Below are 69,858 nucleotides of genomic sequence, written 5' to 3'. Positions count from 1 at the left end.
ATTGTACATTTTAAGTCGCTTCCTAATTATTCCGACGAAAATTTAAGTTATATTCTGAATTGCACCATGTCAATAAAAAAGCAGAGAAAGAGCAAGGCTAGTTGAATGGATAGTCAATGACTCTATTCCATCAGTTTGAATGCTTGCGGATATTTTATATTTATTCTATTACAATGATAGTGAACAAGAATAATAAACGTTTACATACATACATACATAAAATCACGCCTCTTTCCCGGAGGGGTAGGCAGAGACTACCTCTTTCCACTTGCCACGATCTCTGCATACTTCCTTCGCTTCATCCACATTCATAACTCTCTTCATACAAGCTCGGCGGTTTCGGGTACTTTTGACCTGACCCTTTACCTGGACGTCCTTAATTTGATCGAGATACGTTCGTCTAGGTCTTCCCACTCCGACTTTTTCCTCCACACTCTCCTTGTATATCTGCTTAGTCAACCTGCTCTCATTCATCCTCTCCACATGACCGAACCATCATAAACGTTTCATTATTATTATTAAAATATCGGTCTCATATACCTACCTTTTACTATTCCAGTCTTTTGGAGACCGCTATCTCTTAACCCTATGTTTTTCTTTTCTTGAAATAATAGCGCTCCAGGTTATGGTATCAAACTAGTAAACCATTATGCCAAAAAATAATAGTGTGCATCACTTGGTATACCTATAATGGCGGTGTATTTAATTTCAGGAAGAACAAAACAATTTTTTCATTCTCGTTGTGAAAAGTTTAAACGCAATCCAACAGAAGAAATTCTTGTCATAATTATTTTCATTTCCATCATCCGTTCCATCGAAATGAGAAAATGTTTTTGGCATACTATTAGTAATTCTTTATTTTATTATTTTTCACAAAGCTCATATATACTTATAGTCACGTTTATATCCCTAGCGGGGTAGACAGAGCCATTAGTCTTAAAAAGACTTATATGCCACGTTCAGCAGTGTGGCTTAACAATAGAATTGAAATTCAAATAGTAACTAACCCATCGCCTAAAAAGTCATCTCCGGTGTTTTTGTTTAATTTGTTGTTGACTATTGATAGTCATTTAGATCAATACTGTCGATACCATTGATAATTCCAGCCTTTTGATAGTGAGCTTGACCTAGATAGTAATGCTGAAAGTATTATATCTATAAGTTATTGCAATAGTCAGAAGTATCGATGGTATTGCTTTATTCAAATATCGATAACCAATCGATGGTGGACTTTTGATCGGCGACAGAAGTTTTCGCCAATAATAAAAATAATAGACAATAGTAAAATTTAAATATATTATTATTATGTTTCAAAAATTAAAATATCATTCGCACATGGGATCAGTTAAAATGATATATTAATTCATAGTCTTCGGTTTTCCAAACCGCGACAGATTAATTGCATGAATAAATATAAATTAATCACTAAATTGAAGTTCAGGTCTAAGTGTTAAGCTAAATAAATGAGTCGCCAACTAGATTTAATACAAGACCTCAAACAAAGATTAAATACGAGTATGTAAGGCATTAAACTAACTTTACATACGTTAAGTCATATTTACGTTCGTAAAAAAGTAGATATTCTTTTTTAAATCTTAAAAACATAAATCAGTTTGTTAGTGGAAATTGCACTACTACTTTTATATATATATTATAAATGTTAGTAGAATTATTGAGTTCGTGGTACAACAAAGTTATTTTAGTCGTATTTGAGAGATCAGTCACATAACTGTCATATCATGAATATTAAGCATTCTAAATCTCTTAATTCGCAGAAATCATGCGCGATTAGTTGGAACTATATATACCACAGCTGCCTATATACGATACGGGCGGGGAAACACGCTAACTAGCCTCTTAACGATTAAGGGTGCACCCGTATGGCGACTCCCTTGCTGATACGGCCAATTAACAGTGCATTCAGACCTTGGTACGATCTCAAACGCTCAAAGGCAGAATACGCTGATTTTTCATTTCCAGAACATGTTTTTGCTTGGTCATTAGTAGCTAGTATTAACTCATTGTGTACAGTGTAACAATTAAATAGAATTGCCAAATGACGCACTCTAGTCTTTCCTCCAAAGAGTTTAGGATGTATCTGGGATTAACGCCAGGAGGAAGAACTAACAGTATAATAGAAAGTCCACTGTTATAGGTATCTCAAGATGTACCTAATTAGAACTTGGAAAAGTTGACAATATTTAATACGAAAGTTATTATTTGAATATTGTCAACACATTATATCAGAAATTATCAGAACTGACAAGTACGCACATTGGTCTTTGAACTTGATTGATATGACTTACCTTAAATAATCATTAGGTAAAATCTATTTAGCAGCCAGCGTTCGAACAAATAACTTTAGTAACTTGCTTGGTAAACGTAGATACTGCCAAACTTACAAATCGTCATTGTACATAAAAATAAACTTTGGTGATTGTTTTGTATCTCAATCGGTTTCCTATTTTCAAAGGTTGGTAGAGAATGTTTCGACATAAAGTTTCTGTATCCTTTAAGGCTGAATCCTATATACTATTAAACAATAAATATTTGTTAACCATTTATTTGTACTTACTAGCTTTTAATCGCAGCTACTTTAGCTTATTTAGCGCTACCTACAAAAGAATAGAAGATTTTCGCTAATTCCACAGGAACTTTACTTGTTCTTACCGGGATGAATAGTACCCTATGTCCTTCTCCAAACTCTATATTGTACTCGTAGATACGCAAAATTTCTATGATTCCATAGATATCTCGTGAAGAGACAACAGACAAACAAATAAACGTACTAATTTATTATAAATTACCACTGATCTACACCATTGAAAAAATTTGTATTTTTTTAATGAAGTTGGCAAAATGTGATTAATATAATTTCTAAACTATACTAATAATTAATCTTATTTATTTATTATATAAAACATAGTTAATTTTTGTTTTTACTTTATACGGTCGCCCAGGTACCAAAAAAAATATTCTATATCCTTATTGTGTTCAATATAACACAGTGGAAATAAAAACCAACACAAACTCATGCCGATTCCAGCGTGGCGCGTCCGGTGTAGCGTGGAAACCATCGGAGTGTGAAACTATTGGTTGGCGAATAGTGGCTATATCGCTGACCGGCTTTTCAATCATGCCAATTTTAGCAAGTTGAGTATGTACATGTATGTATTATAATAATTAATATACCTATGTATAAACAACTGAACGTGGCCGTATACATCATATACAAGTAATAACATCCTTAACCAAATAGCCGAACGTGATCATCAGTTAGGCTTCACTTTATTTTACAATCTGCGTCAAACAGCTGGCATATACCATCTTTTAATACTGTAAAATATGTAAGTAAAAAACTTGTTTAATGTTATCGGTAAATAAAACTTGTTAAACTTGGACAGGGCCGACCTTGTCGAACTTTCAAGGACCAAATTTCGAATGTCTTAAAAAAGGGAGATGCTAGGAGTTTCCGTAATCGAATATGCATGAAAAGGCTAATGACCTTAAGGATCGTAGCAAGTGGAAATCCATAAACACAGCCTACCCCAATGGGAGACAGACGTGATGGTTTGTATGCATATATATAAAACTTGTTTATAGTTTTAGGAGTACAGAACAAACTTCGTAACTCATGCTTAAAAAAAATTATTATTCATTTTATGATACAAGCAAAAAGAGATACTTAGAGATATTTTCAAAAAAAACAATAAGTAAAAAAAACACTAACCAATAAGTAAATCTGTTCTGATCCAAAGACCCTTAATAGAATTAACACAAACACCATGATGAATTAATTTAAATACATTCAATAAATATTTTATACAAATTAGATTTAAAAAATATTCAAAAAACATTTAAGATGTCGGAATTATTTTCTATAAATGTATCCAAAAATCTGTTGTCTATTATTAAGAAGAAAATTCCGTTACGTATCTATAGCTAGCATATTAGCCGGCTCTTTGAAACTGCACAGCCCGTGTGCTTTATGAGGTGGAAATTATTTTAATTAATCCCTCTTGCAAAACACTCAAGTCTACGAAAACAATAGCCTATTGAAAACACGCCCAACCTATCGCTTAGTAAAACTGGATCTTTTTAATTTTCAATAAGCTTTCCAGATTAAAAACTATTTAACACTTGATGACGTGATTTAAGGCAATAAATATCTTCATCTTATTCTTGTAAATATTTAAAAGAGGACAATGACTGACCGATTGACTGAAATATCAACTTACAGCTGAAACCGGATAGGTCGAGAGATTTAAAAATTGGCATGTACTATGTTACGTTAGTTAGTTTAGGGGTGCACTATAAAAGGATCGCCCAAAACTCCCGCGGGAAAAGTAATTTAAGGGGTTTTTCATTTTACGCGGGCGAAGCTGCAGGCGAACTCTACTATTAAAGAAAAAGCTATCTTTATACAGAGGAAAAGTTACCACATTGTATATAATAAATACTATTTCATGGTGTGATTTAATTTGATTGCGCAAAAAGTAGCTTGGCTGTAATCTTCAATTAGGACAACGGCAGTGGCGGCGCTGAGCAAATCCAGCCGAATTAAAAATACATTGAGCTTCTTCGGGTCACTTCCCACCTTCGCTGTCGCGCTTATGCCGGATTAACTAGACGACTTTGTAATTTAGATTTGTTTTATTGCACAATTCAAATATGTATCGGATTTATTGTACATTATTCTAACAGATTAGTACAGGTTGCGTCCTCACCTCACTGAATAGGATACAAGCGTTTGCTTGTGAACATGACCACGACCCTGAAATGAGTAAATTTGTTGATTACACGATTCGACATTTTCTCGTCTCTAAAATATTAGATGCCATTAAAAATTCTAAAATAAATTGAAATATTGACTTGAATGTTATAGAACAACTTTCGATGACTGACTAAAATTGTTTTACTAATACCTACCTACAAGTCAAATTAAATTCTGACTGGTCCAATTTGTTAAGCAAATAAATCTTGTAAATTTAAAGATAATGATTTATTGTACAATCGCGTGGATTGAGACGAAATAAATGAGCAGATTACTACAACAGGAACGCTTGCTGCGAAGGAGCGCAAGACATAACGGTACAATTACTTTGCCTGTCAATGCGGGCTAGAGATACCGTTTCAATCAGAAACTGATATTTTACAAGACCTTAGTTATTTTCGTAACACTCTTATATCTCTCTCTCTTAATAAGCATTTATAGCACATCAATCAGGCTTTCCTGTTATAGTGGCCTACGAACTAAAGGCTTATTAGGCATAATTTTATGAGCATTCTGTGTATATTAAGATAACATTTTTTTTGTGTTAATAAGCTCCTTCACTTGACATTAAATAAAAAAGAGATTAAAATTTATCAGCATTTTTTTATTTTTGTGTGTGAATTTTTTTTGTACTTATATAAAATGTCGAGACTTATATGATACTTCCTTTTACCCGAAGGTTTAGAATTTAGAATCAAAAATCCCACGGCAACTGTAGATTTAACTAGACTCTAAATTTCAAAAGATAACGCTTAAAGAATTTATAATATTAGGACAGATAAAAATTAAAATTTAATTTAGATTTGTTATGGTTTTGATAACTTGAGTTACATACATTATTAAAAGAGTTAATTAATTTTTAAGTAACTATTAACTGTTTAGGTAGAAATTGTGTACACTTTTAACTAACATCGAAACTTTTGGCCGTAGATTCTAACTTGGGTTTAATTACTGAGTTCGTAGTTTCGTTAAGTAAGGGTTAATTGTCCACAAAGTTTTGTGTAAGTCATAGGTATAACTGCCAATTAGTTATATCACCACTAAGTTATATCACACAAATTTTCCTTTAATTGGTGTGAGTGCATGATGTTATTGTAACAGGAACATTGTTACTTTTAAATAGTTAATGTAGCTTTGTACACGTCGTCTGCTTTCTCATATTTTCAGAATCAATCTAATGTCTCGATCAATGTAAACTGTTATGGTTTAGAGAGGTTTTATAGGTACCTATAGAAACTTTGGAGCATATCACTACGTTATTACTATTTCTACCTATCTTCTGCAATAGACTGCGGGGTTTCTAAATTTTAAAGCATGAATATATAAAACAAGGATACTAGTAAATTTTCAAAATGTTGTCATGTTTACATATTTGTAGATATTTCCCTTCTCAAGTGAGATTTACCTTAATCTTTTTGAAAGTATTCGAAATGTATATTTAATTTTTGCTAAAATTTACTGAATATAAAGCTGAAGAGATTTTTTGTTATATTTTTATATTGCAACACAAAATTTTAACAATATATTTTTTATAAATTGAATAAACTGAAGAAAACAAAGATACCTCCTCGTTCGTTAATATCAGCGTCCGGGCAGGCAGACATTAACGAACAAGGAAGTAAATAAAAAAATAAAAATAGACGCCTTTAACCAATCTTGAGAATCTAAAAGGAAATAAAATTACAATATATTTTGCTATAAATACTGAAAATGCGGCACACCTCCGCAATGACGAAACGAGGTTGATTTACAATCAGATTACGGTCGTCGGGATTGTCCGACAAACTTTGCGGGGGCCGGATCAGGCCGGGGAAATTAGAGGCCGGACCCGTCCGGGAGGAAAATCAACGTCTTCGGAGTTGAGACTAAGGCCGCTATTCATCTTATAAGCTACTAGCTATTCCCTGGTAGTTCGGTTATGTGGGAATTTCTTAAAACCTTTCATAAGGTAGAGGACAGACTCGCCCGGGAATAACTAGAATTTGAATAGCAACTAGGGTAATAATCCTAATAAACTAGGGTAATAAATAATAGGCCTAATCAGGGTAGTCCCTGAATCTTCAATTTAACATTTTTTTTTAAATCCTCTTCCATAAAAAAGGACATAGTCGAACGCGCGAAAAAATATTATGGATCCATTTGTTAACTTCACTTATTTATTTATTTAAGATTTATGCTCGTATAATGTACATCAGGTGGACTTAACGCCGCAAGGCATTCTCTGCCAGTTGAACCTTCGGACCAAACTGAGATGGATGTACGGGTGGTGCGATAACTGTAAAAAAATAATAATATAAACATGAATTTAAATGGTTTTAAATTCACTTATTATGTGGAATGTGGAAAATTATTAAATACTCCTTACATTTGAACTTATTCTTAATTTTTTACATCCAATTTAGGTAGTAGAAATGTACAATAATATTATTTTAGATAGGTTATATATCTAATAATACCGACCGACGAGTTAAAGACTATTATCTCTCCAAATAGACTTATATATATTATACAATATATATATTGGTATGTTTATGTAGTTTATTACTGTCATTTATTTAATTATGTAAGTACTAGCATGTATGTTTAGTTAAATATGTTAAACAATATTTATGCACACGCCATACCGCTCTAAAATTCATCTTTCCTCTCATGGGTCTACTGGAAGAGATTTCTTTTGAAATAAGTAGCACCTTTGTACTAGAATTATTGTAATAAATGCTCCTGTATATAATTATGTGTACATAAATAAATAAAATAAATAAATACCTATTAGATAGGTTCGTTATTGCATTCACGTCTGCCCGCTACGTACAAAGCCGTAGCTTTTCTATACCTTACCTACGGTATACCGGCTCGTCGTCATTTAGTAATCACTACAGACAAGTAGTAAATTTAAGCAGTCTTACTTGGATCTGCGTTCTTTCTAGATTAGGTCACTGCCGTCTACGCAAGTATGTACATACATAAGTCAGGATTATAAATTGGATCTCTAGGTATTAATTTTTAAACTGAGGTATTTATATATATAAAGATTTCCATTTCAACGGACTTTAAAATAGGACTTTTTAATAAATGCAAGTATCTTGCGTTTTTTATAATAACAAAAAGTATGGTTATAATTAACAAGAAACAAATAGAAAAATATGAAATAATTTCGATAAAGTATTTTTTTTTTAAGATACGTGGAGGTTATTCCTAACGCCGTAGGACCCTCGATCTTATGGACAATTTGACTATGATTTAACCATGAGTTTTCATATCTCCCGATCAGTTTTATTTGATAATGCCGGCAGGTGACGAGCTCAGCCCATCAAAATATATTGCAAAAGTTTCCTCAGACATTTTGAAAATTAATGGAATTCTGTCTTCAGGAATGTACCATGAAATTTGTTGATAAATTTTATTTCCATTCGAACGATATGTCCCAATTCATAAATGAGGTCACGTGTCATAAGCTTCGGTTCTACTTTCTCATTACTTTATAAAACAATGTTGTAAAGAAAAGAATTAAGGTTGTTTATTTTCCTTTATTTTTCGGAAAAGTTTATAATACAAAGTTTAACGACTTGAGGATGAGTTGGCAAAACTTTTGATGAATGATGGATGAATTGACTATTTAGAAGGTAAAAATAAAAATTACTTTGTTTATAATTCGTCTATTTAAACATTAAAAAGGTAAACAATATAAATTAATGTAAACGACGTAAAATATATACGACAGTCTACGTTCTAACACTAATTTAAATCAATTTTTTAAAGCTAGGCTATTTGCCTATAACTACAATTAACTCTGTTAATAATTTACTCTGTTAACATTTCCCGACCCACGTACTACGATGCCAATGCGTTAGTAATAAAGATTTAATAAAATTGGTTACCATTTTAGACACATACCTACCTTTATTAACGATTCAAGTGCAAAAGCTTTGTGTCTATTAAATAATAAGTAAATATACCTTCTCCTCAGCTTACAGTAAACATGCCTCGGATAGAGGATAAATAAATTCCAAGAATTTCTATTGTCAGTCACCCGAACCTTTTATGTAACTAAGAAAACAAGGGACAAATTGTGTAGATTCCATTACGGGAGCCGAAAATTGTGCGTGACTGGACAGATGAGGTCCAGATAAAGCGCCTCTATAAAGAGATACATGAAGCCATGGTTACAATCTTGAAATCAATCAGATTGAATGCTTAGAAAGAAACTATTGAAAGCATGTGATAGTAGATAAAACTTTTGTTTGTTGCTAGAAAATACGGATACAAATAAAGTACACTTCCATCAAAATATTATACATATTACAGATATTACAAAAAGAATGACTAAAGTCGAAGTTCTGTTTTTATATAAAAAAAAAGTCCTTAATTAATTAAACATTTCAGTCTTTTGAACACTGTTTGTTCTGTCTACCCCGCAGGGGATATAGACTTGACTCAGCTATTTGGCTTAATGATATAATTGAGATTCAAATAGTGACAGGTTGCTAGCCCATCGCCTAAAAAAGAATCCCAAGTTTGTAAGCCTATCCCTTAGTCACCTTTTACGACATCCATGGGAAAGAGATAGAGTTGTTAAAACAAGTAGATACTAAAGTATCGTTATGCTGTTTAAAATCCTCGAGCCAGTTGTAGTAGATCGCACTGCTTAATTTTTCTTAATCTTTGATCTTTATTTCAATCGAGACATGTTAGAATATTTAGAATTTTTTATTTATAACTTTGTAAAAAAGGAATTTTCCCATTGTGAAACTTACCTAAGTAAGAAATTTGTCTTACCGTTTTCACATGGATTTCAACTGTTTGTTTTATTTGTGTATAATTAGTCTATTTTCATATTCCAATTACAACAGCATGAAATTTAAGTTCTTTTTCTTACTTACTTTGCGTGTTATACCATTTTTAATGCTGAAGTATTGGCAACAAAAACTTACTTCCCTTCAAAACTGTAGTTATAAAACTGAATCACAGGCTGAAACACAGAGTTCTTTTAGAAGGCACTTCAGCAAGGCTAGCTGCGGTCGTTACGTTACTAGCTGTATTTTATTTAAAGCTGCTTTTAACCCCATAATACGCGTTTTAAAATCTAAAGCACTTGTTAGGTTCCGCTTGGTTGGATTCCTAACCGCTCATTTTACAGAACGTCGTGGAACGAAATCCAACGTTTTCGGTAAAAATGAATTTCAGGATTAAAGAGATTTTGTATACTTATAAATATAGTGAATTTATGTATAAATTTTTCATTCGGGTTGTATTTCTTGATATCCGTATTAAGCATACCTACGTTAATTACGTAACTATACCTATAAGTTCTCATGTAATAATACTATCATTTACCAGCCCTCGGTCAGCTAGGTGAATAAACAGAACAGAAAATAGGATAAAAATTAATAAAATAAAAACACATTAAAATTTTATTCAGTTTTCAGTTAGGTACCGTATCACGGCCAGACGCATACTAAAGTCATTTAGAAGGTAACGATATTTTAAATTAATGATACTGGTACCTTTTGGAATTTTAAAACAAAATATTTTAATAATGAAACTCTTGTGAAGATTTTTACAATGTTTTTTCCATAAATCCTGGTAGTTGTCTGATATAAAAAATAAACAAACGATCAATTCGCCTGTCACATTCAACCAAAAATAACAGATCGATTTAAATAGTCAAGAATGTAGTCATTTACAAATTAAATCATTTAAGTACAATCAACATTGCAATTTTATCGTAACAGGCATTATACCTATTAAAATCAACAGTATGGATGACTTTTCAAGTTTGGAGAAAAACATAGTGCGTGAATTGTCTTGTCGGTTGTGTCTGTGTACGGACGTTATAAAACTGAAGCCTATGAGTGGAGAAGTGAAGAGGAAAATCAAGAAGCTCTTTGACATTGTTGTAAGATACCTATATGTCGTAAGATATCTTTTGACAAAAACAAACATTAATCCCTGAAGACCTATCCTAGGAATAAATGAAAAGAGTTTCCCGGACCCGAAAAAGTTATCTGATAGTTATGGACATACGCCTAGGTGGGATGTAGGGCATCTATCAGTTTCGGCTGCCATTGGTTCTACAAAACTGCAAAAGGAGGGCAATGTTTAAGAAATAAAAATTTACTTTGACATACACTCACATCATACTTATGATGATTATAAGTATAAATTTCTTTATAAGTATAAAGAAATATCCGTAAAACTGTTTACCAAATTTACTTATATCATAATATAAAACTATTCAAAAATTTAAAATCTTTTTCAGATACGAACAGACGACAATCTACCCAAAGCAATATGTCATGATTGTTTACAACAAGTGGCTGCCATGCATCTTTATGCGACGAAAGTCGAGAAAACACAGAAGTTTCTTGATTTTCACAGATCAAAAACCGAAGAGAAACGACCGAGCAATGAACCACCAAAAGAAACTAAAATCACCGCAATGATGGCAGCGATGGCTGCACAAAACATGCCTGACCCAAATAAACTGGCAAAAAATCAAGCAGCTAGTGTTCCCTTATCACCTCCGGCTGATTATCAACAAGGCGACACGAAAGCTAACAAACAAACAAAGCTTACAAAAAAGAAAACTCCAGCTGATATGAAATTTTTAGAAGCTATGCCATTAGAAGAATTTGCGAATACGGAAAAAGTAGATAAGTCGTTACTCAATAGTACAACCAACGCTAATAAGCCACCAGACAAGAACGAGGATAGTAAAAAGGGTAGAAAAGAATCTGATAATCCATTAGTAAGTGACACTCTGGATCCTATAGTTCTCATAGAAGGAAAGCCGGCTAAACAAGGCCCCGCGCTTGACCGACAGATAACGCTGTTCTACAAAATGGAGTGTTGTATATGCCACGAAAAGGGTTTCCACTTTAGGTCTCTCATGAAGCACTACAAAGAACGCCATGGAGTTCCCGGTTACGTCACGTGTTGTGATAAAAAATTCCATTATTTTTACCCTAAGAAGATTATCGAACATATGGCATTCCACTTGCAGCCTAACATTTTTATGTAAGTTAAAATAAAATAACTATAATCGCATTACGCAAAACAGACAATTATAGAAGTTAACAAACTCAACTGAGTTATAGGTATTTCTCGATAGGTTTTCATCAAGGACCGGCTACTGCCTTATTTAATAAAACACATCTTCATATAGACTTCAATTGCAAATAAATATGATAACAGATGTTTTTACAATCGTATCGAATCGAAAATTAGCGTTGTATATCACGTCGCGTTGTCAAGCCATTTGTAATATAATCGTCAATATGAGCTAATGATGACCAAATATTGTTATTTCGTTAGGTGTTCCAGTTGTCATCAAAACTTCCAAACATCGCAAGAACTAAACGAGCACCAAAGTAACGGCGGTCGTTCCGAAGGCAAGATCGTCTGTCCTCGGTGCTCGGAACGATACCCCACATACCACGAGCTGGGGTGGCACGTCATCACACACCGCTCGGACAAGTCGCAATGCGATTATTGTGGAAAACTGTATGTATCATTTTCTTCTATAGTTCTGTCAGTCTAGTTCTGCATTATTATTTATACTTACATAAAATCATGATCATCCTGCCAGCGTTTGGCCCAGTTACACCTTCCCTGCGGAAAACCCAGTTATATCCGCCAATAACCAGAAGTGGAAATGTCAAATCTCTTTTCAAGCCTTTGTAAGGCCCTCTAGACTTTTAGCTGGGGGAGCATGGGTCTCGTGGCGCCTAGTATTCCACCCACTAAAATGTTGAGGGCATTATGGGATAAGCGAACTGTAGGAATCTAAAAATGAACGAACTTGATAGTCACTTTTGCGTTTCCAAACCTGTTATAGGTTCACTGTTTCACAACACACCAGAGTCGAACCGACCTCATACTAATTTTGCATTACCAACACGATATAGTCTTTCCATACCTTCCTGTAGATACGTATCGTAAGCGAACCATTTTACCGGTTCAATAAATCATCTTGTCTTAATAAGTTGCAATAAAATAAAATAGGCCGTGTGGTTCCTGGCACCAATATAAAAAAGAATAGGGCCCCATTCCATCTCTTTTCCATGGAAAAAATTAAAGGCGACTAATAGATAGGGATTATTATAAACTTTTGATTCTTCTTCTAGGCGATGGGCTAGCAACCTGTCACTACTTGAATCTCAATTCTATCATTTAGCCTAACAGCTGAACGTGGCCTTTCAGTCTTCGAAGATTATGTCTACACCGTAAGGGATATAGACGTGATTATATAAATGAATGAATGAATAAAATAAAATTGCAGGCTAAAGCATCATCACAGGAAGAAGACAATAAACCACATGGAAGACGTAATATTGTGTTCCCAATGTGTGCGAACATTGAAAAGCATAGAGAAGCAAGAGAAAGAAACGGTGGGTAACACGTCACAGAACCATTAAAATCTTATGTGAGGAATCATATTTCTCTATCCCAGAAGAATAGGCTGAGCCTACACTACATCTTTGCAATTGCCACGATCTCTGCATACTTTCATCCATATTCGTTAGTCATACAAGCTCACACCCATACATAACTGCAAAATGTCCCTAGTAGAATCCCCACAAGCATGAATGTTGGTGAAGCCCTATATTGGAACTCTTCACTATGCCTCAACCATAAATCACAAAAAAACTTATCTTTTCACTTACACATTTTTGAACGGCAGTTCATAAACATTTTTATGTTTTTCACAGAAAGAAAAAGTGAAGGCAAAGAGCATAGACGCCATTACTCTACAGAAATACCAAAAGTTCAGACAAGCCATGGGAATGGAGCTTTCAGCCGACGAAGAGGCATCCACAGATTAAAAAAAATGCAATTAACGTCCGACTAAAATGTTAAAAAACATAAGTGTACAATGAGTGAAATAAAACAAAATATTTTTAAGACAGTGTATTTTAAATCTGTACCTTACGCCTACAAAATGTAATCTTAACTCATTATCTTAATCATTTTATCTTAGTCTAACCTCCTTTTCTTGACTAGCGACCCCAGAAGGTCTGAAATGGCTGGCAGGTTGTTAGTTTGGTCATTGGCGCCAGTATTTAAGTTTGAGAGGGGAATGTTTAGTTGATTCGAAGAACTCTTTTGTTGTCCCTTCATGTTGCGGTGTTGAGGAAAACTTGGCATGAGTTTCGGATCACAAGCTGCAAAAAAAAACACTGGCTGTTTGATAATAGTCTGCAAAATTAGAAATTTGTTATCTAATTATAAATACTACTAGTTTGGAAATAAAACAATTTCCCGACATAACAAAAGAGCTACATTATGAGAAAAGATTAAAGTAAAATGTACTCGTATACTAGTTAATAAGAATGTGCTAATATCCTTCACACAAAAAATTACTTTTATCCATTGCTTTTTTGGGATATAAAGATCAGTCCAACACTTTCTCATTATGTTATGAAATATGACTAGAAATAGATTTATAAGTATTACTAGAGGCCGCCCGCGACTTCGTCCGCATGGAAACCCTATCAATCCCGCGGGAACTCTGGGATAAAAAGTAGCCTATGTGTTATTCTGGGTCTTCAGCTACCTACATACCAAATTTCATGGTAATCGGTTCAGTAGTTTTTGCGTGAAAGAGTAACAAACATCCATACAAACTTTCGCCTTTATAATAGTAGTAGGATTTACTTACGCAACGGTTGCTCCTTAAAGTACGAGCTCTGCAAGCACTCCTCCGCCGTAGCCCGCTTGTTCGGGTCGTACATGAATAAAAAGTTTAAGAGTCTTAGTCCCGCGGCCGACAGCCACGGGAATCGTTGCTTTAGATTATTGTAGGGTTGCTGTTTCAGTGTGAAGTTCTGTAACGCTGGCAACGAACTGAATTCAGGCCATATGGCGTCCGACGGCGTACCTGTGAAAGATTTTGAAGTTGTTATTTTTGAGAAGCTGCCGGAAAGTTAATACGCAATTGTGCATAATAAATATTGAATTGATATTCGCCTATTTAAAAGTGTTGCTATTACTACTTGTCCATCAATAAGGTTTAAGATTGATTTCATGAGGATAAAATAAGTTAAAAAATAAACCTGGGTTAGTGGGAGTTTTACTCGACGCGTTTGATCGAGTAACTTCTCTGGTGACTATAACATGGGCATGGACTAAGTAAGATAACAAGGAATTGTTTGCCCTGTGTTAGGCAAAAGTACAATGAGCTCCTGCTATGTTTGCTGCTCGATCTCAATGCTTTTCAGCTAGCAGCAGGTTGTTAGGCAGCAGTTCTGAGAGGATGCAAGCTCAAGGAGTGATAGGATACCCAGTGGACGTCTTAAGCCTAATATACTGGTGTGCACTCACCCAGAAGATCTACAATAAGCTCCAACTGCTCTATCTCCGTGCGACCTGGCAGCAGCGGCTTGTTGGCGAGGAGTTCTCCGAGGATGCAGCCCGCGGCCCACATGTCGAGCGCGGGCGTCTGTCGCGGCGACTGCAGCAGCAGCTCGGGCGCGCGGTACCACAGGGTCACCACGCGGGGAGTCGCGCAGCGGGCTGGGGCGCCCAGCCAACGTGCTAGGCCGAAATCAGCTAAAAAAATAAAGATACTCATTTGTTTAATGGAAAGAAAACAATGTTGATACAAGAATGTGAGAAAACTTTTTTAAATGTATGGTTCATTATCTTTTATTTTTCCTGGTCTATAAGTTAAAGAAAACTGTTGATACTGCCCATTTTCAAATAATAGAGTTTGCCTTATGCATTTTGTTAGTTAGTTATTACATGTCAGATGAAAGGCATCATAAAATATACTAAAGATTATCAAAACATACACACCTATTTTAACACATCCCTTGTCTGTGAGTAATAAATTGGACACTTTCAAGTCTCTATGTACAATAAAATTCGAGTGTAAATATTTCAGTCCCTTCAACACTTGCAGCATTAGACACTTTACTTGCGATTCAGTGAAAGGAGATGACATGTTGTCAAGCAATGATGCCAAGTCCTGCTCACAATACTCCATGGACAGGAAAATACTGTAAGGAAATTTATTTGTAAATTATTTATATATTTATTACTTTAACAAAGTAATTCGAAGTAAACTCGGTGGAGCAAAATGTTGGTAGCTAATAATTTTTGCTATAAACTTTCTTCTTCAAAAATAACTTGCATTCTGATAGCTATTAGACTAATACATCTAATGTGTAAATAAATGTGTAAATTTCTATGCAATAAATATATTACAAACAAACAAACATCTTATATGATTTGCAGTTGTCAGCACTAAAGCCGTGATGTAACATGTTTGTTAAGGGAGAAGAATATTTCAAAATTTGGAGGAGCTTATGTTGGTTAACTTGTTATATCATCCAAAAAATAACAATTTGAACTTACTGGTCTTATTAAAAAAAAGATGTAGAAGTAGATGAGAGGGACAAAAACATGATGTAGGTGAATTGCAAAACCACAAACCTTTCAAGAGACCGGCCAACAAGAACTTCTTTCAGCTGCACAATATTCTCATGCATGCAAGACATCAACACTTGGATCTCCCGAAGCCCGCTCAATGGCAACCCATCTTTTTCTACATCCATTCTCACTTTTTTAAGAGCAACAATGTTGTTACTCAGTTTGTCCTTAGCCCTGTCTGAAAAGTTGCAAAACTTATAACAATTATGCCAATAAAATGAAAATTGTGTTGTTTGTAAAAACAATGAATTTAGTGTTTCTTTTTCATTGGAATCCTGGCCAGAGTATGATGCGAAATTAACTTTCTCTGATGGGATCTTGGATGTATAATTTTATTATTGATTAAAAAATGTTGGTAAAATAATTCACATAACACAAGTCTAGAACTTACTTGAAGTTTAATTTAATTGATGTAATCTGTCCTGTATATATTTATTTATTTTTAAATATAAATATGGGTTTAGCCTTACCTATTTCAATAGGACCCTGGGGTGCATGTTTTAGCCATGACCATTAGTCATGTTTTACCTCACATTAAAAGCAATAATTAGGACTTTAATGTACATTACTCAGAAGAATGTCATTAGTACATGTCTGAGTTAAAATTTAAACCTGTGTCCTCATGAGCATCACTCATTTCAATTAGTGATGCCCATGGACACACAGGTTTAACCATCAACACTCAAAAGAATAAATGTATATGCCTGTATTTTGGAAATATATCTTCTGACTTATTCAAAAACATTGACAAGGCACTGGTTTTCTGCCTCTTTTTAACACTACAGATTACCTCTAAGATAAAATTTGATATATGACCTATGAATGTTTGTGAATAAGACCCCTGGTACAAAATAGACATAGGTTTGCTTTGTATAAAAACCATCTGTTACTATCATGAAGTAAGACCATTTTTTGGTTTATGCTATATAGGTACTCACTCAATGTCAAAAGACAACTTACATACTATGCCATATGTGCCTTCACCGATGCGGTTCAATTTTTCAAATTCTCCTACAAATCGACAACGGCCAAGCTGAAAAATGTAAGGAATTTAATAATTTTAGGCCAATAAACTTGGGCCAATAATTTTTTTTAGGCTATTTGCTAGCATTAGCAACCTGTTAGTAATTGAACCCCATTTCTGTCACATTCTGAATGTGACCTGTCAGTCTTTCCAAGACTGTTGGCTCTGTCTACCCTGTAAGGGATAAAGGGATTATTATGTATACATAGTATATGTATATTAACATGTCAATATGACTTGTTACTAGGATAAACAGAGCCAAGTCTTTAAAAGGCCGTGTTCAACTGTATGGCTTTATGATATGTAGATATGTAATTAAATGTAATGTTACATCTTGCGCCAAATAAAGATTTTTTTTCTTTCTTTTTTCTTTTCTTTTTCTATGTATACTATCACTATTATCATCTTGATGGTTGCAATCTGCTGTTGTCAGGATAACCAAACCAGCTTGGGTCATGGTTACCTACATCATGAACTGTAGTCTGTAATAAAATATATTAACTAATGCAGTGCAGGAGGTACATTAGAAGGCTACACAGAAACGTATAATCATTTGTGCACGTATTTAAACTTAGGTAAGTGTTATGAGGTTATGTTTACTCACGATATCTTTCTCCGGTATTTCCATAGTCTTTCCTGTTCTGAATGATATAAGAACGCCTTTCCTGCCCGCTGGCCCAGTTGGATCTGCGACATCCTGGCTCGACGGTTTTTCAGAATCTAAAATATAAACAATAACAAATAATAACTAAATATCCGGCGAAGTTGTAACAATTCACATGTAGAAAATGGTTCTTACTCTGTGACATTATAAATTGTTTGCTGTGAAATCAACTAATCTAAAACTATAATAATATTTGTAATGATATGAACCCAAAACAAAACTACACAACAGTAATTGAAACTCTGACTTCAATCACTATTGTTTTCTTTTTGGCTTTTGGTTGGCTCTTTTTTCTGAATTTTGACGTTTTTTTTTGTTCAGTTGCTCATACTGATTTCCTAGTTTCTTTGATGTTACATGAACGAGTTCTTTATTCTTTGGTTACAGCGCAGCGGAGCGTAGATTGGAATGGGTCAATCGGGAATTCAGAAACTAGAAATATTAAAAAAGTCATGTAATTGTCTATGATTTGAAAGGTAAGTACAGAAGACGTCAAGGCACACCTAGCAAACGAAAGCACCTTGAATAACGACTTTATTAAATAGTAACATACATTACATTTTTGTTGCGCACTGTACTGTATACTGTACATTGTAAATTAAATATTTTCAATTTGAAGTAGGTAAAACCTATTTATTTATTTTCAAGTGACGAAAAATAAGTGAATTTATGCAATAATAACATAATAGCATTTATCATGGTAGTCAAGTATTTTTAGGTGAGGATTTTTGTAAATAACAAAGCAATTACATACATTGATCTCCGTTATCATGAAAGTAATAAATAATGCTATAAATTCTACTGGCAGTTATTGGAGGAACAAAATATAAGAACACAATATTTCATAAAATACAAAATGTACAACTAAAAACATTGTTGATTTTCAAGATGAGAATTCCTAAACCCTTCAACCCTCGTCTGCAAGGACAGATTATGTAAGTTGGCTGTGTAAATTAGGCCTTAGTAGCTTAAGCATTTACAAAAGACTAAGAGTAGATTTAATTTTTCATCAATATTTATTTCTGTAGAATTCAACGCATGTAGCACAGAATTATAAATAATACCTACCTTATTTTAAGTCATGCTAGTAAGTAGTGACATTACCAGTAATTGTACAAATTGTAGGAAACTATCAAAGATTATACAAAAAAAATTAGGAAATGTAATTTTTTCCTCTTCTAGGAATCTTCTGCAGTTGGTGAGACAAAAAATGTTTTTCTTAATTGATTTAATTATACTTTTCAGCAAAAGATTTGGTGTGTATGAAAAAGTGGTCCCAGTAAAGACTACACCTAGTAGAATTGTACCAGAACATATTGAGAAGCCCTATTATGTCACCAGAAGAGAGTTCACAGTCCCAAAAATGCCTGAAATCAAAGATGTTAATCAAATAAGAGGAATGAAAAGGAGTTGCAAATTAGCTTCTAATATATTGGGACAAGTGCAAAAATATGTACAGGTAACATTTTCAAATACATTTTCATAATAACTTCCAAACCTATAATAACATTTTCTATAATAGTTGTTTAAGCTGTCATACCTATAACAAACATTGGTTACTAGATAAATAGTTGTTCAATGCACACTGTTCTAATTCCAGCCAGGAGTCACAACAGATGACATAGACAAATTGGTGCATGATTTGACCATAGAAGCTGGTGCGTATCCTTCACCGTTACACTATCAAGGTTTCCCTAAAAGTGTCTGCACATCTGTTAATAATGTAGCAGTCCATGGCATTCCAGATCTAAGGCCCTTACAAGATGGAGACATTGTAAATGTGGATATAACAGTAAGCTTCAGTTTTATCATACAAATTATGACTATACCAATCCCAAAAGTTTACTGCATCCATTGGAAATATCTATATTGTTATGGGCTATAGGTACTATTTGCTTTTCTTAACATGGGTTATTTTTCTTACAATATAATGTTGCTCTGCTCGGCTCAAGTTCCATTCAATTCTTTGCTAAAATTCAGAATTTCTGTCCTACAACTAGAGTGCTTTTTCTTTTTTATAATATAGGGGATGTGATTGCTTTTAAAATTAAAAAATATAAGATTTTCCCTTTAAAGTTAACTGAATATTACTACTTGTTGCAGGTATTTTATAAAGGATTCCATGGAGACTGCTCCAAAACTTTCCTCATTGGGTCTGTTGATGACAGAGGCTTAGAGTTAGTTGGGGTAACAGAAGAATGTTTAGAAATAGTAAGTTTTTTAGAAACTATCTAAAACTTTTAAGAATTAACTTATTTGTTTTGTGAGGGTTGAGAAGGCAGTTTTCTGTCTTTTCTCAATTTAATTGAATAATCTTTTAAAATATTAATTAAGTATATCGAATTTTTGAAGTGTATTTGCTACAAATATTCCTATTTGATGTAATTAAATATGCTTCCTGCTCCACACATCCCTTAAAAAAGGAACTTTCACTTATCAACAAAGTAAAATAAATATAGCTATAGCATGTTACCCAGCTGTAACAGGAAATCATTTTGCTCACACACATCTCAAAGAGATCTGATTTCTCCTTCAGGCAACAAGATTGTGTGCTCCAAATGTGCCATTTAGTGAAATTGGATCTCAAATATACAGACATGCAAAGAGATGCGGGCTCACTGTACTGCCGGCGTTTCTGGGGCATGGCATCGGCCAGTATTTTCATGGTCCTCCTGATATTTATCACATAAGTAAGTGTTATCATTCTACCTTTTTGCTGTATGAACCAAAAATATTAGAGCTTCACCACCAGTATCAATGCAATATAAAAAAATATGTAATCTTTCTAATTTCTTCATCTTAAGTATTTTGGGATATATAAGCTTCTAAAGTTTATAAAACCCCAACTTCACTAAGCAGTGAAAAATTGTACATAAAAAACCATTAAGAACTCCTTCCTTTTTTGAAATCGGTTAAAATTCTACCGATATTATAAATACGCATGTATTTACGGATGTACTCACGCAAACTTTACTGGACGGATTTTGATGAAATTAAGTAAATGGGTAGAATATAGCCTGGGGTAACGCATTAGGTACTTTTTATCCCGAACTTCTCAGAAATCGCTGACTCGGCGCGCCGGGTTTTTATATGTGTCTATCAAAGCAATATTTTTTCAGTTAACGACTACCCTGGATCAATGAAGCCTGGAATGACATTTACCATCGAGCCAGTACTATCTCACGGCAGTGAGAACACAGTTATATTAGAAGATGGGTGGACTGTGGTCACCGACGATGGTTCCAGGGCCGCACAAGCAGAACACACCGTTCTTATAACAGACAATGGGGCGGAAATTCTCACTAAATAAATAAATGGACATATTTCTTGCATAGGAAATAGGCAGAGCTATTGAAAAGTACCTAAAAGTAATCAGAGATCTTGCATGTTTGTTGTTATTGTTACTGTACTGTACGAGTAGAATCACATGGCTGTTAGTTATATATAAGCATTTATATAGATGGTATTCGTTAATTTGATTGAATGTTTATGAAATTATTTTTTTTATTAATGTGCAATTAATATCTAGTTATAACAATTTTGTAATATCCAAGATTTAACGTCTTATTGTTGAATAGTTAAAAGGTTTAAGTTATATGAAAATCGTGTTATGTAAAAATAAAACCAAAGACTGTGTGTGGTGTTTTTATTTTTTAGTTTGATAATCCGTAAATTATGAACTTGGTACATTGAAAGCGCAAGCATAATTATGTTATCACTCTTAGTTGTCGGTCAAAATATCGAACTTCAAAGGCGTAGAGATTGAATCTAATGAAAGTTCTCGTGATTGAGACGAAGCAGCGATAATATGAACAAATGACTGCCTATCATCTTCACAAAGCCGCGCTAGCATCGATGATACGGTTCATACGCAACAAACCTCTCGTAGAATGTCCCCTGGTCGTAAATAGATATGTGTCCTCTTTCGCAGATTGTCTCTTTTTTCGTAAAACGTCTCACCTCTCTCTCGATCCTCACTATTAAAATAACTTAAGTCGAATTAATGATTTTGTTTTGACAGTTGTTATTTATATATTAAGTCCCTGACGCTACATTATTCGAAAGAGACACTTTACGCCATGGGGCATTTTGCGAAAGAGACTTTTTACGCATGAGCGATGATACCTACTACCCAAGCTGCACAATATTGTTTACGTTAGAAAATGCGTTAAGTCTGTATAGGTAATAGAACCCTAGAAAATTCTACGTTCATGTCACTTTAACCTTGATGTACAAACTAACGAACATAATTGTATGCAGCATGGAATAGTTTCCCAACCACGAGCTAATAATAGTATAGTGAATATAGTAGAAAGGCGTAACCAATGGGACGTTAAGACACCCCCACAGAACTTCCATACACCGGGATCTATCACATACTCTTACATTTGGTCCCAAATAATATCCAGCTACGCCTCAATAGTGCTATAAGATAATAGTTTACTTAGAAGTATTATTGACTAGTTCATTACAGCATAGTGACTCATCGCAAAATCCGGTGGAACTTATTATGTTCAATCAAATGTGACATTACATGTTCAAAAGAATGACTAGATATTTATTTCTTATACAAATAAAACCCTGTAAATTATAGAATATGATATACATATGTTCTTGAATAAATTATATTTCACATACACATAGTTACATTGCTTCATGTGTTGAATAAAATTGTAAAAACATCAACATTCACATGTGTAACAAATTGCTGTTTGTGCTATGAAGCTATGTAGGTACCTTATATTGAGGAATTTATGTATGTTATTCATAGTTAATAAAACTTTGAAATATAATAAAAAAATTAAATAACGATTACTTAACTCTTATTAACTTTAGTAAAGGTATTCTTAGTAACCAAGCTATTTTCGCAACATTTTTAAATAAACGTTAATATTACGTGACTTGTGTGAACAACAATTATGTTGGTTGTTGCATTCAATGCCACTCCTGGCGAGCATGTAAGTAATTAGCCTATTGATTTACTTTTTGATAGTTTCAGAACATAATGAGCTCTGAGGTTAACAATAAATTAGACCAAATTAACAATACCTATTAAATTAACAAGAAATCTTAAGACTATCAATATTAACTTCTTGTCTTATTTGTCATAAGCCCAAACATGCTTTTATAATATCTAAACCATTATTGTATAAATCTACTAAGGGTGCTAGGGAAGGTTAAAAAGAGTGTATAAAAGTTGTTACAAAATTATGAAATAGATTTAACAACATACAAAAGCTACCTCGCGATCATTTCATCTATAATAATATTACTTAAATATTAATTGAATCATTCAAGACAACATACATATAAATCTTAAACAAGGAACTTCTCAAAGTGAGACAAATGGTACATTAGTACTTATTTAATATTTCTGTCACAAAAAATGACGAAACAAATTGAGGTTATTGAAAATGGTACAAACTACACAAGAGATCGTATAAAATTGAATTTTAAGCACTTGCCTCGTCTTAATACTTATTCATAGACATTCAACTATCTAAAACTGGCCATTAGCTAAATTTAGAAGGGAAAGTACATATTTATATGATTTTAACGTTATACATACTTATTGTTATTATCTTAAAGGATTAGAGACAATGACAATTGAACATTTCTATGCAGTAATGATTTCGTAATTAGTAAATGATATAAATCACTATTTAATGTCATTAAAATAATATCTTGATTGTTTCTGCACAGAAATAGGTTCAATATATCATAGTGAAAATTTGCAAATTCTGTGCTAAACCAATCGTGACTGTAATTGCAAAGATAAGAATCACTGTGCTTTGGAATAATTGAGAAATTGAGATATTAGGTGGGAAGAGATTGTCTTTTTTTTATTTTTAACATATTAAAAGTGAAGGTAATTAAAAATTCTAAGATAGATAAAACTGTGAGATAATAAACAAATAAAATAATCACATAACTAATATAAAATAACAAGGATTATTAAAACATAATCATTAAAAACCATAAACCGATAGATTTGTGATGTTAAAATAATATTTGACTAGCTAACTTAACTTATTTGTACTACTTATTTATTTTGTAGAACCGTTGTACAAAGTCGGTTAGATTGAACACCTGGCCTGGGCCCGTCCCAAAGTCCATGTTGATGTATTCATCTAGGTTGTGAATTGTAGCTGAAACCAGGAGATGATTATTATTATTCTTTTATTATTTAATAAATAATGAACAGGAGCATACAGACAACCTAGGCATGGTATGAAAAATTTACTAACACTATCTACCTATGAAAACAAATCAAGAGACTGTATTCTGATGCATCTAACAGTTGAATGTTCTTTTATATGTATTAATGTAAGTTAATGTATATTTTATTTTTGTGTTTTATTATTAATGAATTGAGAACACATCTTCATACTTTTTATGTGTGCTGCCTCTTTGATTATGGATTTAATTTTTTATTTTGGTTGACTAAAAGTAATCACAATAGGCTATTTGACAAAGTTCTAAAAACTATCTTAGGGTATTTATTTGTTTATAAGGAGCCCTACAAAAATACTTTTCTGCCTTTATTACAACTATTTTATTAAAAAATCGAAAAAGAAAATGAAATATTCAAATATACCGCCAAAACGCGACTTTTAGCAATATGGCGGCCATGGCATGCAGTGACGTAAATTTCGTGTAAATATCATACAAAGCTTGTTGGTGTTTCGAAAAGTTTTGATTTTCTCTTGTTTTATTTAACTTGTGCCACGTCATATGTGTGAAAATTATTAAAATGAGTTCCTATAAATGTTGTGCAGTGCCTCAATGCACTAATACAACAATAAAATCTCCTACGAAACTGTTTTTTTCTATGCCGATGGATTTGAATATTCGCAAGAAGTGGTTTCAGATCATGATCTAAAATCAGTGGTTACCAAGATATACTTACATTGATGTTTTAACATTCCTCAGTTCGTATCTCAGCATAGAAATCTGGATTGTCTTTGAAGAAGACAATCCAGATTTCTTCTTCCAACCATTATTGCGTCCACTTTTGGTAGGTTTCGACTGTCAGCTTTCGCGGGATTGGTTTCCATTATTAAATACCTATGTTATCTGAGTAATCCTGAGCGATCAAACACTTATAAAATCTTGAAAAATAATAGCGAACACTAAGGAACGGTACGATCCACAGTCTGTTTATGGATAATTGACGTCATAATAGAATTAGCCAATCACGTTCGTTTTTAGTCACGTGACAGCTGCATATAAAAACCTAATTTTCTGAGACGGATTTTGTTTAAATAATGCAATATTTTTATCTCGCGTTATTACAAATCGCTCCAAAAAAATTATATTAAGACTGATGACATAAAAGAAATGTATATTCTTAATACAGTCAAATAGCCTATTGGGATCAGTCCAACATTGTACATATACTTTAAAATCCAATGACTGTTTTGTAATTTGTTGTTGAATTAACAGTTTGTTTGCAAAAAAAAAACAAAAGGCAAAGTTGTAAATAAGAAATTAATGGTTCATTCTGCCTTTGATTTCTTTGATGATTAGGATAATACTTACTTGAAGTACAAATGGCAGGATATGAAGGAGGTGGTTTGATCCATGTGCCATCAGGCCGTTTCATATGACGACGATCTGAAGCAAAATGCTGCAGAAATTGCTTAGCAGGCACAACACGAAAAAATCTAAAACAAAATTCAGATTATTGAAACAGTGAAAATAAGTTTTGGAATGAGCTTTGATGTATATAAAATTTTGACAGGACTATGTAAATGGTATAAGATGTTAAAAAAATAAGAATATTACCTGTGAAAATCAGATTTTAACACTTGGTCCGTACGAAATGTTTCTGTGACATATTTATGGAAGAAAGTGGGAAAAGGCAATTCAGAGTCCAAGTCATAGACAAGGCATGTCTTGCAATCCCAAGAGTAGAGAAATATCACATGATAGTCCTAAAAGTAAAAAATAATTTTAAGTAAGGAGAAACATACAAATAAAACACTATTATTTCCATGTACTCCAAATCGTAAAATATAATGCTAGCATAGCGTGACATTGTTGCAGTACACACCCAAATGACTAGACGATCTTCCTCACGCCCAGCCCTTTGTTTCCACAGAGGCACTGTACGGCAAGGATTCGATATGAAAACCACATAGCACCTATCCAGTTCCTCGGGAATCCTTATAGAGGCATCCTGACACAGTTTCCAGACATTTTCTTCACTGTAAAAGCAAAAACTCATAACAAAACAACAAACATTGAAATATTTTTAATAAATACAATCTGTATCAATTTTTTATTACCAATAACAAGACACGTGTGAACATTCTTCTCGCTTAGGAAATAATGGTTTGAGTGATTTATCGTTCTTTTTATTATTTTCATTGCTATTCAATTGAAATTTTGCATTGAGCGACATTTTGACAGAATGTTGTTTGACTCAATTTGACTTGTGTTGTGATGGTTCTTTCTTCTTTTCTTGTTTCGTTTTGTATTGTGTTGTGATTATGATGTACCAACATTGTCAACTATATGTACTAACTCGAGTCAAATCGAGTTGGCTTATCTTGAGTTAATTCAAGTAAAATTATATTCTTTTTTTAGTTAATTTTAATTTCTGAATTTATGACGAAGCTGAATCGTTCAATTTAGTTGATAAAAACGAAAATATACATAATCTACTAGTTTTATGCTGTTAACTTATTAAACTGCAGCTGACTCGATTTTTTTTTTCTTTTTGTATTTTACTACTACTACACTAATTTCACCGACCAAAACCAGTACAGCATGCGGCCGACTAGCGACCAGCATAGGGTTATGAATAAAACAAATTATAACAACATTTTAAAATATACATTTAATTAAAAAATACATATTTTAAAATAAAAAGGACACCCATCGATAGGAGGTAAGGATGTGTAGCAGGAGCGATGATTGATGGCTCGACCGCCACCAAAGGGAAGATGTTCCGCCAGGCTAGGTGTTATGCCTGTGGAACCGCAGCTACTACGATGTTGTGTCGGAGGTTGTATATGTGCCCCAATCCGTGAAATCTTTGCTTGCACGATTTAGACTTTTCGCTGTTTATGACTGATAGCATCGCGGGATTCTATTTTTTATTTTTGTCACTTGTGGCGTATAAATGTCGCCACCGACCCTTACTGTCGGTGGTCAGGCAGGGCTCAAGAGAAAGGAACCTCTTACAATGCGGGCCGTGTCTATAAGTACTTACTGCCTTTGTATCCGACCATTGATCCAACTGCAACTGCCTAGAGAAAGCCTCTCTAGGTGACGGTCGAGACACTTCGCTATTATAACCGTTCGTAGTCACGACTGTCGGAACAATTTTCGTTGAATCAACAGGTCACTGCCGTTAACCTCATGGGCCAAGTACAAGTCCTAAGAAAGTTTTTCTTTCTCAGCCTTGGCGAGGTTTTCGTGATATCAACGAGAATTGCACCGCGTGTCTTCTGATCACAATATCAGGCCTACTTATTTGCAACAATAGTCCTATATGTGATAATTGATCGGCCCCAGTAGAGCGTGATAATACCGTTTTCAAAAATTAGCTAAACTGCGTACATATCTATAACATGGTAGGTACTTCAGAGTTCACAAGGCTAACTACTATTGAAGAGCAAGAAAAAATATTACTATTATGTGTATTCTTAAGGATATCACGGGTCTATACACCCCGGATTTTTGTGAAGAGATAAATGATATGTCCATAAACAGGTCTCGGTAGGAGGTGGCGCTTTAACAAAATAAGGAAAAGAATGTTGAGTTATGGAAAGTTATCGCGTTACAAAGAAACATTCATAAAAAAAATGTCTTCAAGTTGATTGTTAGACTTGCTTCGCTCGCTTGGCTTAATTGATAACAGCCAATTTAGCGATTTAAGGTCGATTCTGAAGTTGCTTAGACTAGTCTATGCAGGTCGTATGACCACAGGTCGTCGGTTGATACATAGATAGATAATTCATTTATTTGATTTGCTACACACGATTTACAATTTCATATAAAATACAAATTAATTAGAGTGTGAGCTGCAGTAATACATAAAGGTCACAACTCAACAAATTTATTGCTATAAAGCAATACGCTGATTTTCAGTTATGACCTAGGTGCTAGTGCAGGTCAATCTGCGCACGTAATAAAAAAATAAACATAAACAAACAAAGACTCGTGTCGTGACTTAAAGTTTCAATTGTATGTGTGTAATAAATGTAGCCGCTTAATAACCAAAAGAGTATCCCAAAATATTGGAAAATTCAATACACGCCCCGGCATCGCTCATATAACGTTTATAACCTTTTTCTTGAAACATTCTTTACAATATATAATGGGAATGGAATAGAAGAGTACCTACATGAAAAGCAGAAACCGCCATCAGTTCCGAATACGTCTGTTCTGCAGATCCAAGAGATTCCTGCGTAATTCAACTTTGAACAAAAAGATAGATGATAGGTTTAAGATTTTTCTTTCTTTCTTTCTTAGGTTGATTGGAGTAGTACATTTAATTAGTTTTTGAATCCATTTGTAACTTGAAATACTATTAGTACCACTACTACTAGTCAGTTATACACGAAAGCCTTAGATGATTTACTAAATGATCTAAGACGTCAAGACGTACTAAAATCAGTCCGATCCGAAATTCTAAAATTGTGGTTATTCACCCCGTTTTTTGAAATCATTAAATAACTTTACACTTTACAACACTATCTACCCTGTCATGTCATGTCATGTCATCGTTGAGCCGCCATCATAAATTCTTTTGGCATTATCAAGCTTCATTTTGTTTGTGTGATTTTGGTCCGCTGGTGGAAGCCTTTTTATTGGAAGCCAGCAATTCTCTTTTAGTTGTTTTTAACGTTTCTACATATTGATAAAAAGAGGGGCGGTGCGTTGTCCTAGGTTTCGACCGGACTAGCGTATCGTCCGAGGATAAAGACCAAGTTTAGTGTGCTACTCAATCAGTTTTACTGGCTTTCAGAAAATAGCACACCATGACTCGTAAGTAGAGACAGCTGAATAGTAAGCATAATAGATTTAATTGTAAACAAAAATTTTTTACAGCAATTTTTTGCCAAGTTACCCTCACATAGAACATTCTAGAGCTGTGACTAAATTCGTGATGCCCTTGTTTAGGCACATACAAAATTGTCTTTTTCTGCTCGATCATTAAATGACACGTTTTGATACTTTTCGCATTAATCTTGTCCAATTTGTAGATAAATGATATATAATTTACTGTAAGTTACATCTTTTAGACACATTTTTTATATTTCATTACAGGTGGTAATCAGAGAGATTTGGCACGTGCCAAAAATCAGAAGAAACAGCAGGAAATGCAAAAAAAGAAAAATGCTAATGAAAAAACTGGACTGTCTCTGTCGGAGAGGAAACATAGGTGTGTAGGGTACTTTGATGAATAGGAACCTTTTTCGCAAATAGGTAACAAAAAATAGGGGAAGGAATATGAAATAATTGATTGCATTTATACAAGCATGAGTAGAAAAGCTGTATGATGCCAAATGATAGTGTAGATAGATAGATTATGCATTCATTTCTTAACGTGTCATACAAATTTATAATGATAATTTAAGACATAAACATACATATTATATTTAAGATGTTTATTTGTGTGTAGCAGCATAAGAGTTACAGCTCAGTACCATATTTATCCAAGGAAGAAACTGGTTATTAGTTGGTACCCTGAAGGGAAGCATAAATAAATATGAATTATGTTATTGCAATCCACACAGTAATCATTGCATTAATTATAAAATTAAATGTGTTAGAGTGACTAAAACATACCTACATATATATAATCATGTCTATATCCCTTGCGGGGTATACAGAGCCAAGGCTATCAGTCTTGAAACAACCATATATTATTATTGCTACTATTAGTTATATATATTATTATTGCTACTAATTTCATGAAATCATGAAATACCTTAAATACCAATGATAATCCAGTAGTTTTTTTGCTTGGAAGGATAATAAACACACACACATCCTTACAAACGTTCACATCTATACTAATATTATAAAGCTAGAGTTTGTTTGAAAGCGCTAATCTCAGGAACTACTGGTTCAAATTAAAAATTCTTATTGCATTGAATATACCATTTATCAGGAAGGCTTAAGGCTATATAACATCATGCTGCAACTATAAAGAACAAAGAAATAATGGAATATGTGAAAAAAACAGGGAAAATTATTCATCCTTGAGGGCTTCAATGATGCCCAAAATACTATTCCACGCGACGAAGTCGCGGGCACAGCTAGTTTTAAATAATAATAGTAGGATATTATTTAATTTGGCAAAAGAATATTTAGTATGAAAATTAGGCAATGTGACTAAATCTTTTTGTTTTGTTCTAGGGATGCAGAACTAATGAGAGAAAAACAACGAAAAAAAGAGGAACAATCGACGGGCCAGAAGCAGGCTGTAAATTAATTTTGCACATAAAATATCTTGACTGCTCCATACTATGAACACTATACATTTTGAGCTTTGGTACAAAGAGCTGAAATTGTTCATGTGATACCTAAGCAATTGTCTCATTTAAAAAATGAATGTTAAAATCTTGTGTTTCAACATAAAGCCTAATTTAATAATAAATGAACCCAATAACAAGCTGCGTTTTCTTTAAATCGCTTGCATTAATTATTAAAATTATTAAAAATTTGTTTATTTTTCTCTCCACATTGCATTGTATCATAATTAACTGTGGATTGGTATGATCTGAATAAATTTGAGAATGTTATCTTTATAGTATTCTGTCACAAAACTTGTTTGCATTTATGCAAATCTTTAATGTTGTTTTGACTGAATAGGTTTGTAAATGTATATTCAAGTAACCATTTTTGTACAATAAACGTTGAAAAGTAACCAAAAACATTAGTAATTTTATTTTGTATGAATTTTGCCTGTATATTAATATACATATAGTATACTGACTAGTAATAAAACATAAAAAACTTCCCGATTTACTAAGCATGATGTCACTCATAAAAAATTGCAACCATTTATTTTGTGTCAGACCTATATTGTAGGTACCTATATGTTTTTCTCTACTGTTCCTTATTGAAAAAGGGGAATTGAACATAACGGTGAAGATTCTTTTCTATGTAAAGATCTTCGTCAGATGTTCAGGACTTTATCAGAACGTTGACGGCTAGTTCCCACTAGTTCAATTGGTCAGTTCAATCGTTGAACTAGTGAGACTTTTTTTTCTCAGTAGTTCAACTTAGTACAATCCTCCCGAAAAGTTGAACTACTGAGACAAAAAAGTTTTTAATTTTTACTTTCAAATTTGTCTTCAATATTATTATTTCAGATGCTTATAAAAAAAAAATTATGCCATGTTTTTGTATTTTCAAATGACATTTTTAAGTGTGAACTAGCCACGTTGACGCGGACATTGACCTAAATTTCCCCGTGATTTCTAGTGAAAATTACGAACAATCAACTAACTCGGAGAACCAAATTAAAAAAAAATAACTTCTTAAAACTAACAATATAATTGCGTCGGTGGTCGATGAAGATGGTCGGCTAAAGAAAGGCCGGCGGAGAAAGGCACAGGTTCAAATCCCACCTCGGACATGTACCAATAAGTATTTTCAATGTTATGTAAATAAGTTTGAATACTAACCGATGCCTCACGATGTTTTCCGTTACCGTAAGAGGTAAGGGAAAATCGTGAGGAAACCTGCACATTCAGGCTACTGAATGTGTAACCATAGACCCAATACGGCAAAGGTTGCGCAGATGGGAGTCGCTTCGTGTAGATACCTTTAGGCAACTTACTGGATGTGTCTAACGATCATATGTGGGTTAAGATAATCCATTGCCAGGTTGCGGTGTCTTCGTATAAAAACTTGAAATCGATTGGCGTCCACACGACTGTCCATGACCACTTCAGAAAGGAAGGGATGCTGCCGGGACTAACGCCAGCTGGCTTTCAAATATGAGCATGTATTCAGCAGCAAACATTATTATAGACGTAAGGTATATTTTTTTTATCAGCCTAAAGTATTGGGATTTGTATATATAAATAGTATGATAAAATCTTTTCAAAAAATAAATACAATGTTTAGGGAGTAATATTTATTTTAAAAGTTTTAGAAGTATGTTCAATTTGAATCATGTTCAATAGGCATAAAATTATTTCGGTACTTATTTATGAAGAGAATACATTCAGTACATAAATTATACTCACAAATTGTTCAAAGAGTAAATTATCTACGCAATACGGGAATAGGTAAGATTTATTTTTCCTTATAAACAATTTGCACTGGAAAGTTATTACTCTTTGATCATTATGTATTTTTTACCTTACATAAGTAATTTATTTAACAAGAACATAAATATCATCTAAACAACCGTACTTTTATCTTTTAATTATTTAGGCATTTATCAGCACTCGAATATAAAGGATTTTAATGATAGATGACGTGTTGATGTATGTCTAGTTCTAATACTATTGTGATATAACCAAGATGTTTATGTGTTAAGTAAGTTGGCAGCGAGCGGCTATATGCGCAACTACCGACTAATTTTAATTTTTATTAAAAATATGTATTTGAATGCTCACACCAACAAATGTACATATTTATTATAAATGTTTTCTCTGTAAGTAAAATGTAAATTTCTTTGATAAATAAAGTTTTTTAACCACATTATTGTGAAACCGCATGTTTTTTCAAACACGCCTATGATTTAAAATCATTTTATCTATCATACACGGCTAAGTAGAAAGTAAAAAAATTTAATAAAATGAGAAGTAAATAAATTATTGTGTCATGGGGATATATTTTTAATAATTACTATTAAAAAATTAATAATGAGCCAGCCAAGCTAGCAATAAATATTGCATTTTTAATAATTAAATTAATATTCTTAGCCAGCCACGCTAGCAAATAATTTTTCTTCTACGTAATAAGTTCTACGCTAAAAAAAAAACATATTTTAAACAACGGTAATTAAAACTATATTTTCACATTTGAGAATAATAGAAAAATAGAATTTTAAAAGTAATGCAAATAAAACAATACCTAAATTATTTTTAATAAACGTAACATATCTACTAAGTTTTGGCCGATATAATACGACGTCAGAATTGTATGGTACTCCCTTCTCCCTGACGATTAAAATTTATTGTATCTACATATATCATAGATACAAAGTTAATCAATAAACCAGTTTTATTTGTAAAAAGTTTCAACAACTACTGGGATGACATTTGAATAATGAATCAAACATCACTTTAAAATTAACTGAACCACGCGACGGCTAGAACCTTTCCGACCATTGTAATATGATTCGAAACATCCGAGACAGAATAAAGGTACGTTACGTGCGCGTTTACTACCTGTATTTAAGTTTAAAATTCACTTTAATCACTACTTGCAACCTATCTATCAGTATATTACATATAAATATATGTCGCAAAACACTTCAGTTTCATACAAAAATACTGGTAGGGTTGGGCTTTGGCAAACAAATTCTTCCCACTTATCATGAGTGAATTAAATCCACGAAACAGTACACATTACTTCAAAAGTTAAAACTTGAGATTGCTAAATAATATCAATACTGGGGTGCTATTGTTAAATTTGGGGAACCTTAAAAAATAAAATGTTATAAATGTAGTCATGACATCAAGTTGTTTAAAAAAAACTAACATTTATTGTAAGACACTACGTGAGTGATGGAGCAAAAACAAAATTGTAGCCTATTCTTAGCTTGAAAAAAAAATCGAAGACCTACACTAGCATCAGAAATCTTATGTTATTTGAACAGAATGACATTTTCGTATATCACATAAGTTATGCGTTACCATTAACCATTACTTTGCTTTCAAACTCTTCCCTTTGCTTATAGAGTTCCTTAACTAAGCCTTGGATGAATGGATGCTTAAATTTGCCTTCTGTCGCTGTAAAGAATTCTTGCAACTTTCTTGGCGCCTTCTCACGTTTTTCATATTCAAAGGCTTGCAGTATCATGTCGTAACGATCTAAGTCTTTGGCGAATTGTGCTTCAGGTGAACTTTGAAATTCATACTCCTGAAAACATAAAATTATAAATAGTTATCACAAAAGAAAGAGGCACAATGAAAAGGTTAGTATGCGGGGTAGCAGGAACTACATCACGCTTGCATACTAGAGGTGACAACAGAGTCTTGACTGTTTTTCCTGCATATGGCAAAAATTAGGGCCATATTAATATTCGAAATGTTTTTACCTAAGTCGTATTTAAAAAAATTTAAGCAGCTTTTTCTTCTTTGGGGTCAAAAAAGAGTTAAGTCGCCATACTTAATGGCCAGAAACTTGACCTAATCGATTCAACTACTGTCCCCATCCTGAGTATCAATCAACAATATAAAAGGCCTCATAGAAGATGGACAGGCCAGCCAGCATAAATTTTGGCTGGACAGGAAATTACAAATGCAAGTCTTGTAACTGTACAACTGTTATATCTTCCTAGTATATACATACATATATATCCCTTGTGAGGTAAACAAAGCCAACAGTCTTGAAAAGACTGATAGGCCACATTCAGCTGTTTGGCATATTGATAGAATTGAGATTAGTATAGACTACTAGAGAGTATATCAAAGTAGGTATTCACCTTATATAGTTCATACATTCTGTCGCCAGCCATTCCTGTAAGTTCTGCAATTTTCTTCATGGCCTCATCTTCTTGCCGGTGTTTCTCCTCAGGTGATACACCACAATGTGGTGTTATGTCACCAACAATGCACTCAGCTAAATCATGGACTAGTGCTGAAATATTAAAAAAAAAAGATTTTAATAAAAATAATATGGAAGTGACAAAATACTTCCAAAGTTTAACATCAAACATAATTAAAACATAATTGACAAAGGCAGAATGATAAGGTAAGTTTATGCTCTGTGAACCAGATTGTGATATGGTATATGGATGGATCTAAAAGCAACCATGGGACCAGGACAGTTTGCTACCAGACCAATATGGAAGCTTGTACTAGATGAATGTTCTCCTATCCCCTTAATTGCCTGTTACTACCTAAGGGGAAGAGATGCAGTAGTCCTTTCTAAAGTGTCGGGAACATAATGGCACACTTAGTTGTTGGTGGTGATATTAAGAAACATGAATGTTGATCATGCCATCTTCAAACCATGCAAGTCTCTTTTCAATTCCAAATTTTATAAGTAATGATCATAAATAGTTACCTATTTGGAGGCACTTGAAGCGGTCCAAGTTTGTGGTGTTATTTTGGTCTGTTAACAAGAATGTCATCATTCCCATTCTGTACATGTGTCCAGCAATTGATTCACATTCATTTATATCACAGATCACCCATCCAGTTCTTTTGACATGCTGTAAGAAAAAAATCACACCTTAGAACATGTTTACAATAAAAAAAAATTGCCCTAAATGGTAAAGATAGAAATGGTAACTTTGTTTGTAAGAATCAAAGAAATCCTTGGATACACAAAACATGAAAATACTTTCACCATTAAAAAATACATTTTCTGTCGGTGTTATGTTACATAGCCTATGTATGTACCACTGGAAATGCTGTTATAAGATTGCAATTAGAAATCAAGAATGAAACATATTTAGTGATTGTGATCTAGTTAAGACTGAGAATCCATAAAAACAGAACCATAAAAACAGATCAGCACTGCATAGGCACTGAGTATTATTGTGACAGTGATCTAGGGTCTACGTAAGTACCTAAGCCAAATGCTTAGGATACAAGTGTGACACATTTTAATTTTTTTAAGCTTGAGCTAAAGTTGATAAGGCGCATAATAATATGGCAGAATAATTACATTGTTTAAATGACATACTATGAGAGCTGGAGTAAGAGAATCGCGTCGTGATCGATACAATCACATAATTCACGGAACGACTTGCATCAATTAATGACAAATAAAAATTGACTTATATTGGTACTTACTTTTAGACGGCCAACTAGTTCTAAAAACTCTAAGATTTTCGTATTTTCCACAGGTAAAGCCATTGTAATGAAACGATTCTTCCTTGCACCAACAAGTTTGAGTTGTTGCTATAACAACTGAAATAGTTAAAATAACGTTTCAGTAGATATTTTAACATATCGAGAGCATAAGTATAAAGAGAAGCATTTAGAAATATCAAGGTCAAGGCTTAAAACACTTCCTGGGCTACATAAAGGAACAACTGGACCATTGTTTGGAAAAATAACTTTTAATATGAAACAAAACGATGTCTTACATGCGTACTTTGTTGTAATCAAAAAAATTAACGAAGTGTTTAAAAATTGCCTAATAGCTGATCCAATGTCGGAATACAAAAACTATGAAACTTGATGTAAATGTGAAAGAAATTTGAACGAACCTATGGAAAGAACAGACAGAAGCAGAATCTCTCTTCTTCGTAACTCTTTTCCGACTCTGACTGATGGAGATGGAGACGGACACCGACAGCCGAGTCGGAAATGACAGTGAGTGACAGCGGGCGGGCCAACATGACAACTTCATAAACTAATGGGTCCTACTCACTTTGCCATTTGTCCCTGCGACTTGTCGCTTTGGGACCTAATTGCTCAGTAAGCTAGCATCAAAGCATCTTACCTAAGCAAACGGAAGTAAAATACCTTAATAATGCTGACAAGTAAACTGTCTTATATATTATCTTCTCACTATCTATTACATGAATAACACCTTGGAAGCTTTTGGTGCTGAGTTTGCATCCCGGCCAAGGCATAATGGAAAACCAATTTTTATTGTAATAAGAATTTCAGTTGAAATGAACACTAATTTTAAATACACATTATATAACTTAGGTAGGTAAAACAAACGTGAAAATGTGTTTGTTTGTCCGTTTTTCTCCACTGAACCTATCTCCATGAAATTTTGTATAGAGATATATACATACTTACATAGTGAGTGTGGAGGACGAAGGACATATGTAAAGTTCATTTCACGCGGCGAAAACGAAATTGTGATGTAATTGGAATGTATGTATGTAAGTACCTATTTTTACAAAATTCATAATCAATATAATAAAAAAATTATAACAACTGGCCAGGCCAGGCTAGTTGTGAAATAAAGGTTTTATAGGCAATTTTCTGAGTGACCTGAAAAACACTAACTTTTGCATGGCGCTTCGCTCCTATTGTAATTTCCAGAAAAAATACCTACTTAGTCTTTGTTACTCGAAGGTCTTTTATCTCTTTTTCTGTGCCAAATCTCTCTCTGTGTTTAATTTTATTCATTACAAACAAAAACACAAATCCTGTCTCTATAGCTGGGTATAATAGTATGCTGCTATATCGCACGGCACCGCCTGCCTAAAACGAAATATGTCTACCTAATGTAAATTTCCTATACCGTTGAATTTCGGGAAATCATCTCATACTTAGTGCGCAATCCTACTATACTATATAATCCTACCTACCATACCATTGGAAAAAATTATAAGTTACAAACAGGACCAGATATCTGTCACTCAAATATATATATCGTGACCTTTACAGGATAACTAACTATACAGTGAACAGGCCAAGTTAGGCTTCAGTTATCCTCCAGGATGGCTAAATAACATATTTATAAGTATATAAACAACAAGATAGAGAAAAGAACTTAAGCTAGAACATCTTATTGATACTCACAATTTTTATTTTGTTGACTTTTACATGTAGGTACCTACAAGAAAAGAAATACTGTTTTTTCGCTATTGGAATAAAATGAAAACTTGCAAATCTAGTGAAGTTTTCAATTTTCATAATTGTGTAATGATCCGAGGGTTGTTTGTGCCGGGAACGAGATACACAAGAGAATCGAAAGTCGACATCTATTTACATATTAAATTTACTTATAAAATTATGTACGTATGTAAATACCCTAATAGCCATCCATGATGACATTTTTTTTTTGTTTTGTGTTCATTTAGTTTCACAACAACTAAAACATTAGTCAATTAATGGCATCAAGAAAATAGGAACTTAGATGAGTCTCCCCTTTTGCATGCGAATTGTTTCCACTTTCATTGACACAGGCCATGTATTACTAAAGGGAAGTGTTTCACGTGATACTTCATTAGTATTTCTCCGAGCCGTTACCTTTAGGTACCGTGTGTAATGTTAATAGGCTTCTGTATGATTAATATGAGCGAAGAGATAGCCGGACAGTGGATGGTTCGCTCTATGAATGGCAATGTCCATGATACCGCTAAGTGAATTTACATTCTATGTTTGCGTCGGACGAACATTGAAAATGTGGAGGTCCTTGCAGACGGTCCACCAATTAGATTTAGCTTCAAAATGAGCGTTCTAACTCGCTTAAAGTTTAACAAAGTTTTAGTCGATGTGAGGAAAGTTAGTGTTGCTCTCACAGTGAGTCTGATGTGTGATTGGAATGGAAAACTGTGCTGGAATAATTTTGTTGTTGTTTCTTATTTGGACAGGTTCGTTCCTTTTCTGATTTAATTGGTAACTTATTACGTGTTTAATATACACAGATTTTGATGAATATCCATTGTGTATTCTCATGGTTTTATTAGTAGGAGGTAGGTACGTTGTATTATGGCACATTAATTTTTTTTGAGTAAATTTGTTGTAAAAATATTTGTTGTGTCATAAATTTCTAAAAAAATAAATGAACACCATGATATACATGTTGCTAACACAAATAGAAAAAGTTACGATAGCATAATTAAAAATTTTATTCCCTAAGTAAAATATTTAAAATTTACAGGCATGCACTGTCTATTTGAAATATTATTTTATATCGATTTAGGTTCATATTTAAGGGTGCATGAAAAGAGGATTTCCAGAAATTCCCGCGAGAATGGGAATTGACAGGATTTTTCGTTAAAAGCGAGCGAGGCCGTGGGCGTCTTCTCGTATATTTTATTATATTCAATTTAAGTTAGTCTTTGTGAACTTATTGTTTCTCGATTATATACTTACATATATCTATGTGTTTATTCTGAGAGGACAAATGATTGCCTCAAGTGAACCTACACTTTCACGTTCAAAATATGTAAATTAATTTATTTTATTCATTGTCAGCACAAAGATCTAATCTGGAAGCCATAATAGGGATGGACCTACTTTCAGTTACGAGTAAGTTATCCTGGTTAGAAATGATGTGAATTTATGATTAGAGAATGAAGACGACGTGTACGGTGACATTTTTAGGCTAGAAGTATTAATTTTGCATATGCTTGGATATGCGTGATATATAGGGTATCAACTTTAGGTAGGTGCATTTTGTATATGCAACCAAGCTGTAATGTAATACTAGAGTACGAACGAAGAATCCAGTCAACCTCCTTTTCCGAAGGGAATGGCCACGTCCAGCTATTAATGGCTTAATGATGGAATTGAGATTCAAATAGTTACAAGTTGCTAGCCCATTGCCTAAAAAAGAATCCCAAGTTTGTAAGCCTATCCCTTAGTCGCCTTTTACGACATCCATGGGAAAGAGATGGAGGTGCCCTATTCTTTTTTGCATTGGTGCCGGGAATCACACGTCACTTTAAATTATGCCTTCAAATCCATATATCACCGGTATAGAGATTTGAATTTGCTTCTTCGAGTATTAATGTGAATATTACCTAACAAGGAAAACACTCGGGATATTGCTTTTGGCGAGAAGGTAACCTGTCTCATTTGAGGCCATCCAGCTGAACGTGGCTGGATTTTTCGAGACTGTTGGTTCTATCTGTTAGAATAAATACGGATTAGAATTATGAAAGATACACGATAAATTAGCGTTTTTTCAGAAATATAGCTTATATGTATGTACATAGGTTATATTTGGTATTTTCGAATTAAGAGTGCTGGGCCCATAACCTATTGAAACCCGTGTTATATTGGCAAAAGACTGACATTCTTTTTTGATAATTAGTTCACGCTGACATTGGCATATCAGGTTGTCATAAACATACATTACAAAGGTTTTATGTTATTTTTTTTTTATTTTCAGGCGTAAGGACGATAGACTGGGAGGCACCGGTGCCTTACGATCCGGTGTGGCTGGCTAGTGTGCAGCAGTATGCTCCTGCACCTTCTCTCAATGAGACCAGGTTTTGGTGGGTCACAGAGGAGGATGTCGAATTTTGGCTATATACAAGGCAGGTAAAAGTTTTATTGTTGAGGTGTCAAGATTGGTCACAATTATTAATGTCTGCTAACCGCAATAGGTACTTGCAGTACAAGGTTCAGGTTAATGGGATTTATTTTATAATCAATGAGACCATCAGAGGATAACATGAAGATAATAACTGCATAATACCGACCGCGAATGGTGAGGGCCTATGTTTCACTTGGGTGTTAAAAATCTACAACTCCTTTGGCTATGTATGATGGGGTCTGTAAAAAATAAACGTGGAAATAGTGCGTCGGTATAGTGTATTTTAGAGTCTCAGATGAAATCTATGTCATTCGGTACTATAGTAATTGAAGATGACCTTTTATTTTATACAAAATTTACCTTAAGTGCTCTGGGTCAACTACCTATTTTAAAAATGGTAGCTTCGATTTGAAAATATATTTTTATATTCTATTGACCTATTATCCATCCTCCTAAGAAATTTTGCATGTATTGAAGCTTTTCATTTAGTGGTTTAGTCAGTAAAGTATTACTCTAGCAAGAGTTTTGAATTTTCAGACATAATATTGAGAAACCTCAAGCATTAAAAATAAATGATACCCAGGCACTACAAAATTCATACTTTCATTTTAACAAAAAAGTAAAATTATTGTGCCATGGTTGGTCAAATAATGGGACGAGTCCTATGCCACACTCTCTCAAAGAAGGTAAGTTTTTTTAACAATTTGAGTTACGTGAAAAATAAAAAGTTAAGGTTTTGAAGAAAACCGCAAATTTAATCTAATTTTCCAATTATTTCAGCTTATCTCAATGTGACCGATCTGAACATAATTGTAGTAGAATGGGGTAAAGCAGCAATGGTCAACTATATTCTGGCCAGTTACAATGTTGCCATGGTCGGTAGAGTTGTTACTGAGTTCATTAACTTTTTAATTGGTGAAGGAGTTTCTGCAGATGACATGCACCTTATTGGGCACAGTCTTGGTGCTCATGTTGTGGGGATAGCTGGAGCTTACGTGAAGAACGGTCCGATCGATACGATTACAGGTATTTTTTTTTGTGGTGTTTGATTCAGTATCTCAATTTTTTTGCAAGTGTTCTTTGCAATCTGAGCGATAACATGCATCGTTTAATGCTGGACTTTACCCATTTTGGTGTATAAAAATCAAAACTGACTTATTTTTTTTACAACAAAATAGTTAAAAAGATAGAATCTGCGAGATACTGCTTCAGCAAACCAATAAGTCGTAAGTCAGGAAAAGTTATTATCATTATAAAAGTTATTATTAAAAGACAACATTGACAGTTTTCATCTAGAGACCTATCTACCCAATTTTCATGCAAGCACAGCCAACAATAGCTTAAGCCAATATGAATATTGGTTTATTGAAAAATAAATTAAAATCAAACATCCCGTCGATATTGACAACACCATACAACCACGATCCTTTGTTTGGTCAGAATTTCTCATATGACTTTAACTCAAAGTTTAAATTGATAAAACTACTATTGTAATGAGTGTATTATACCTAGCTAGATCTGTAAGCAGAACTTTAATCAAGGCTTAATTGTAAAATTACGTTATTACCTACTTACTAATGTAAAAATGTGCCGTGTGGTTCCCGGCACCAATACAAAAAAGAATAGGACCACTCCATCTTTTTCCCATGGATGTCGTAAAAGGCGACTAAGGGATTGGCTTACAAACTTGGGATTCTTTTTTAGGCGATGGGCTAGCAACCTATCGCTATTTGAAGCTCAATTCAGTCATTAAGCCAAAAAGTTGAACGTGGCCATTCAGTCTTTTCAAGACTGTTGGCTCTGTCTACCCCGCAAGGGATATAGACGTGACCATATGTTTGTATGCATGAACTAAGTAATGTAAAAAAATTGCATCTATCGTGTAAAGCACTAATTTGATGAATGTGCGGGTTTATATTCTCGCAAATATCTCATCTTTTTGTTTAGCAATCACAAAAATAAATAATTAACTTACTTATGTAAGGCTTTTATGAAGTAACACTATAAAAGTTTTATTCATACTATAGAAGTCTGAAAAATAAAAGCGTACCTATAGCTTCATGCCAACTAACTTTCTGTCCACTTTCTTCTCGCGCAAGAATGTCTTTACAAATATGAAGTACGCTGTCTGTGTAAATTTTATTACCTCTTAGGTTTGTTGCATCGTGGTCTATACAAATAAATAAATGTCTTATTTGTCAAATGCACTTTATATTAATAGCTTGTTAGCGCTACTGACATTTCTATTTGCTTTTCACAGCAGCAGGAATTTATCGTTCTTGGAGAAATTATTGGCTAACGGGCCAAACCTGTTCGTAGTGGGATTTGAATATATGGGACGTAATGATTATTTTCTCTTTGATTCGCAGTCAGGTTATGATGGAAAATTAATGTTTATGTTTTGGAGGTTTATTCACCTAAAGTAAATATTTAAAGTAGCGCTTTATCTAACACAACATACATTTTATCATGAATGCAGATGATAAAAATTTATCATCGAACAATAAAAATTAGTTATAAGAACGAAATATTTATTTTTTAGTACCTAGTTCTAAGTATACTATTTCATCTAAACTATGACTAAACCATAATCCATGCTGGGTAGGCTTCTAATGTTCCTTATGTGGGAGTAATTTCAGACTTTGATCGTATGTTATAAGCGAATCTGATCTCCTTCCGCTGGAAGGATAATATTTTATTCTACTTACACTAACTAATGTTCTGCCATTTTTAGGACTAGATCCAGCTCTTCCCCTTTTTAGCTACGGCAACAAGGACGCCCGGCTTGACAAACACGACGCTCGTTTCGTGGAAGTCATTCATACCTGCGGTGGCTATCTCGGTTTTGCTTCGCCTTTGGGGCACATAGACTTTTATCCTAATGGAGGTACGAGGCAGCCAGGATGCGGGTATGACATTAGAGGTAAGATGCGTTTCAATTAAGTAAAAGAAATATTAAAAAATACGTTCTCATACGTGTTTGCCTACTATATATATTAGTACCTACCTATCATAATTATCTTGGCGACAATCCCTATTATTATCTAATAAAAATATCGTAGAATTACTGTCTGTAGTTCGGTATTGGATCTTAAAGGATGGAGATAAAAGCATATCAAGTAAATAAGCCCAATATTACTTCAAAAATATGTATATTATAACAAGATGCTCTAAAGTTTTGAATATTTTGTTATTCGATATGCATTATTGCTACATTAACGGTAATGTTATCATTAACTGTATGTAATTATGAGCTTAAGTTTCTCTAGTAAAGGCTAAGGGGCAATATAATAAATCAGACTATAAATGTATATTTATATCTCTTTATAAAATGGTGAATCCAAAGTCTCCTGAAAATTCAGGGCTCTGCGCTCACAACCGGGCACACATGTACATCGCCGAGTCAATAACGTCTGATGTCCCGTTTGTGGCCGTCCGGTGCGAGAGCTACGACGAGATCTACTACCAGGGCTCCTGCCAGGGCACTGGGGAAACCCTCATCATGGGTGGACTGCTCATACATTACGGGTAATTCAAACCTTTCCTTTGAAACGCAGGTTTTTGTGCGCATAACCGAGCGCATATGTTCTTCGCGGAGTCGATAGCATCGGAGACGGCGTTTGTGGGCGTCCGGTGCGAGAGCTACGACGAGATCTACTACCAGGGCTCCTGTCAGGGTACTGGGGAAACCCTCATCATGGGCGGACTGCTTATACATTACGGGTAATCCAATCCTTTCCTTTGGAACGCAGATTTTTGTGGGTATAACCGAGCGCATATGTTTTTCACGGACGTTTTTGGGCGTCCTTTGTGAGAGCTACGATGAGATCTGTTACCAGGACTCCTGTCAGGACATTTGCGTAACCCTCATCATGGGTGGACTGTATCCATGTCCATTGTAAGCGTTAGATAATACTACCGAGGTTCCTGCAAAGCATTGGGAATACTTTAATTTATAACAGCCTTTCCATAAATGATACGTATAACTGACACTTTCACTGGTAAGCTAAGTCACAGATTTATGAATGCTTCCACATACGCAAGGTTTAAATTAATAAACTTCTCTTCCACTATTTCCGTAAGTATTTTTAAGATGATGATGACTTCTTCATCATCATCTTAAATCATCTTAAAAAACTTAGTGAAAAGTATGAAACTAAACTCGTCTTACTGCAGGTAAAACAGTTGACTTGAAAGGTCAATTCAAAAGGAAGTCAAAAAGAAATTCGTCACTCTGTGTTATGATATTATCGGTATTGATATTTTTACTGAAAATAATTTCAACCCAACCTTAAAACGTGTATTTTTTTAACTCCGGTAAATAAGCAACTTCGTTGAATTTTATTATTGTGATCTCGTGAAGAGATTATATTGCCACACCAAATTTACGAAGTTCACGAAAATTCTCAAAGTTTTTTGAAGCATCTAAAAATTTTATGAGTCCTGTTGAAGCACAGGCGTGTCCTTGGTTTTGACTGTTCGAGCATTTTGTTTGTTGGCGTGTGGTTCCCGGCACCAAAATAAATAAAAGAATAGGACCACTCCATCTCTTTCCCAAGGATGTCGTAAAAGGCGACTAAAGGATATACTTTTATAAGCATATAGGATAAAAGATATTCGAAAAGAGAATAGGACCACTACATCTCTTTCATGGATGTCGTAAAAGGCGACTAAGGGATAGGCTTATAAACTTGGTATTCCTTTTATAGGCGATGGGCTAGCAACCTGTCACTACTTGAATCTCAATTTCTAACGGCTGATCTAATCATATAAGCTGATCTGATATAATCACGTCTATAATCCTTGCAGGACAGAGCCAACAGTCTTGAGAGACAGACAGGCCACGTTCAGCTGTTAGGCTTTATGATGAAATTGAGACTCAAATAGTGACAGGTTGCTAGCCCATCGCCTATAAGAAGAATCCTAAGTTTATAAGCCTATCCCTTAGTCCCCTGTTACGACATCCATGAAAGAGATGAAGTGGTCCTATTCTCTTTTCGAATATCTTTTATCCTATTCCGGGAACCACCGGGTAAAATAAACCAATACGATAATCACAAATATGGGAATTATGGAGCATTAATCGCGGCGAACTTTTGATCGACGGTCTGGTCGGATTGACCGCTATAGTACGGGTAATACTCTCATAATTTTTCCTTTTTTATCATAAAAGTACGATAGATGTAAATTCTTCAAAACTAAGTCCAAAGTTTGAATTTATGTTATCAAAGCATTTTAACTCAACGTTGTTATACAACAAAAGAAATAATTTTAAGTATTCATGAACATGGTTAACTTTCGTCGCTGTGTTCAATTAAACAAAGAACTCTCATTTGTAAAGCAGTAACAACATTAGCTTAAATCTTACAGATCAACCATTGTTTTGTTCCAGGAAAGAAGGAATTTATTACCTTAGGACGAACGCAGAGAAGCCGTTTGCTATAAGGGACCCCGCGTGAGACGATTAATTATTAATTCGTCGAGCCAACTTCGCCTGTACATTAAAATTTCATATTTATTATGGACCTTCACTCACCGAGATACTAAATTTACCTCCAAGAGCAATTTTAAGGTTTGCAAAAATGTAATAATTATAGCACGAATATCGCTTTACGTAATTAATAGAATGAGTCGGTTTTAGATTAAGATTAATTAAGAGTAAGTAAACCTTTTAATAATTTATGCTATTTATTAATGTATAATAAACAAGGCGCATCTCCTTGCGCGATAAACCGTTGTTTAATTTGCCATGTATAACGTATAACGTTGTTTTAATAAATTTTAATTCCACGTGAATTATCATATACCTAATACGTAAGATACATGTCACAATGTACTCACACTAATTGCTGGTACATCTTTGATAAAAAAATAATTAAATGCATCGAAATATATCTGTTTCAACGCATTTAATGTATTATTGATAAATTTTTAAACACTACATTTTAACTTGATTTATTATCTATTAATTATCTATTTCTATCAGAATTAAAATATAGTGTTTTTATGACTGCTAAAGTGTACCTTACAAACGTTAAATTGCTTTCAAGTTTCCTGCTGAGAAGTAAATAATTCTAAATTATATATAAGATATATAAGGACTTATCGAACCTGTCATAGTTTTAATATATTCAAGCAAATTTATCAAGAATCAAGCGATGAAAGTTTCCCTTTCAGTTTTCGCGGATATCACGCAGCTTGCATATTGTTGTGTGCTCTGCATGCTTTCTATGCAAATACCTACCCTATGCAATGCATCGCTACATTTTCCAACCGTTTGGTAGTTAGTGAAGGATTGAAGAATTTGTATTCCCGTGTGGTAGGTCGGCACAACGGCGGAATATAAACCAGGCCTTGGAGAATAATGTGGAATAAACCACCGCATTTGGATATGCATGAAAGGTGCATAGTTGTCGTATTCAAATATAACATATGCACTTTGGTTAAACTATTTCAGTTTCTTTCAGGCTTGGCTAAGTGTAACACTTTCAGAAGGAATCTATATTCATAACTTAGGCATCATCATGTAGAAGTCTGTCTTCGTCTTTTACGCTTTCACGGTTAAACCGTTGGGCCGATTTTGATGATGATGATGGCGTTATTCATGGCGTCATGGTTACCGATAATTTGTATTTGTGTTAAATTTGACGAAGAATATACGAGTATTGCAATGTCAATAAACAATTACATAAGTGCTACGTAAAAGATTTTCTTCAATACATTTGTAGCGCGAATTAGAAAACAGCTTCCCTTTTTCACCCAGAATCAGCAGGTAAAGAGTAAATAAATAAAAAAATATGTTCAGTTTCCGCTGTTTCCCAGAATTATAGCTTTGTCGTTTACCCTCCTTCCTCCTTCAACTCTGTTTATTTTCTTTTGATGGTAATGTGATAGTGTTGTTTTCTTCAACACGCACTAATGGTCAATACGGCAAACAATGTCGAATTGTTATTGTTATATTAAAATTAAAACAAATAAATCATGTATCCTGTTTTATATGAATGAAATAAATAAATACAGTTATTATTTAAAATACAGCATAAATTGATGTGATTGATTCAAACGAATGATAAAGGCGTCTTTAAAGTTTTCTCTTCTATACATATTCTCAGTCAATAATAGATCGACTTTCGTAGAGTATAAAAATTTATAAAAAAGAATCCAATTGCTTTAATACATATTTTTACCCAATATAAAAGCACCTGCTGTATTAAAAATAATTCCTTAGCGTGTTTTTATGACCTAAGCTGGCAATAAAAAAAACTTTCATTGTGTAATACTGTATAGACTTTCAATATAGGCGTCGACCACGCAAGCCTCAAGATTAAAGTCTTGGAGTGATCCCGGACAAATTGGCCGACTAATGAGATAGTCGGGAGAGGCAGCGGGATTAGCTCTAAATGAATCAAAGTTACCCGAAGCCTGGGTTTGATGCGATTGATTGCTTGTCACATATATATATCACCTCAGTATTTGGCCTCTTAATAGACGGGATTAGAGGGGGCTTAAGGTTAATTAGGTAGCGTAACGCAAACAAATAATGCTTTGGTACGAATCCTAAATTGATACGCGAAACAATATTTAGTACCTACGAGTATATTAGTGTATAAATTTTGGTGAATTGAAACCAAGTTTACAAAAGTGAACTCAAGTGTTATGATTCTTTTGCTAAATAAACATAAATTCATGTTTTTATCACAAAATAATACTTCTCATCGTTTCTATTTAAAGAAATGAGACTGTCTTTGACACAAATATTGGACAACTGAAATAATTATGGCAGAGAAAGTTCATATCAACTTTTGAAAAAACGTAAAGTGATCGTGTTGGTAGATACATATCTACATACATATATATAATCACGTCTATATCCCTTGCGGGGAATGGGACGTCGTGAAAACACTGATAGGCCACGTTCAGCTGTTTGTCTTTATGATAGAATTGAGATTAAAATAATGACCGGTTGCTATCCCATCTTCTAAAAGAAAATCCCAAGTTTATAAGCCTATGCCTTAGTTACCTTCTACGACATCCATGTGAACGAGACGAAGCGGCCCTATTTTTTAAATTAGTGCCGGGAACTACATCGCACTGTGTGAAGTGAGAGAAATTTATCAAATAATATAAATTTTGAAATGAAAGCATGTTATTAAAGCGTGGAGGGAAGTCTTTATAAGCAATAATTCATTTACAATACTCTAACATGACACGCCCGGTTTTAAAAGTTCATAAAACATGTCTTAAGCTGGGGTACCGGAAGGCTGTAGGTAAGCCTGTGGGAAACCAAAAAGCTTGTGAATTATCTAAACCCTTACATTTATAATGAGGAGTATCTACTGTTCCCTTCGGTAGGTTGATACCTTTTGTTTATTCAACGTTAACAGTGAATTATTTATTTATTTAGCATTTTACACAAATTACTACGCACCAAAGATACATTTGTAGGTAATGCGTTTCAAAATATCACGGAAAGTGTTAAAATTGTATTCCATTTCTTTTTGTTGATAAAGCAAAATAAATGTGCAGGGATCATGGAAAGTGAAAAGATGTAGTCTCTGATACCTCCGGGAAACAGGAGAGAACTTCAATTGTTTACAGAAATTCGTGAGAACCCAAAAAAATAGCCCTGAAATATCTTAACTTCAACGACTCAGCAATTAAATTTTTCATAAATAATAATAATAATAATAAGCCTAAATACTTGCGCAGCTAAGCGTCTTTGATCGTTATTTTTTTTATAATGTCCACGTATTTCTACGATGCTTTTTACGAGCAAGGCTCACCTACCCGATATTACTTTTTTATAGCGTAGCCGTCATCATGGCAGCAGTGTTTCTGAGATAATGGTTTTTAAAGCAACAATATTTAAACCAGATTTTTTCATAAATATGATACGAGAACAAATGAACAGTTTCGATGGCTGATATAATCGAACTTTCTGTTTTACTAAAAGCAAGTTAATACAGTTAATAACTAAGAGGAAAACCACATGTAATTATCCAAAGAGAAAGGGTAATATAAAGTTAGTGGCTTTTAACATGCCCAAGCGTTCAGCAAACTGCGGTTGTTCCCGACTGAACTTTGATGTAAACTCACTCCGCCGTATTATACTTATCGCATACAAAATTGCATGATTTGAATAATTTCGTACGAGAATTTAATAAAACTTGAGTTTATACTTCGTCATTTCTGGTATGCTTAGGTGTTCCAGTTAAGTTACTCTAAACGTATGTGATAGCTGGAGTGAATAATGCTTTAATCTACATTTGAGAATGATATTGAAGATCATTGTCAATGGTGCACCCCAGGCTCTTCTCCAGAAATGTGAGGATGTAACCAAGACTAACGTTGGGAGGAAGAAGAAAAAAGTTATTTTACATTTAATGTAAAACATATAGTGTGTTAAGTTGGTCGTTATTTTGAGCTCGTAAGATACTATACGTAAAATACCGAACAAATTATATTACACTTCAAACTTTATATGATCGTCTTATATCCGTTCTCACAAAAGCATAGAAGCCTGTGAAAGTTTCCAAACAAAATATATTAAGTATGGACGTCTCAAGTCCCCGGAGCACATCTTGTTTGTTTCGTATCGCCGATGAGTGCACACAAGCTCCAACTAATACAAGTGTCGTTTGCCACACTTTGGGAACATTTGTTGGAAAATGGATGCGTATATTGAGACTTATTTATGACATTGTATGATACATATTTTATTTTATAGCATAGAAACAAAACAATCTAATAAGATGTGGTGATTTTTATTTAATTGATGAGGACAATGCCAGAACTAATAATAAGTGTCCTTTGTCACACGTCGGGAGCATGTGTTGGAAAGTGGATGAGTACATTGAGACTTATTTATGGCATTTTTGTACGATACAAATTTCATTATAGGTATATTATATTTAGTGACGAATAAAACAACCTATTTAATTTATATCGTCCATGAGTGCACATACCTGGAACCAATATATGTACGAGTATTCCACTGAAATTCGGAGTGTTTTTATAATGATAACAGAAGGGACTTCCTATATCTATTACTATTTCTGTATCAATTTTAACAACATAAGTACTTAAAATTGTTAAATCTCAGTTTATACATCCAAATACTTGATATGAGTAGATACTCGTATTAATGGTATTACTATACCAATCAGACAGATCAGTTAGAATGCTGTTGAAATGCTACAGTTAATATCTATTAGTCCAAGGACGACTAGGATGATACTCGTACCTATGCGTTCTGTTCATTATAACGATGTGTAGAATGATAGTCGTGTACATAAATCAATTTTATTCAGATTTTGCTCCCATGGTAATTATGAAGGTATACAGACAATGTTCTGCGTAAGTTTAATTGTTTATTACAAAAATTACAAAGAAAAAATCTTCGATAAATATATACGTATGTCAATGTAACACAAAATATTAAGGTAATGATAATTTCTTACAGTACAGCATAATAACAACTTACAATTATTACACATTTTATGATCAAAATGCAAGAGAATATCACAGTAAAGTTAAAACCGAGCGGAAACAAGTAAAGCGCTGGAATACTCCGTCACCTCATAATTCCGCGTCCACGTAACAGCTCGCCATGTGCTTCTCGTCCGACGCTCTCAAAAGAGGAGCAATTTATTTAATGGAGCAGATAGTTGTTTTCCGCAATTTTCACGACATTCGAGTTTCGAGTGCCTCTCACTGCGACATGCACAACTCTCCACTACTTTTCCTAGCAAATAATGCCTACAACTCGAGTAAACCTTCCCCTTGAAAGTAGAGTTGGAAAAATAGTTGACTAACCCTGTGTTGTTTTAAAAAAATTATATAGTAATAAATAACAGAAACATAACATTTATCGTTTACCATGTATTAAAGATAATGGGAGCCGACTGAAATCTGACAATGTTAAGAACAAAAATCTTCTTAGTATCATGAGAGGCAGGCGCTATAGATTTTTCTACTCGCGATGTTTAAATAAAAAACTTTATTTTGACTTTATTAGTAAAGTCAGTCAAACAATCTTATAACGTTCTTTATGTTTCAACCTATTTCTTAGTGCTGATTCCCACCGGCGTGATGCTTTGGCTAACATATACATAGGTAATTGTTTGAAACCGTACCTATCCCACTGTCCCAAGAGTTTCATACGGTTGCGTTTCATCCTCCATCCATTAAGAAAGTTTCGGCTTTCAATAACAGCTCGAAGCGAAGCCTATTGTAAGGACAGGGTAAAAACGAAAAGTTAAACTCACAGGAAGCCAAAATTTCGCTCATTTCGAAGCTCATTTATAATTTTAAAAGTACACAACAGGCAATTGTATGTTGCATATAATAAAACTGTTAACTAATATTATAAATGTGAAAGTAAGTTTGAATTGTTTATTTGTTACCTCTTTATGGATTATCTACTAAATTAATCGTCTTGATAGGGTGGTAGAGTAGGTAGGTACTTTGCAGTCCGGTCAAAACTATAGGTCCCGTGTTATTTATGAAAACCTGTATTCTTTTGTAGGTGTATTTTTGTAAAAGGCACTAAGTTCGTGGGGGCGAAGCTGCGAGTAAAAGCTAGCTTGTCATAAGACTGCAAGATTTTTCGACATAAAATTGAGGTCGCAACACATTGCGGATCGCCGTTTTGACAAGGCGCCTTCTACTTGCACAATCACAATATAATCTATGCTTCCTACTCGAATGCAGGATGTGTCGGCGCTGCACTACCTCGTCGATGTCAAGCACTCAACACGAGTGAAACGCGCTTTAGGGATGCTTATCCTCAGTGCAAAACTATTTGGGAGTGGGCATCAAATACAGAAGTATGAATTGAAAGTGAACACAATTTTTTGAGAAATTTAGCTAAACATTCATTTGAGATTGAGAAGACGTTAAGTTGAAATTATAATGGTAATATTTTGTAAACTGGAATGTTCATAAGAAATTAAAATTAATAAAAAAACATCATATCACTTTTACATTACCATTAAAATATGGCATTAACATGGTATTCATCATAATTAAACGTCGTCTATACAAAACGAGTCACTAGATAAATGCGAAAGGGGAACGAGCAAAAAAATCCCTGAATTTCATGTGTATTTATTTAAAAAAGTACCGTCGGCAAAAAGCGGCACGCATGGATAGTGACCGTGGCACTTGAAGCGGAGTGCTACGCGAGATTAAGGGCTTAGCCGGCACCAGCCAAACAAATTGCCAGTCTAATGGGCCGACGGGGACCCGCTGCGATGCCGCCCGTTTCACCGATAATCCCGCGGTTAAGAGCCCGCCTCTTCAACTAGTTGATAGTTTATTGGATATTTTAGATTAATACGGGATATAGAAACAGTTCAGTTTGATATAAAATAAACAAACTTTGATATAAAATAATAGTCTGGAAAATGTTATCTATAAAATATAAATGAGGACACTGACTGATTGACTAACAAACAAATTAATGTACAACACAAACCGCTGGAGCTAGAGATTTGAAATGTAGAGAACGACGTAATGATGTAAGGTGACCCCTTGACCATTGAGTGGCGGAGTGCATTAAGAGATGAGGATATTCCGAAATTTCCGCGGAAACGGGATTTTTCGCTTTACTCGGGCGCAGGCCGCGTACGTACTTTAGTGATAAAGTAAATAACAATCTTAAACTTACAAAAACAGGTTAAATTTACAAAAACATCAAAAAGATTGAGGGATTAAAAAATTCGTTAAGATAAATTATATTCATTAAGAATTCGTTTAATTACGCAATCATATGCGAAATAATTTCACTCATATACACTGTATCACCACAAAAACGACAATAACGATCTCGATCTGAGCATATTTCCTGTGATTTTAGCGCAGTGTGCCGCTGAAGAGTTGGAGTCATTTTTGTCGGTTTACTTCCATTAGGTCGACACCAGCGCGCAACGCTGTTGATTTTTTCCATTCCGCCATTGTTCCATCTCCGCTTTTGAAATTGAGTTCGCAATTGATCAGCAAGTTAAACCTAGAAAGTTTTTATGCAGACTCTCGATTAAGATCAACTTTTTGAAATGTTGTACAATTGATTTACTGTTTCTGGCCCATTTAAACGATGCACAAGTATCTGGTTAATAATACCCTTTTGAATGCGTGTAACGAGAGTAGTATGACAGGATTGTGGCAGGACGTTAATTTCTTATTTTATGTCAATTGGCCCGCATATCACCTGTCCCTATTATAAGATTTAAACAGACAATTTTGTCTGATATTTATAATTAATGTTTTGCTATTAAGCAAGAGGCACCTACTTAAATAAAAAGAAACTCCACGTTTAGTTTTCAATCATTACTACAGCGAAGTGCGAGATCTTGTCTCTTGTAGAAATTGCATGAAAAAAACGACTGCTTTAGTTTTTTTCGTATCTGGAAACTACGAGTATCAAACAAAGGAAAGCATCAGGATCCTTTGTCGTTTAACGAGCTGATGAGACGCTCCACCCACATTCTTATTCCCTATATAGTTTCAATTGCAATTCAGACACTTTTGTTTTGTCGGGTGATTGTTGCCCTTACTATTTCTTCTATCATTAAGTTTCTGTAATCGTAGAAAGGTATCGATGGTTTGAACAGTTAGTCCACTTTACTAGGAAAAGATTACATTTATATTAAGGGGTTTTTACTATTGCTCTTTGCATCATGGATTGTCTATCCATGATGCATGGTCAAAGGCATATCCCGGGGTCCTCTACAGAGTGGTGAGGATGTAACCAGGACTAAGGCTAAGCTAAGAAGAAGAATAAAGGTAGTGAAACAAAAAATAATTTTACCAAGAGATTTTATTTGGAAAGGATATTTCCTTTAACACTTACTTAGTCATGTAATAAGGTAAGTCTTGGTATCACATAGAAAAAATATCTAAAAGGTATTTAGTTAATGGATTTTGCGCTTTAGCAATTCGTTAAACTGTTTTGTTGAATCATTTTCAAAGCCTGTCAGAAAAGCCTATGGTAAGGGCCCGCCCGTATTGGCAACTGTCTCAAACGCGTCCGACCTTACATTTGGATGCAATCACGTGTGCCGTCCTTTGCAGGGTGATTGGATCTTTGTACGTACAAGTTACGTTGGTATCAGAACTTAACGTTTATTCAGACTCTCTCTTCGTTCTTTGTACCATGTAACATCTTTCATCTATAAACATAACTAAAGATGCTAAATGTCTCAATGAACATATTTCGTAATATTTTTGATGGTATTTCTCGATTTCTAGTTACCCGAAATTTAAAATCTATTGCATGTAGTTGCAATATAAAGATTTATTGAGTGTTCCTCCACGTTGCAGCAATAAATCGAGCAGCGTTAGCGGCTCATGCCAAAGTAGCTCTAGTATCATGAGTTATGGTCAAATGGCACCAACAGTTTTTGTCAGAAAAGATGCTGCTTCCTCTATCGCTATTAATCTCTTTCTTCTAAGGTCTACCGCCTATGGTTTTACTGGATGGTTGTTATACTAACACGTCAATACATATACGAGTACATATCTATTCGACTACATATCTATTCGACTGAGGTTTGAGATTGATGGTTGAGAAACTGAAAATGATCGAAATAAGAAATTTATAAAGTTTCCCTCTTTTTGGTTTACTAGTAACATTGGTAAGATATTTTAAAGGTATAATAAATATGTATTTATGAATAAAATTACTTTTATATTTTTTCGTCTCTCATAGGTACTATTGATTTCATCCTCCTTTTGTTTCGCATGCGGTACAAATTTGATAAAATTCAATTTAGTTCTCCACACGTTACGAAAGAGGTTCCAATTTTCAGCCAAATTGAATAAGGGTTTACGCTGTCCTCGGCCAAATCACTGTTCCCAAATAGCATATGGAGTGCCTACCCGTTAAGTAATATCTATAGGTGCTTAAATAAATGATTGAAATTTATTTTATTTCCACGATATTTGGCAGCCCCCCCCCCCCCCCTTATTTTTGTAGGCGATGGGCTAGCAACCTGTCAATATTAGCGTCTCAATTCCATCACTGAGGTATGCAGCTGACCGTGGCCGTACAGTGTTTTGAAGACTGTTGGATCTGCTTACCCCGCACGATATATAGACGAGACTATACAGGGGTATATAGAAGGGATTATGAATACAAAGTAATAGTATTTGGTATAAATTCAATGTTTTCAATTCAATTTTAAAGATTACTGTCTCTTATGTGTTTACTGTCAAAGTTCAGAGATGTTCAATTGAGCTTGTCTTTTTCAGAAACAAATGCTGTTAACAAGGCTTATGACAATGAAATTTGCTATGGAAAAAAACAAAATGTTTCCTCTTCACCGCTCCAATATCAATTTGTCCCATGTCAACAACATAAACGAAACTTCTATGGACAATTTCAACTCTGTAGTTTCAAGAATGACTTGCTACTTACGAATTTAGTTTATCGTTCATCTTCAGCCTAAATTGAAGTAAAATTGTTTACCTTTAGTCTGTTTCAAAAATAACTTTTTAAAATATTTACTCCAAGGCTTTGCCTAACTTTCACTTATTCTAATTTATTGACGTTAATAAGAAATTCTATCCGAAATAAATGTATTTGGAGAAGTGAATTTTCAAGGAATATTGAACGATAATTGACTTTTTGCTTGGTTGCGTAGTAATATCAAAGATATAATATTCGAATATTATATGTAGGTAAATTTTGAACAAAATACTGTAAAAAGGATTCACATTTTGTACTAAAAGAACTTAACATTTTAATCTGGTCATATTAACAACGAAATATCCGTGTACTTTTATATTTTAATGTTCGTAATTATTTTTTTAATTTTAAAATTGTTTTTGCAATTATATAAGAACGTTTTTCAAAAACATTAGTTAACTTTTACTAAGTATTTAAGTTTCAATACAAGAAGTGAATGGGTCAATGTAATAAACTTTGCCCATTTCTTTTATTTAATTACCCTTATAATTAACTTTGACACTAAACAAAGCTCCTGAGAATTGAATGTAAGGGAAACTGTACTCGGTAATTGGTGACAATAGCGAATAGCACAAAGCAACGCCGGCGATATATCTGGCGTTGCTGCCGGGGGCTGCAGCACGGAGAGACCATGAAGATATAGGTATATATAAATATATGCATATATTTACCTTATCTTCGCGGTCATACAGCCTACAGAGATAATATGGTGAGGTTACATAGTTTTGTTAGAAAGGTTAGTAAGGATCTCTCTCTTTACTTACTTATTTTTTACGAATCTCTTGAATAATTTTAATTTTTTTTTTCGTTTTTTTATTAATTTATTACCTAGATCATTTAAGTATATCATACTTTACACTTTTGTGAAACCTTCTGAAACCGGTTTTATCTCGTTAATAGGGTATACCCAATAGACCTGTAGAAACGAGATTAAAGGGACGAAAACATAATTAAACACAAATTGCTATATAGACCCGTAATCATTTACGTATAGGTATAAGCCGGCCAAAGCGCCTGATGTTATTATTAAAGGCGCTTGTGTCCTTGAACATCTTTGTAAACAAGAAAATTAAACGGGATTAAATGCCTTATATTTACGAGGTAAGACGCTACTCCTTAATAAGGAGAGAATACAATTACGCAGTGCCAGCAATTTAAGGAGATCTAGTACCGTTTAATTGCTGCAGCATAAATTGTCTTTTGAACAGATAATTTCTCGGCACTCCTTTTATAGGCTCTGGTAAATTTATATCGTTTTAACCACCGTCGTAGATTTGACTTTTACAAATTTAAGGTTCATTTAAAATTATACCCTCGGGGATGACGAGTTTGAATGAAGGTTAATTTCAGATGAAAAATGAGTAAAAATATTTAAACATATTAAATTTGTACATGAAAATGAATTTATTTTTGTGGACAACGATTTTTATATTTTAGAAAATGCGAGTTATTTTCATTTCTTTGATTTCTAAATGCCGCAAGATGTACAGAAACTTCAGAATAAATAAGTACAGTAATACCGTTTCGATAGGTCTAGGAATTAACCGTAACTTCTTTGGTCAAAAGATAAATATTGTTCTTTGTACCTATTCGTAAAATTCTGTTATTTTCCTTTCCGAAGACAATTAAGAAAATATATTCCTCATTCTTTAGTAAGAGTCCCCTGTACTTCACATGGAACAAACATTCTGATGTCTGGTAATGAAACAGTTTTATATTAAGATTAGGGTAGGGTGCCGTGTGGTTCCCGGCACCAATACAAAAAAGAATAGGACCACTCCATCTCTTTCCCATGGATGTCGTAAAAGGCGACTAAGGGAAAGGCTTACAAACTTGGGATTCTTTTTTAGACGATGGGCTAGCAACCTGTCACTATTTGAATCTCGATTCTATCATTAAGCCAATAGCTGAACGTGGCCATTTAGTCTTTTCAAGACTGTTGGCTCTGCCCCGAAGGGACATAGATGTGACCATATGTATGTATTAGGGTAAATATGAAGATCTGTTATATATGTACATTCAAGACCTTGTTGTATTCATATTATGCAAATAAAAATTCGAATTTGAATTTTCAAATAACATATCATCATTTCACCGTATGGTTAAGGGATTATTATAACGAACAAATTAATAACGTTGTTACAGCAATTATCTGCTGCCAAATAAAAGCGGTATGCCAACAATGAGTAGGTATTTGTCAGATAAGAAATTATGTTTAAACAAGCCTGTCCGTTGATTAAATCCCGGGACAATTTGTTCCCTGCCTTATTAAATATTTGCAATCTCTACAGATTCCAAATTAATTTCACAGAAAGTACTTGTAGATTCAGAAATTTAAGGGCTCAGGCCGCGGAATGTCGTAGAATTCGTTTTGGAAATAGGTCAGAAATAATTTGGGACTTCAAATATTGTAAACTGTTTTAAGCAGTGCCGTGTGGTTCCCGGCACCAATATAAAAAAGAATAGAACCACTCCTCGCCTTTTACGACATCCATGGGAAAGAGATTGGTCTCTTTCCCATGGATGTCGTAAAAGGCGACTAAGGGATACTAGTTACTTTGATAAAGATACATTCGTCTATAGGCATTCCCTTTTCGAGGTTTCCATTAACAGTGTTTTAAACATCCAAATGTATAAAATAAAATAAATACATGTGTTTTTTATTAAATTCAGAGATTGCTAAGTCGTTTGGTATTTTGATTTATTGGCCATATCTTACGTGGGCGGACAAGGATATTTAAATAGGGTTTGGAATAAAACGGTTCCAGGAATAACATAAATATTTTTCCTGTAACTCTAAGAATCCAAATTTATACTTGTTTTAATATTTTTTATACTTATTTTAACATTTGTTGTATTTTATTTTATATTATAATTATAGAAGGGAAGGCATGTAGTATACGTACCATATGATATATTAAGGAAATTCAATATGATAAAACATGAGATGCAATAAATGATCATAATCATTTATTCCTTGAATATGTTACAATAGGTCTTACAATTGAGATTGAATATTGAGTATTAAGAAGTTAAATCCGGACTAAATATGGTTGAAAATTCATGAGAAACATTATTTTATATCCCATTAATTAAGGCGCAAAAAGTACATATTTTTATGTGTTGTTTTTATTTTACGTGGCTGGAGCTGCGGGTATAATCTAGCCTTAATAAAACAGACACATTTGAGAATTATCAGGCAAATGTTTCACTAACAGGGCCGAAGTCCGCAATAAAAATATATAGGCATTTTATACGGACCCAGCGCTATGGGAAATGCGAATAGTCATTTAGGGAATAAAATTTGACTTAGTTTCCTTTTTCCACTGGTACATAATTTTCCCTTTAAGCATTAGGCGCACTCGTCATCTCCATACGATCGGTTTTAAGTGTAACTAAAATTCTTTGTACGTGAACTATAAAATCCCACCAAAAAAATGTTCATGTAAAAATGTTGCCAAGACGAGGCTGTGTAGCTTAGCCGCTGAAAATCTTTAAGTGCGTGAAACAAAGTAATCAGATCTCGAATAAAGTCAAGCTATAAAGACTATACGCTCTAAGCCAACGAGTTCTACACTACACTTTAATGAAATATGTGTAATTTCATGCGTGAAAAAGTGATCAGAAATTATGTAGAGCTAACATTTTTGATCTATGCGCTCTAACTTTGCCAGGCCTAACTTTACAAACTCTACATTTTTTTCAAAACCTGTGGCTTGGCCGTTTTGATACCGTAACAAAGATTTCATGGTTGAGCATAGAATATAATAGATATTTATTATAGTGGTACCTATCCCATGAGTAATATAGTAAAATAAATTTTCAGAGCACTCAGATTTTTTGGCCCCGAATCGATTAAAAAAAGGAACCAATAAAATAGAAAAAAATTTAATACGTAAATGTTTTGCCACCGGTATCAATATTTTGAATATTTGGACATGGTAATCAAGGCGACAAGGACTTTAATAAATGTCAGGGCGGCTTCACAGTGATATACGATATTTCGGACACGGCGCGGCAAAAACGCTGCGTCAAGAGCCTTTCATAATATCGGCATGTTCTTGTTGAATCATGATAGGCTCGTTTTTGTAATGATCTTGAAAGATAAATTTAAGATTTTATACTGATTTTGAGTATCATTATATTTGTAAGGAATCTGTGATAAAATTAGATTGGAAAAATTTAATATTATTGACTTTGTGTAAATATCGTTTCGCAATTAATTATCGTTGTGTAATTCTTTCTTTATCTTCTGATTCTGCCTTACCACGGCATCGGTTTGACCAACAAAAGAAGCTGGTAGATTACAGGAAAATTATAGTAAATATTCACACAATTCTCATATTAAAATTAACACTACTCGCTTGCTATATATACATAACATAATATATAAAATATTTTTCTCTGGAACTAAAATATGTTATACAATGAAAATGGATCAATTAACTTTTTTCTGATTAACCCGATTCTTAGAAGAGCTTAATACTGTTAACTGTTACTTTTTACAACTATGAGTTCTACTCGCAGAGATCCGCTGTTATTATAATGATCTCACTTTCTTATGAAATTTGTAATAAAGGAAGGATTTCCTGAACATTTTACCGAGAGATCCAATTACGTTACAGAGTTCTCTTAGCTTAATGGACTTATCTATTTCACAGTATAAATATAAGAGCCTTAAATACTTATAAAGATTTGCACAACAACGTTCTTTTCTAAATCGGTTATTCCTAAAATTGGGTTATGGCTGTATTAAACCTCTTTAGCAAAATAACTAATCATATTTTTTAAAGTCGTCTCAAAGAAAAAATCTATACCGGGAATATTTATAAATAATCCTGGTTAAATTTGGTAGCTATATTTGGTATCTCAGTATGGCAAAATTTTATTACTATGGTAAACTGTTTTGAATAAGGACAACTTTTGAGATAATTTGTATGAATATAAAATATATGTCATAATTATTGTTTCGTTAAATATAACCTCATTCATTGTATTGTATAAATCAACATATCTAAATACAGTTGGCAAGCTTCGAGCCAAAGCTAACCACATCAATGACACCTGTTACGAGGTTCATTTTCACTTTACTTTTTTCGGTATTCCAATGCGTGTGGCGTTATGCTAATATTAGATATTTCACGGTACAATATTCCATAGCAATTTACAGGAAAATTGGGTAGAGGAGCAATTGATATTCTGATCTCGTTTGGGAATTTTCGTGGGGAATTCTAGCCAATTCACTTCTGATTTGCGTGTACCGCGCATACGAGTACACCTTGCTTCTTATAAAACATGTGATAAAAACATAGATGTGTGTGTGAGAGTGTAATAAGATAATAAGTAGTTAAGTAGTCATGGTACTCTTTAATATATATATGGACAAATTTCACAGATTGAATAAGCCTCAAAGTATAATAAGTTACGAGTCACTTACTCAATGACCGAATCCGGGACCTTTTGGTTCAGTAGCGTGAACTACGCCAAACAGGCCGTCAATAATAACAACCTCAACAAATATACATAGGTAGCTCTCAAATGCCTTGACAAATTGTAATTAGGGTTGTTTATTAAGCTGCCAACAAAATTATCCTTCCATAGTTTTTGTCCCTGTCTGACTTAAAAACAACACGTAAATGGGATGGCATTTATTATTATAAATATCGAAACCATGGCAAGGAAAAATTGTACAAAGTATTGGTACAAATGTTTATTACGTCGTGTCATATTTACTAATGCCAAATTACCGATTTCCCATGAGTTCTGCTGAATTAGGACACATGCCTCCAGTAGGTAAACAGGAAACTATCCACACTGAATGAAGTCAGATGAATTTCTCCTACGCATAGCGAATATAATATGAGCATTTATTACGTGTTTTGAGATAAATAATGGGAACAATTTGCTCATGTTGGAATGTGCGTTGTAGTGGAATGTCTCCAGACATCTGTTTGGTGGTAGTTAACGATTTAATAATGCGAATAACAAGAAGATTAGTTGAGAAATGAATTGTCAGTGACAGAAGATTAATACTTGAGCATTGTTCAGCGCAGTAAATGTTTGATATGAATACAAATGGGCGTTGGAAGTAACTAATATGTTTGAGTTATTGTACGCGCCATAAGAACACTTACAAACCTCGTGAATTTGGCAAACCATATTGCAGTTTCTACACAATGTAATATCAATTTCCTGCAGGATTAGCAGTATAATAAATTCGCTTCGCTTCCGTACAAAGAATCTTATATGGAAACTACACAAAGTAGATTATTTCGTAATAGGTTTTAGTCTAGTCTACATCCTGACGCAGCAGTCCTTTGTGATTTCCAAAGTTTGAAATATTTTCTTTATTTTGTGTGTTGTGTTCACGGTTCAGCGGTCACCCGCGGCTCCGCCCGCGTGGATGTCAGTTACTGCTGCAATAAGCCTACCCAGGAAAGATACGGTCAGCAAAATGATTCCCAGGTCAATTCACAGACACCGACACTAACATCAATTAATAAAAAACATGAGTAAACTAAACGCGTTTAAATGAAGTTAAGAAAAAAAAATTTAGATTTTAAAATTAAAAAATGGCTGTTGTGCCACACTCGACATAAATAGATATAGTGTGTCGCGGACTTTTTGTGGATATTTATAAGATCTACAATAATTAGAACATTTTATGGTTCTTTTTTTTAGTTTAGGCAGCGTTCGCAAAATAAATATCTTTTCTGGTTGATTTTTACACCTTGTGTCCAAAAACACCAAATATCTTAAGGAACCTTCCCTATTTTTCAAAATAGAATTTTTTGTAATCCGTCCAGTAGTTTTTAACCTATTCATTTAAACAAACAAACATACAAAGATTTCCTGTTTATAAAATTTATGTACATTTTTGTAAATTTTTTTTAGAAAGAAATATGATTGAGTTTGCGATTCATTCCTGTTCTTAATATTAACCTTCGTTATCGAAAATAATAAAGCCAGATTAAGTCGAGTTGCCATCTAATGGCAGCCGTGGACCAAGTTAGTGGCGATAATGTGGTTAGAATATTGCTACTACTGTAGGTTGATACTTACTCAATAATAAATCAAAAGATGAACAAATCAAAATATTAAATAAGTTATTTTAATGTAATTTTGATAATTTGCTTTTCTATTTCTTTCTCTTTTCTGTTTTTATTTAAATCCGGTGCAATAAATTAATTATAAAATATAAAAAAAAATAATGGCATATATTTTTTTTGGTGCAGCACTGTACGTACTAAAGATACTTTTTTCCCATCTTTTCCTCTTCATGTTCCCTTAGCATAGAAGGTGAGTGTGGTTTGTGAGAGTTAGTGACTACAATGATTTTTTTTGTTATGTGCGTGTGAACCTTGTGTGCGTTGAGTAGTTCAAATAATTATTTCATTCATTAATACAAAATTAAACGACAACTTAAAGTACAGAGTTTGGTAAATTATGAGACGTCCGAAGTAGCGAGTCCAGGTGTGTTCCAGAATTACAATCATTAAAGTGGTCGAGCGTGTGGACATCTGCAATTATTCCCCGTCTTCCAGACAGGTTCGCAGTTGAACATACTGTGCTTCTGTTGCCACAATATGTTACTGTCTTCTTACTTCAGTAGTGCCTTTTCGTATAAAAAATATTTTTTTCAATTATTTTAAATATTTGTCCTGTTGATATTATAAAAAATATGACATTAAGATATAAAATACAAACAACTAAATGTCACACCAGTGTACGGGACTAGAGCAAAATAAAAAAGTCAGTTATGAATGTGGATGAAGCAAAGGAAGTATGCAGGGATCGTGGCAAGTGGAAAGAGGTAGTCTCTGCCTACCCCTCCGGGAAAGAGGCGTGAGTTTATGTATGTATGTATGTATGTATATTTACAAACCTAAATAAATAAAATAATTTGTAATGGTTATTTTAATTTTATTATTAAGTTAAATTGTATTTGAAAAAAAATTACACGTAGATATATTAGTATATCACTTAGATATCTTGGGATAACATAAGTTTATTATTATTCAAAACTCCTAAGGGCGGGATCAGATCGAGTCACGGCCAAAAGTCTAGTAATTATAAATATAATAAGCATGTAGCTTTATCGTGAAAGGTAAAAAAAAAACAATACAACGTGATTAGTCGGCGAGAATCAATACAACTTTGTTTCCAATTTATACTTGTTTTCTGCGCTGTAGGAGTTTACGCTTTGTGCTAAATGTTCGTTTTCGATTTACTGGAATTTTAAAAGTTAAATCAACTGCTTATTCATTAATTAAATACAGTATTCAAATTTATGGACTTGTGATAATATTTCAAGATAAGCAAACAGTAACTTTTGAATTTTCTTACTTACTGTGAAAAGGGTGATTTTGGTCTTACAATTTAGTTATTTAATTATTGATGGGTGATCCTTTAAGTATCGTACGACATTGCAATTATGCGATTCTAAATAAAAGCAATTTTCTTTTTATCCTTATCACCTGTAGTTATGGTAATAGATAACACTAAAATTTGGCGCAACGGGTAATTTTATACCGTGTAAGCCATCTCCGTTTATATGCCCATATAAATGAACGTAAAGAGAAACATGAATAAGTATGCTGGTTTTACGGTCCCGCCTCATAAACTAATGCTTAAACGTATTAGCATTCATTAATAAAAGCATTTCATCCGAATAATAAATTAATGCTTATTACATAGTGTTCACTACATAAATGTGTATACACATTGTAAAACAATATGTAACATGTTCTTACATAAGATGTTAAAAATACTCGTAGTAATACGACTATTTGTTCGTTCTGTCAGTTTTATTTTTTCAAAACGAAGCCTATTTTTGACCTTGGTTATTTATATTTAAACACAATTTCGTGAAACTGGTCCAGCTGTTAAATCATGAAAATAGCAGTAAGACAGCCAGACTTCCATATTAAACAATATTAAGAAAATGAAGATATCATATTTTCTTTGTTCAAATATAAAATTGCATGAGTACCTTTATCTAATATTAGATCAAATGGTATTGCTCAGCAGGGGGAATCATACCTAAGCAGATATCTCAAAATGGAAAATCTTCGACCGATTTAGAACCGAGATTATTGTGTCGAGACTCAACGAAACGAAATCCACTGCAACGCTGAGCCTATATTGCTTTCTTGTGTCTGGAATTATGAGGAAATTATATTTATAAAGAGCGCATGAGTTTCTTCCTCTTCTTTACCTTTTTTCACCTACTTCGAAACTCAGTACGAGTTTCGAGTACTAAAAAATACTTTTTTTGTTGCTAATTTTTTTTTTTAATTTTTAGAAATTTATAAATCAATAAGTACATATATGCATATAATTACGTCTATATATCTTACGGGGTAGACAGAGCCAATAGTCCCGAAAAGACTGAAGCCAGCCAGGTTGCTAGCCCATCGCCTAAAAAAAGGATCGCAATTTTATATACCTTAGTCGCCTTTTACGACATCCATGGGAAAGAGATGGAGTGGTCCTATTCTTTTTTGTATTGGTGTATTGGTTAAATTTATAGTAGTTCGGAAATTTGAATTTGGTAGTTGAACTTAGTAGCGTAATAAAAATTGTGTAGCCAGTACATCAATTCACCAAACCATTGGTGTTTTACTCACAATTTTAGCAGGAACATACTCTTACCCACACTGACGTCTATTTTATGGATTTGTACATGAACGGATTAAATCTTTCGAATCCCATCTAACATCCCTTCAATTTACTTTTATACATATGTTGTATGTAATCCTGAAGTAATAATCCTACTTTATGGCTTTACTAGAGGCCGCCCGCGACTTCGTCCGCATGGAAACCCTATCAATCCCGCGGGAACTCTGGGATAAAAAGTAGCCTATGTGTTATTCTGGGTCTTCAGCTACCTACATACCAAATTTCATGGTAATCGGTTAAGTAGTTTTTGCGTGAAAGAGTAACAAACATCCATACAAACTTTCGCCTTTATAATAGTAGTAGGATTCCTTCCTTAATAAGATTTTAACGATGGATCATATAATACAGAACTCAAAGAAATCCCATAAATAACTGATTTCGAAAGTAATTCACAGTGACAATTGATTTTTTATATAACCTATGTAAATTTTTTACTACACAGTACTTCTTCAACTCTGCAATTGTACTTAGTATATTTATTTTATCAGATATTTTGATTATTATTTATTTTATTACACTTCAAACTTAAAACATTATTTTTTGATAGCTTTAGAAAAATATAACATGAGTTTTAACGATATACACAAAGAATATTTATTCATTAATTACAACGGCTGTTTCATTAGGTGATCTGTTAGTTAACAAAAAAAACTCCTATTAGTAAAACAGTACATCTTCATAAAGCTGACACTCGTTTTTTAACTTTTAGTATCCAAAAAAGCTTTGTCCTAGAGAGATTCATTTTAATTAAGCTTTTCCAAGAAATAATGACTCAGCGAAGCACGGCCTTTACCTAGCTACCAATCTTCATTACATTCATTATTTCTATGTAAATCGTAGATGTAGGTGCCTACATTATGTGATGAACCCATTACGTACGGTCCGCTACAAGCCGGCTTATTTTAAGGTCCTAAATTATATACTTTCATGTTTGTGTAGGGAGGCTAACTAGTTAGACAGATTTTTCAATGGATACTAAAACAAGGTGAGTATATTTTTTGTTTGAATAGAAAGATGATTTCGCATTTATGAATGTAAGGTCGCCATGTGTTCGTAATGTGCAATGTGCATAGGTACAATGGTACAATGGTACAAACATTTATACAATTCTAATAAAGCCAACTCGATTAGAAATATAATTTTCGAATTGGACGATTTTCGTTCAATGACATAAATGTGATGTAGAAAACTCAAAATTCAAAATTCAAAATTTTTATTTATTATTATAGGATATTATTATATCGCTTAATAATTGTCGTATGGTTTAACAACTTGGTTGACGTCAAATAAATTACTTAAAAACTAAGTTTACTGCCGCTTCCAAGGCGTCAGTGCAGAAGAAGCGGTAACAAACTGAGTAATAAATTAAGACTGTTGGCACTGTCTACCTCGCAAGGGATATACAGGTGATTGTATGTATGTATGTTTAAAATCATAGATATTTTGTATTTGGTGCCGTGTGGTTGCCGGCAGTGCCGTGTGGTTCCCGGCACCAATACAAAAAAGAACAGGAACACTCCACCACTTTCCCATGGATGTCGTAAAAGGCCACTAAGGGACTTACAAACTTGGGATTCTTTTTTTTTAGGCGATGGGTTAGCAACCTGTCACTATTTGAATCTCAATTCTATCATTAAGCCAAATAGCTGAACGTGGCCATTCAGTCTTTTCAAGACTCTTGGCTCTGTCTACCCCGCAAGGGATATAGACGTGACCATATGTATGTATGTATTTTATATTTATTATCTGACAAAATATAATCCGATGATCTCATCTATACTCATATTTATTGCCGTTTCATACATGTTCCAGTTGCTCAAAGTTCGCCGCCGCAGTCACAGGCTCAGAGTGGCAAAGCCAGTGGATGGAGTGATTTGATTTATTCAGTGCCGCCTGACCGTACGTTACTTAGGTAAACTTGTGAAGACATAAATCTCCGTACAATTCCAAGTTACTTGAACGAATTCGACTGAATGAATAATTCCGTATACATTTAGACAAGCATTGGAATGTCTAATGCATAAATCTTATTTAGCTAAAGGAAAATATCTCAATTTTAACCTGGGGTAGAATTTCGTTGATTGAAAGCATAAGCTAGCTCGCTTGTTTGTAAAAAAAAAATATATATAATTAAGTTGCAGTAAATAAATTAAATCCGCCGAGCTTGCATGAAGAGAGTTATGAATGTGGATGAAGCAAAGGAAGTATGCAGGGATCGTGGCAAGTGGAAAGAGGTAGTCTCTGCCTACTCCTCCGAGAAAGAGGGGTGATTTTATGTATGTACTAGCTGTGCCCGCGACTTCGTCCGCGTGGAATAGTTATTTTGGGTATCATATTTATTTTTGCAGGTCACGTGTATTAGAAAGAACGCTGGTTCGTCGTATTAAATGTTTCGCTGCAAATTGCTTATAACGACTATATCTCAAAACCTATTCGTCTGATTTATATACTGTAAATGGCAATTTTAGTCTACATGAAAAGCCGAAAGTAATAAACATATTTATTTGGATAAGGATTAATACTGAATTAAAGAAAATTGGTTTCAAAATAACTTATGTTTATAATGAAAAAATAATCTGAAAAATGAACATAAAAGTGGTTATTGTAAGTAAACTTTAAGAGATAGATATATGCTCTCGCGGACTTTTTTGTGGCAAAAAATGAGTACTTCACATCTTTAGTACATTGTTTTACTATATCTTTGTAGGTTTGCGCAGCGTTCTCGTGGAAAGCTCGCAGATGGCCGACTCATTCAACTTTCACCTGCATTGTTGACGTTTCCCGTAGGAAATCCGGGATAAAATGTAGCCTATAGCCTTCCTCGATAAATAGACTATCTAACAGTGAAAGAATTATTCAAATCGGTTCAGAAGTTTCTGATATTAGCGCGTTTAAACAAACAAACAAAACAAACTCTTCAGCTTTATAATATTAGTATAAATGATTTAAAATTTAAGAAAAACCCCGACAAAAATTTTACTTATTCATCTCTTTTTTGCACCGAGGGTTAAGCTAAGAATACTCTTGATCAAATCATCAATATTCCCTAATATATTTAAAGACAGAAAGAGGTAGTCTCTGCCTACCCCTCCGGAAAAGAGGCGTGATTTTATGTATGTATGTATTTAAAGACTAAAAGTCGCGCTGATAAGCACGGTTTATAATAATAATATCAATTATTATCTGTTAATAAAGTCGAACACTCTGAATGCATCAACAGCCAAATATTGAATGAAGCTTGCATCATCTTCGGGTCTTGCCATACTGCCTGAGGGGAGTCGGAGTAGATTGGTCAGGGCTTTTGGCCCTCTTCAATGGCATCATCGCTGCCTACGACTGTAGGCAGGTCGATGGGGCGGCTGTGGCGGCCTGGGTCTTCACGACTTCACTGGGAGTTCCCATCGGCGGCGGTGGGTACGGTACGTGGCTGTATGATGACCTTGCCCTCTCGAACATCTTCGTCGTCTAGGCTCACCCACTTCAGGTCCCTGAGGATCGTCGAGTTCCTCACGTAGCGCGGGGAACGACACAGCTCGACGACAGCTCTGAGACTTTGGTTCTCTTGGGCTCTGAGTCTTCTCCTGTTGGTCTCAGAACAGTATGCCTACCACGCCGGGGCCGCGTACGTGAGGCGGGATCTGACGTACGTTTGGTAGATCCCGAGCTTCGCCCTCAGGGGGAGGCTGGAGGAGAGAACTGCGTAAAGTCTCCCCCTGGCTGCCTTGGTCTTCGCCACGACGTCTCCAACATGTTGCTTGAAAGTGAGACGCCGGTTGATGGTCACTCCCAGGTATTTGACGTGCGGCCGCCACGGCACCGATTCGCCGAGCAGTCGCAGTGGAGGCGGCTGGGGTCTTGTCCCCGTCACGATTGCTTGAGTCTTGCCGACGTTTCCCGAGAGCCTCCATTTGGAGAGCCAGCCCGGTAGAGCATCCAGTGTGGGCTGCAGCCTCTTGGCGGCGTACAGCGAGCATATGGATGAAGCTTGCGCTCGCCTCCCGCCTCTTTTCTACCCTGCCGCCGCGAGCCGCGTCGAGCGCGGCAACCGTTACGCCAAAATAATCCTTATAGCATGATTCAGCACTTACATTTACGCGATGGCTTGTTAGCGTTTTTAATTTCATGTATAAGTTTGGTGTTTCTATACCGATTTCGATGATTCTTTTTTATTGAATAGGTACTTATATTTATTTTTAAGAATTATGAATGAGTGTGAGTGTTATTGGTATTATAAACGTCAGAGTAAAGAAATATAATCAGAAAGCTCCGATCTGCTACGCTATTAGGAGTTATTGTGAGTCAACCATAAAAGATAGACTTATGCTGTCTTGGGATATTTTTTAATAATTTTATGTAAAATATTTCCGTAATACATGGTTTCGCTGTAGCTTTAACCATTAAGGCAGCACACGCGACGGAAGCTTAAAAAATCAAGTAACTTCTCCCGTTTTCCCAACATTTCCTTTTACTGCTCTGCTCCTACTGATTGTAGCGTAATGAAAAGTATACTATAACCTGCTCAGGAGTATGAAGAACAACTGTACCAAGTTTTGTTAAAATCCGTCAAGTAGTTTTTGTATCTATAAAGAACATACAGACAGACAGACAGACAGACAAAAATTTTACTAATTGCATTTTTAGCATCAGTATCGATCACTAATCACCCCCTGATAGTTATTTTGAAAATATATTCCATGTACAGA

General features: G+C 34.1%; 7 protein-coding genes across 11 annotated transcripts; 4 read left to right on the top strand and 3 right to left on the bottom strand.

The window, feature by feature from the left end:
• The first annotated feature begins 10,485 nt into the window (after positions 1-10,485).
• On the top strand, positions 10,486-13,599 carry LOC106140120 (uncharacterized). The gene is made up of 5 exons (XM_013341651.2): positions 10,486-10,670; positions 11,034-11,791; positions 12,089-12,277; positions 13,056-13,164; positions 13,486-13,599. The coding sequence occupies exons 1-5, from the start codon at positions 10,533-10,535 to the stop codon at positions 13,597-13,599; spliced, it is 1,308 nt and encodes a 435-aa protein (XP_013197105.2). The 5' UTR covers positions 10,486-10,532.
• Positions 13,600-13,683: 84 nt separating this feature from the next.
• On the bottom strand, positions 13,684-18,213 carry LOC106140101 (cyclin-dependent kinase 10). Its single transcript, XM_013341632.2, has 8 exons — positions 18,031-18,213; positions 17,836-17,951; positions 17,168-17,240; positions 16,211-16,385; positions 15,572-15,774; positions 15,098-15,325; positions 14,436-14,654; positions 13,684-13,938 (listed from the first exon to the last, which is right to left on the bottom strand). The coding sequence occupies exons 1-8, from the start codon at positions 18,038-18,040 to the stop codon at positions 13,751-13,753; spliced, it is 1,212 nt and encodes a 403-aa protein (XP_013197086.1). The 5' UTR covers positions 18,041-18,213; the 3' UTR covers positions 13,684-13,750.
• A 176-nt stretch (positions 18,214-18,389) lies between these two features.
• LOC106140169 (methionine aminopeptidase 1D, mitochondrial) lies at positions 18,390-21,535 on the top strand. 3 transcript variants are annotated; one of them, XM_013341727.2, is made up of 7 exons: positions 18,390-18,613; positions 18,704-18,830; positions 19,141-19,354; positions 19,496-19,687; positions 19,999-20,106; positions 20,432-20,585; positions 21,015-21,535. In XM_013341727.2, the coding sequence occupies exons 2-7, from the start codon at positions 18,784-18,786 to the stop codon at positions 21,203-21,205; spliced, it is 906 nt and encodes a 301-aa protein (XP_013197181.2). In that variant the 5' UTR covers positions 18,390-18,613; positions 18,704-18,783; the 3' UTR covers positions 21,206-21,535. The 3 variants fall into 3 exon arrangements, with proteins under 3 accessions (XP_013197181.2, XP_013197182.1, XP_013197180.2); XM_013341728.2 differs by lacking the exon at positions 18,704-18,830; XM_013341726.2 differs by having other exon boundaries at positions 18,390-18,830.
• On the bottom strand, positions 21,528-26,392 carry LOC106140171 (protein N-terminal glutamine amidohydrolase). The gene is made up of 5 exons (XM_013341729.2): positions 26,187-26,392; positions 25,952-26,105; positions 25,684-25,832; positions 25,438-25,562; positions 21,528-24,044 (listed from the first exon to the last, which is right to left on the bottom strand). Exons 1-5 carry the CDS (start codon positions 26,300-26,302, stop codon positions 23,935-23,937), a joined length of 654 nt encoding a protein of 217 aa, XP_013197183.1. The 5' UTR covers positions 26,303-26,392; the 3' UTR covers positions 21,528-23,934.
• Positions 26,393-28,619: 2,227 nt separating this feature from the next.
• LOC106140104 (putative SERF-like protein) lies at positions 28,620-30,529 on the top strand. Its single transcript, XM_013341635.2, has 3 exons — positions 28,620-28,896; positions 29,179-29,293; positions 30,274-30,529. Exons 1-3 carry the CDS (start codon positions 28,890-28,892, stop codon positions 30,347-30,349), a joined length of 198 nt encoding a protein of 65 aa, XP_013197089.1. The 5' UTR covers positions 28,620-28,889; the 3' UTR covers positions 30,350-30,529.
• Positions 30,530-31,997: 1,468 nt separating this feature from the next.
• LOC106140091 (5'-deoxynucleotidase HDDC2) lies at positions 31,998-36,374 on the bottom strand. 3 transcript variants are annotated; one of them, XM_013341620.2, is made up of 5 exons: positions 36,263-36,374; positions 35,844-35,960; positions 35,110-35,257; positions 34,526-34,680; positions 31,998-33,960 (listed from the first exon to the last, which is right to left on the bottom strand). In XM_013341620.2, the coding sequence occupies exons 2-5, from the start codon at positions 35,904-35,906 to the stop codon at positions 33,724-33,726; spliced, it is 603 nt and encodes a 200-aa protein (XP_013197074.1). In that variant the 5' UTR covers positions 35,907-35,960; positions 36,263-36,374; the 3' UTR covers positions 31,998-33,723. The 3 variants fall into 3 exon arrangements, with proteins under 3 accessions (XP_013197074.1, XP_013197073.1, XP_013197075.1); XM_013341619.2 differs by having other exon boundaries at positions 36,140-36,333; XM_013341621.2 differs by having other exon boundaries at positions 36,148-36,333.
• Positions 36,375-38,205: 1,831 nt separating this feature from the next.
• Positions 38,206-45,672, top strand: LOC106140102 (lipase member H). The gene is made up of 7 exons (XM_060950309.1): positions 38,206-38,332; positions 39,859-40,010; positions 40,556-40,691; positions 40,786-41,031; positions 42,740-42,928; positions 43,368-43,533; positions 45,398-45,672. The coding sequence occupies exons 1-7, from the start codon at positions 38,284-38,286 to the stop codon at positions 45,462-45,464; spliced, it is 1,005 nt and encodes a 334-aa protein (XP_060806292.1). The 5' UTR covers positions 38,206-38,283; the 3' UTR covers positions 45,465-45,672.
• The last annotated feature ends 24,186 nt before the right edge of the window (positions 45,673-69,858 follow it).

Source organism: Amyelois transitella, chromosome 3, assembly GCF_032362555.1.
Source record: "Amyelois transitella isolate CPQ chromosome 3, ilAmyTran1.1, whole genome shotgun sequence".
Taxonomy (NCBI): Eukaryota; Metazoa; Arthropoda; class Insecta; order Lepidoptera; family Pyralidae; genus Amyelois; species Amyelois transitella.
Note: the sequence above shows the minus strand (reverse complement) of the source record. Positions and strands in the feature narration are given on the sequence as shown.

Coding starts and splice junctions, on each gene's coding strand:
- LOC106140091 (XM_013341620.2), bottom strand. CDS start 35,906: ATGGCTTTACCTGTGGAAAATACGAAAATCTTAGAGTTTTTAGAACTA. Junction 35,258..35,843: donor AACTAGTTGGCCGTCTAAAA/GTAAGTACCAAT, acceptor TTTTTCTTACAG/CATGTCAAAAGAACTGGATG. Junction 33,961..34,525: donor GAATGTATGAACTATATAAG/GTGAATACCTAC, acceptor TTATGTTTTCAG/GAGTATGAATTTCAAAGTTC.
- LOC106140120 (XM_013341651.2), top strand. CDS start 10,533: ATGGATGACTTTTCAAGTTTGGAGAAAAACATAGTGCGTGAATTGTCT. Junction 10,671..11,033: donor AGAAGCTCTTTGACATTGTT/GTAAGATACCTA, acceptor AATCTTTTTCAG/ATACGAACAGACGACAATCT. Junction 12,278..13,055: donor TGCGATTATTGTGGAAAACT/GTATGTATCATT, acceptor ATAAAATTGCAG/GCTAAAGCATCATCACAGGA.
- LOC106140171 (XM_013341729.2), bottom strand. CDS start 26,302: ATGTCGCTCAATGCAAAATTTCAATTGAATAGCAATGAAAATAATAAA. Junction 26,106..26,186: donor TCACACGTGTCTTGTTATTG/GTAATAAAAAAT, acceptor TTGCTTTTACAG/TGAAGAAAATGTCTGGAAAC. Junction 25,833..25,951: donor AAGATCGTCTAGTCATTTGG/GTGTGTACTGCA, acceptor TTTTACTTTTAG/GACTATCATGTGATATTTCT.
- LOC106140101 (XM_013341632.2), bottom strand. Junction 16,386..17,167: donor AGGCACATATGGCATAGTAT/GTAAGTTGTCTT, acceptor GCAACTTTTCAG/ACAGGGCTAAGGACAAACTG. Junction 13,939..14,435: donor CTTTAAGGAGCAACCGTTGC/GTAAGTAAATCC, acceptor TTTTTTTTGCAG/CTTGTGATCCGAAACTCATG.
- LOC106140102 (XM_060950309.1), top strand. CDS start 38,284: ATGGAAAACTGTGCTGGAATAATTTTGTTGTTGTTTCTTATTTGGACA. Junction 38,333..39,858: donor GTTGTTTCTTATTTGGACAG/GTTCGTTCCTTT, acceptor TTTTATTTTCAG/GCGTAAGGACGATAGACTGG. Junction 41,032..42,739: donor TCCGATCGATACGATTACAG/GTATTTTTTTTT, acceptor TGCCATTTTTAG/GACTAGATCCAGCTCTTCCC.
- LOC106140104 (XM_013341635.2), top strand. Junction 29,294..30,273: donor CTGTCGGAGAGGAAACATAG/GTGTGTAGGGTA, acceptor GTTTTGTTCTAG/GGATGCAGAACTAATGAGAG.
- LOC106140169 (XM_013341727.2), top strand. CDS start 18,784: ATGAGAATTCCTAAACCCTTCAACCCTCGTCTGCAAGGACAGATTAT. Junction 19,355..19,495: donor AAGTGCAAAAATATGTACAG/GTAACATTTTCA, acceptor TTCTAATTCCAG/CCAGGAGTCACAACAGATGA. Junction 20,586..21,014: donor TCCTGATATTTATCACATAA/GTAAGTGTTATC, acceptor ATATTTTTTCAG/TTAACGACTACCCTGGATCA.